The sequence below is a fragment of the Eschrichtius robustus genome, chromosome 16, assembly GCF_028021215.1.
Source record: "Eschrichtius robustus isolate mEscRob2 chromosome 16, mEscRob2.pri, whole genome shotgun sequence".
NCBI lineage: Eukaryota > Metazoa > Chordata > Mammalia > Artiodactyla > Eschrichtiidae > Eschrichtius > Eschrichtius robustus.
The window spans coordinates 46,029,259-46,099,371 of record NC_090839.1 but is presented as its reverse complement, the minus strand read 5'-3'; the positions used below and the strand labels follow the sequence as shown (position 1 = coordinate 46,099,371).

The 70,113-nt window shown below is 51.1% G+C and overlaps 2 protein-coding genes across 2 annotated transcripts; one reads left to right on the top strand and one right to left on the bottom strand.

Annotated features, from left to right (window-relative positions):
• The first annotated feature begins 2,799 nt into the window (after window positions 1-2,799).
• Window positions 2,800-5,193, top strand: LOC137750389 (cystatin-9-like). Its single transcript, XM_068524756.1, has 3 exons — window positions 2,800-3,041; window positions 4,200-4,326; window positions 5,101-5,193. Exons 1-3 carry the CDS (start codon window positions 2,800-2,802, stop codon window positions 5,191-5,193), a joined length of 462 nt encoding a protein of 153 aa, XP_068380857.1.
• A 31,630-nt stretch (window positions 5,194-36,823) lies between these two features.
• On the bottom strand, window positions 36,824-40,657 carry LOC137750222 (cystatin-C-like). Its single transcript, XM_068524587.1, has 3 exons — window positions 40,299-40,657; window positions 37,727-37,840; window positions 36,824-37,177 (listed from the first exon to the last, which is right to left on the bottom strand). Exons 1-3 carry the CDS (start codon window positions 40,542-40,544, stop codon window positions 37,094-37,096), a joined length of 444 nt encoding a protein of 147 aa, XP_068380688.1. The 5' UTR covers window positions 40,545-40,657; the 3' UTR covers window positions 36,824-37,093.
• Between the last annotated feature and the right edge of the window lie 29,456 nt (window positions 40,658-70,113).

Genomic DNA, 70,113 nt, shown 5'->3' with positions numbered 1-70,113 from the left:
AAACACAGCTGGGCACAGGTACGGCCTGTGGCCAAGCTCTGACAACAGGGTGAGGAGGCGGGTGAGGAAGTCACGTCCAGGTCCATGACACCCCTATGTGCTCGCCAGGACAGCCACGTGCAGAACCCAGGAGGGATTTCAGCACCGTGATTATCAAAGGCCTCTGAGGTCGGCTGGGGAGGAGCCCCGGCAGGAGTAAGAGGGACACAGGCCTCAGGCAGGTGGGCGCCAGGAGCCCCGGACCTGAAGGACGCGTCCCTCCTCCTCCAGCTTGCCCACCTGGGTCACCCCGACGCCCTCCCCTCACTCGTTGGAAACACGTGGGATGCCCCCCACCCCACACAGCCTGGGCTCCCCCATGCTGGAGCTGCACCCACTGTCCTTTCTGGACTCCAGAAGCATGGGGTGTCTGACTCAGGTTCCCTCTCATGTTAGGACACGGGGGGCAGACTTGTCCCCGTTAACAAGACTTCCCCACCAAGCGTAGACATCTGTAGAAGTCCCTTCTTGTTGTCTGATTCCGTCACTAGTCAAATGGCATCTAGGAGAATGTCCATGGCACTGGTCCAGCTCAGGACGGGATGGAGTGCTCAAGCCTCCATAGCAACGTGGCCTAGGTTTTGGGCATAAGAGACATCATGAGCTCTAATGCTCTAATGGATAAGGATAATGTGGTATGAATACAAAATGGAATATTACTCAGCCATAAAAAAGAATGCCGTTCTTCCAGTGCAGCAATGTGGATGGACCTAGAGAATATTATGCTTAGAGAAATAAGTCAGACAGAGAAAGACAAATACTCTGTATCAACCTATATGTGGAACCCCCCAAAATAATACAAACAAATCTATAAGCAAAACAGAAACAGACTCACAGACATAGAAAACAAACTAGTGGTTACCAGTCAGGAGAAGCATGGGGAGGGGCAAATGAAGGGTAAGGGATTAAGAGAGGCAGAGTACTATGTATACAATAGATAAGCAACAAGGATGTATTATATAACACAGGGAAATATAGTCATTTCCTTGCCATAACTTTGAGTGGAGTATATCTGTGAAAAACTGAATCACAATGTATATACACCTGTAACTAATATAATATTTTAAAGCAAATGTAATTCAATAGAAAATACATAGAAAAAATTTTCACAGAAAAACTACTTGTAATAGTTGTAATTAGAAAAACTTCAACAGTCAATTCTTAGGCATTGACTAAATATGAGAATGACTTTTGAGTGTTAGAAAGACACCAGCTGTGAGAGAGTCTGTGCAGGTGACAGGGGGACAGGCTATCAGGGGCAAAGCCCCTCCTCTCCCTGACAAGCACAGTCTCTCAATGATGCCGGGCTTCTGGAAACCGACCTTTTTCTCTGTCCCCAGGCATGGTGTTCTGACCCTTTCCCTGATCCAGTGTGGCCCCCAGAAACCATTCTCAAGCCCCCAGCCCCCAGCCCACACAAGTGACTGACTTCTCATTGTGACTCTGCTGTGGCCACTCCCGGGGACCCTGAACTGTGCTACTCAACGTGTGGACCAGAGGCAGGGACAGCACCGTCCCCTGGGAACCGACTAAGAGGCACATTCTCCGGGCCTGCACAGACCTGCTGGGTCAGGATCCTGGGGGAGGGCAAGGGCCAGGGTTGGGGACATCCACAGGTCTCCGGGGGATGCTGGGCCCCTCGGAAGTGCTCCAGTAGCTGCAGACAGAGGCTAAAGGCCTGTTTCGGGGGCACAGAGGCAGAGTCTTGTCTGGAAAGAGTGTGTGTGTCATCGTCCCAGAGCTGCTCTGTGCCCCAGGAAGGGGAGGCTGTGACGATCTCTTCCTCGGACGCAGACCCGGCACACAGGAGTTGTGTGCCCGCTGAGCTGTGGCCCCGAGGCGCCGAGACACTGGCGTCTCCTGTGGACTCATCTCAGCCTCCTGAGCGCCTTGGCTTCCTCGCCTCTCTCTGCTTCCCCCTCACTCACTCTGCCTCCTCCGGTGACAGCCCCGACAAGGGGGCACCCCGGGCCCAGGGTGTATCAGTGGCCACTCTCCGGTCACACATCTGGAGGGAGGGCGTGTCCGTCAGCCAGCCAGGCCCCAGGCTGAGAACCTGAGGCAGAGGCGTTGTGTCACGGGAGACGCAGGGATTTGGCGGGAAGCTCCTGCTTCTAGGACCTGCAAGTCCTCTTCCCTGGCACCTGCCCAGGGGCCTGGGCACCTGTGTTCCAGAACTCGAGGGGGCTGGGGGCCACGGGGGACGAGGACACACCTGCACTTGTCAAGACCTCGGCCCTCTGCTGCTTTCTTAGCATGAATATGCTTCACCTCTGGGCAGGCCGCCTTCTGTCACCCACAAAGGTGGCTCTGGGCCACTCATCCTCTTTGGCTCTGTCCCTCCTCACTGACCCTCACCTACTGCTGTGTCCAGAGACCCCCTTCCAATTCAACCCTTTGCAATTGTGTCCTTGATTCAGCGCCGGAAACTGGGACACAAAACTCAGCCTCCCCTCCCACTGAGGTGCCGAGGGGGTTGTATGGCTGGGCCTCAGCTGCGGGGGTCCCTCCTCCACGGCTGGTCCTTCTCCACCCACCCTGCCTGGGTCTCGCTTCTCTTTCCTGAACAGGAGGCAATTTTATCAGCTTTGGATGGAGGAGGCAGGGTCACAAGAGGGAAGGGACAGGGTGTGACGCCAGAGGGGAGGACCAGGGCCAGGAGTATGTCCCAGAGCAGATGAACTGGCCCAATGCCCAGGGAGGCTGGGTGGGAGCCGGCACAGGGAAGGGCGAAGCCTGGGTGTCCGGGCGCCCACAGCCATGCCGTGTCAGCAGTGGGGGTGCAGGTGGGCTCAGCCCTGCACCCTGCTCCTGCTTCTCTTAGGTCCCCAGCTCGTAGTGACTTATGGCTGGCAACCCCAAGGGGAAGGGAATGGTGAAGACCAAGCAACCTTGGAGCTTTACTTCCCTGCCACCGTGGAGTACGCCGTACACGTATTCAACCAGAGGAGCCAGGACAGGAATGCCTACAAGGTGGTGCGCATCCTGAGGTCGTGGAAGGAGCCGGTAGGTACCACATCCTCCCCCCTTCCCCACTGGCCCACACCTGCTGTTAATGAGGGTCGGGAGTGGGGGTGTCATCAAGGGATCTCCATCACCATTTGAAACCCATAATATAGAGGCATAAACTCTATTTGGTTAGTTTCAGGTTTTATAAAAAAAATAACTTGGGAATTTTTGAAACTGTCAGTCTACTCACACGTAAGGTGTGTTTTTAGTTTTTGTCATTTTTGACCTTGTTTAATGAAGAATGACCAAATATGGACTAAGAGGGGATGAAACTATTTAGTAAAATAAAAAGAGCCAGACAGAAAATACTGGATTAGAGAGATTTAGAAAAGATTTCATGGAAATAACATTAAAATAGGTTAATTTAGGAAAAAGAGAGAGAGATACACAGAGACGCTCACAGAGGGTGGGGGAGAGCGGCTCGGGAGTCACAGGCCCCCCTGGTCCTGAGGAGCCCCTGGGCGCTCGCAGCCTCTCCCCTGACTCCACGTGCTCTGGGCTCCCTCTGGGTCCCCACCTACGTGGACCGAGTGTGATTTACACTCTTCCCAGATGGCATTCTTAATCCTAAAATGTTCCCCTAGCAACGCAATCTCTACAGAATGCAACCAGGAGTGCGATTTTCATGTGGGCTGCAGACCCAAACCCCGAGAACATTCTGCAGGAGGAGCACTTCTGGTCCTGTGTGTGCGCGTGTGTGGTTGTGTATGTGTGCTTTGTCTGAGTGCTTGTGTGTGGTGGGGCGCTGGGGCGTCACTCCCTCTGCACCTCTGGATGGAGTGATAGAAGGAAGGCAGAGGGCCCTCCACGCTGCTGGGCCTCACTCCGTGGGCACTGGAGCTGGTCCTGGCTGGTCCTGCTGCCCTGCGCCCTCCAGCTGGGCCTCTGTCTATGGTCTCTGGCCTGGAGTCCAAGACTGACTCTGGGTGCTGGGAATAAAGGCCGGGGTGGAGCAAGAAGACACTGCAAGGCTGAAGGACCAGGGAGTGGAGAAGAGGACAGAAACCTTCAGAGCGCTCTTAGTGAGAAGGGGTGATGTTTCATAGAACCATTGTCCCAATCCTGTGAGTGTGCCTGTGTGCTTGTGTTCTCGTGTGTGTGTGTGTGAATGTGTGTGTGTGGGGGGGAGCAGGGAATGCGTCCACTTCAAGGTCTGTACAAACGCAGGCAAATGGCATCGTGTTCTCCACGGAGCTGCAGCTCGGCCGAACCAGGTGTGGGAAGTTTGACGAAGACATTGACAACTGTCCATTTCAAGCAAGTCCAGACGGGAACAATGTAAGACACGGCGACAGCTGCCCTCAGGTTACACGGCCGTGGACGCTGCCTCGGAGCAGGGGGTGTGGGGAGTGATGACAATGCCATCCCAAGGGACACGGAGGGGGCATTTGCAGGACGGAGCCCAGCCAGGCAGGCCAGCCCCGGGTCACTTGTACGTCCCTGGCCTGTCTGCTCACTGGCCCCATTCTAGCCGCTGCACCCCAGTTCACACTGGGGTCGGTTTGCTCCTGACCACTTGGGTCCAGGTCACCTGGGCCAGAGACGGGAATGTCCCCTCCCTGGTGTTCACCCACCTCTTTTCCCTGCCTTCAGGAGAAGTGTGGGGTGGGGAGACAACATCACCTTGGCTGAGTAGTCCCCTCTCGGGTCCTCCGGCCACTGACCCAGAGCCCGAGGGGTGGAGGCTGAGGAGCCCCACTGCCCTCCCTCCCAGGCCCTGCCCTGGTGATAAGGGGGGTGAGTCCCGCCCCGGGACAAACCCGAGTTGGATCAGAGGCCCTGCTGGGACACTGGGGGCATGGGTCACACTGGGACATCCTGGGGGAGGGGTCCCTGGAGACCACAGAGCTGGAGAGGGGAGAATGACCCAGGCGCCTCTGGGGTCAGGAGAGCGTCCCAGGTCAGGAAGATCAAGGACTGAGGGCCAGAGCCTGCACCCCCAGCTGCCCACCCCAGGAAGGCAAGGTTGGGGGGATGCTGGCTTTAGAGCTGGAGCCACACGCTTCCCAAGGCCCCTCCCCCTACTCTCTGTCCCTGTGCTTTGTCCCGCAGACCATCACCTGCTTCTTTACAATCGACACTGAACCCTGGAGAACAAAGTTTCAACTCCTGAACAACACCTGCTCGGAAGGCTCCCCTGACTGAGACCACGTACCAGCCTGGGCTCCGCTGTCCTCCTCCTGGGCACCAGTGACGCCCTGTCGTGGCCCTTCAGTGGCTGAGCAGCTCTGGTTCTGTCCTCTGTATGAGCAGGTGTCTGGGTGTCACATCCGGGCAATGTGGACATTCCTCCCTGTCATTTCCTCACGTAGAATTGGTCATTAAATGTCAGAATTGCAAGCAGCTTTGTGCAGCCTGGTTCCAGAGGTTGGGTGCTGGGCAGCTGAGGCCGTCCTGCCAGCAGTGCAGCCGGCTGGGCCCAGGGGGTGGGTCTCTCTCCCTTGGACACCTGAGCCAGCCACAGGTGGCACAAGCTAGGGGCACAGGTGCATCTGAGCTGTGTCTCTGGGCTCAAGGGATGACCGTCGTCCTCAGAGGGGCATCAGTACAGCCTGGCAGGGAACCCTCTGTGCAGGATGGACCCAGACAGGGCCTCAGGCCCCTCAGCACCTGCCCTGGGGCCTTGCTCACACACACCCACTGGTCCAGGATGTTCGGGGCGGGGCAGAATGTAGGAGGGGCTCCAGCCTCCACTCAAGGTGGGCTCACTCACCAGAAGCTGCAGTGTCTCCTGGAGCCTCTTAGAAACATGCAGCCCCAGTGTTTCTGGACTTTTGGATAGGGAGGCTGCATTTTCTCTAAACCCAGGGACCACCAGATTATCAAAGTTGAAAGGTGCTGGTGATGCCAATGATATGGAGACCCTGCACAGATCTCCCAGAACAGGGCTGGGCAGATGTATCCATCATGGGAGAAGCAGGAGCAGGGCCCAGGGCTGAGCCCACCTGCACCTCCACTGCTGACACAGCATGGCTGTGGGCGCGCGGACACCCAGGCTTCACCCTTCCCCGCACCAGCTCCCACCCAGCCTCCCGGGGCATTGGGCCAGTTCATCTGCTCCGGGGCATACTCCTGGCCCTGGTCCTCCCCTCTGGGGTCACACCCTGTCCCTTCCCTCTTGTGACCCTGCCTCCTCCATCCAAAGCTGATAAAATTGCCTCCTGTTCAGGAAAGAGAAGCGAGACCCAGGCAGGGTGGGTGGAGAAGGACCAGCCGTGGAGGAGGGACCCCCGCAGCTGAGGCCCAGCCATACAACCCCCTCGGCACCTCAGTGGGAGGGGAGGCTGAGTTTTGTGTCCCAGTTTCAGAGGCTGAATCAAGGACACAATTGCAAGGGGTTGAATTGGAAGGGGGTCTCTGGACACAGCAGTAGGTGAGGGTCAGCGAGGAGGGACAGAGCCAAAGAGGATGAGTGGCCCAGAGCCAGCTTTGTGGGTGACAGAAGGCGGCCTGCCCAGAGGTGAAGTGTATTCACGCTAAGAAAGCAGCAGAGGGCCGAGGTCTTGACAAGTGCAGGTGTGTCCTCGTCCCCTGTGGCCCCCAGCCCCCTTGAGTTCTGGAACACAGGCGCCCAGGCCCCTGGGCGGGTGCCGGGGGAGAGGACTTGCAGGTCCTAGAAGCAGGAGCTTCCCGCCAAATCCCTGCGTCTCCCGTGACACAACGCCTCCGCCTCAGGTTCTCAGCCTGGGGCCTGGCTGGCTGACGGACACGCCCTCCCTCCAGATGTGTGACCGGAGAGTGGCCACTGATACACCCTGGGCCCGGGGTGCCCCCTTGTCGGGGCTGTCACCGGAGGAGGCAGAGTGAGTGAGGGGGAAGCAGAGAGAGGCGAGGAAGCCAAGGCGCTCAGGAGGCTGAGATGAGTCCACAGGAGACGCCAGTGTCTCGGCGCCTCGGGGCCACAGCTCAGCGGGCACACAACTCCTGTGTGCCGGGTCTGCGTCCGAGGAAGAGATCGTCACAGCCTCCCCTTCCTGGGGCACAGAGCAGCTCTGGGACGATGACACACACACTCTTTCCAGACAAGACTTTGCCTCTGTGCCCCCGAAACAGGCCTTTAGGCTCCGTCCGCAGCTACTGGAGCACTTCCGAGGGGCCCAGCATCCCCCGGAGACCTGTGGATGTCCCCAACCCTGGCCCTTGCCCTCCCCCAGGATCCTGACCCAGCAGGTCTGTGCAGGCCCGGAGAATGTGCCTCTTAGTCGGTTCCCAGGGGACGGTGCTGTCCCTGCCTCTGGTCCACACGTTGAGTAGCACAGTTCAGGGTCCCCGGGAGTGGCCACAGCAGAGTCACAATGAGAAGTCAGTCACTTGTGTGGGCTGGGGGCTGGGGGCTTGAGAATGGTTTCTAGTGGCCACACTGGATCAGAGAAAGAGTAAGAATACCATGCCTGGGGACAGAGAAAAAGGTGGGTTTCCAGAAGCCAGGCATCAGTGAGCATATGGTACCTATGGGGGTAGAGAAGGGGCTTTGACCCTGACTTTCTGTCCCCACCTCACCCCCGCCCCGCACTGACTTGCTTAGAGCTGCTGTCTTCCCGAGAGAGGGAGCTCTGAACCCTGCCCAGGCCTCCTCTCCTCGGGGTGCCCAGGTGCACGAGACCAGCTTACATCTCATCCTCCCCTCCTTCCTCCCTGAGATCTTGGCCTGGCCCTCGGCAGTGAAAGCTCAGAGTCCTAACCCCTGGACTGCCAGGGAATTCCCTGTGATTTTTTTTTTTTTTTTTCCAAGCAGTTTCCATGGTCACCGTTCCCTGGTGTCCAAGCACAGGACTCAGTCCTGGCTGGAAGATGTCATTTTGCCATTTGGTGTTTGCAACAAAGAAGCAAGGCAATATGATCAGGTGTGAGAAGCAGCCAGATGTGCAGGAAAACCTGAAAGAGGTTGTGTCTCTGGACTACCATTCAACCTCGAAACAGAAGGACGTTGCATTAATGTGGATGGACCAGGGGGAAATTTTAGTGACAGAAGCCAGACAGAGGACAAAACATTGCTTGATTCCACTGTCATGAGGACTCCAAAGTACTCAAAGTCACAGAAGCGGAAAGTGGAATGCTGGTTCCCAGGGCTGGAAGGAGGCAACTGGAGGGGATGTTGGTCAGAAGATATAAATTTTACTTTCAAGATGGACAATTTCTGGATGTGTACTCTACGACACAGGGCCTGGAGCTGACACTGCCATGGACTTGCACCTGGGCTGAAAGGTCAGATGTTGAATGACTGCTCTCAACACCAGAAAAGAAAAACATTAAATAAAAACGTGAAGGTGGTCCGTGTATAGCCTGGACAGTGGGAGCTTTCTCACATGGATCCCAAGCTCCAAACTCTTAAGTGTAGACATTGGATGTGTGCAGCTTTTGTCTGTCAGTCATATTTTCCATAAAGTGATGTAACCAAAAAAATCCACAACAGGTTGTCCCTTTTCTCAGACGGCTGTAAGTTCACTAAAACTGCAAAGGAAACGGAAGTGACATGGCTTTTTTTGCCGGAGAATGAATGTGCAGGTGTAAGGGTGGGATGAGGTGGTCAGCAATTGTAGGCACGTCTCAGTGGATTTTCGGGGGGAACAGGCTGTGGAGACGTGAGTGAGTAGAGTCCTGACACACCTGGATGGATAGCGAGTATCCCGACAGAGGCCAGCAATGCCCACAGTGGCCACTCACACTTTGTCACCAGAGGAGCCTGAAAAACATGGGTCTGTCCTGTGCGTGTCCCAAGGGCAAGCAGCCCTGTGCATTCAAAGCGGGTGTCCACACACACTCTCATACGAGGGACGGTGTGGACCCCTGTGCACAGCATCCCTCCTCTCGGTGCAGCCCAGGAGAGGACGGCGTGGCCACAGCCAGCCCGGGACACAGCACGTGGACACGGCTGGCCCTTACAAATGTGTACAGAGCCCCCGAGTCCTTGGTGGTCTGGTGGTCTCCCTTCCCAGACTGAGAGCTATGGGCACATCCAGACAAGAGCCCAGGGAAGAAGGGTTGAATGTGGGCCTTAGGCTGGGAGGCCCTGAGACGTGGGCACAGACAGAGCCGGGGCCCAGGAAACCCAGAAGGTGTGCAATGCCGGCTGGGGGCCCTCTGCCTGGCCCTGCCTCTACCTGGGATTGGGCTAGCTTTGCTCTCAAGACTCCTACTCATCCCTCAGGGCCCAGGCCAAGTGTCACCTCTTTTCCAAAGCTGTCCTGACTCCCGTTGGAAGAACTCTGTCTCCCTGGACCGGGGCATAGGCACCGGTTGGCCTGTCTCCCAGGGGAGGGAGGGCTTCTGTCATGCCCATGTTCGTGCTGCTGGCACCAAGCACCCCCTGGGCATCTCACAGGGAGTTCTCCAGAAGTACTCACTGAACTGGGCCTGATTCCGTGAAGCCCAGCTCTGTGTGCCGGAAGCATCCCTTTCAAGGATCAGAGAGTGTGGGCCATGGCCAGGACCAACCACCAGCCCTTCTCTGGGGAGCTGGGGTGAGCAGTCGGTCATCTCTACACAGGACACACGATGATCCTCCCGGACAACGCCCCCAGACTCACAGCTCAAAGCCATCCTTCTGGGGGTTCCGGTGCCCTGAACTCACTGCCCAGACTGACCGGCCCCTCCTGCCTGCGCCTCCTTGCCCAGGATCGCATGCTTGGCTTCCAGACCACCTCCTGCTTGACACTCCCCTCGGGGCCCCACCCAAATAGCCCAAGATCCCCCAGGCTCCCCAGGAGCTGGGAAACAAGGATGCGCCTAGGGTCCACATGGTCAGAGGAAGAAATGGGCAGAGAGAACCCCAGGACGGAGCTGCGTGACCACCGTCTGCCAGAGGAATTGAGACAGGCTGGGACCTGGGACCCTTTGCTGCAGTTCTGCGATGCTTACACCTGGACACACCTCTCCTCCAGCGACAAAATACAAAGAAACTGTATGGGACTAAAAATAACTGCACGCATGCAGTTAGGGCAGATTCTGGACAAAAGAGACCAAAAAACCCAACTGCCACTTTTGAAGAGCCCAGAGCACAAGCAGGGTACTGCTCATGCCCCCTGCACACACCACCACCTAAGGGGTGGGCAGACCACCCAAGCCACACCTCCAGCCCGACCCCTGGACACACCCCTACCCTCACCCCATATAAGAAACCAGCTCCCGCCGCCTCGGGGAGCAAGTAATGGAACCTGTTGTTTGTTCTCCCTCCTCCTTGCTGCAGCAGGGGCCCCAATAAAGCCTTGCCTGAATTTCTTGTCTGGACTCGGATCAATTTCTATTGATTGGGGAAGGCCAAGAACATTGACTGGTATTAGATTTATGGTGCCCAACATGCGGCACTTGTCCCCTTCTGGGGAGAGGATCTGGACACCTCCAGGACCAGTGAATTCAGCTTCCCCATGGGTGACAAGTGGCCACCTGAACCTCCTGTTTCAGCATCACCACGTTTGATAAGTCTGCCTTCCTGGCTCCTGGGGGCCTCAGTACCCTCATTCAGGCAATGCTTTCCCCCTCCCCTTTATCCCTTTCCCTCTCCTGCAATCTCCCTGCTTCTCCCTCTGTCCTATCCTTCCGAGAGAGTGGACGTCAGGCAGCTACAGCATCACTCCTCTCAGGTTGTGAGACCTGCTCCCTCTGGCTGGCAGCGGCTCACCTTGACGGGTGACAGGCAGAGGTGGGAGAGGCTCGCCTCACACCGTGCAGACCTTGGTCCAGCGGGCTTTTCCTGACGGGAGATTTATGAGAGTGATAGAGGTTCAAACTTCATATCGTGGGGTGGCTGGAAGTCCTATCATCCCAGTATTCTCGCCTTTATTTTCCTGCTGTCTATTTCTCTTTTCAGTCTTTTTTGTCCCTCCTCCCTTTACCTCTCCCTTGATCCTTATACCTTCACTCCCATCTCCTTTATCCTGAAAACGTCTTGTGTCTTTAGGTTTTTGTCATTGGTATCTCTGTTTTATGTAGTTTTGTTATCGACCAGGGCTCTTGGCCTCCTTAATCAATAGAAATTGATCAGAGGGCAGACAAGAAATTCAGGCAAGGCTTTATGGGGCCCCTGCTGCAGCAGAGGGGAGGGAGAGCAAACTACAGGTTGCCTTGCTTGCCACTCCCCAAGGGGGCGAGGGTCAAGCTTGTTCCTTAAATGGGGTAAGGGTAGGGGTGTGTCCAGGGGTCGGGCTGGAGGGGTGGCTCAGGGTGGTCTGCCCACCCCTTAGGTGGTGGTGTGTGCGGGGGGCATGCGCAGTACCCTGTTGTGCTCTGGGCTCTTCAAAAGTGGCAGTTGGGTTTTTTGGTCTCTTTGTATCTTTTGTCCAGATTTTGCCCCAACTGTGCATGCATGTAGTTATTTTTAGTCCCATAGAGTTTCTTTGTATTTTCTTGCTCCAGGAGAGGTATGTCTAGGTGCAAGCGTTGCAGCACTGCAGTAAAGGGTCCCAGGTCCCAGCTTGTCTCATTCCCCCCAAGACACTCTACACCCTTTTTTTAAAATTAATTAATTAATTAATTAATTAATTTATGGCTGTGTTGGGTCTTCGTAGCTGTGCGCGGGCTTTCTCTAGTTGTGGTGAGCGGGGTCTACTCTTCGTTGCGGTGTGCGGGCTTCTCATCGCGGTGGCTTCTCTTGTTGCGGAGCACGGGCTCTAGGCACGCGGGCTTCAGTAGTTGTGGCTCACAGGCTCTAGAGCATAGGCTCAGTAGTTGTGGCGCATGGGCTTAGTTGCTCTGCGGCATGTGGGATCTACCCGGACCAGGGCTTGAACCCGTGTACCCTGCATTGGCAGGTGGACTCTTAACCACTGCACCACCAGGGAAGCCCTACACCCTTATTCTTAAGGGGTAAGGGGCCGAAGGTCTCTTCTGAAAATTCTTCTTGCTGAACAGGGGCCGCAGACCCTAGCCTATGCTAGAGGTGTAGAAGTTCCTCGCTGACTGTTCCAAGGACCTGAAGGGACCTGGGCCACTCTCTACTGGAATGCGCTGAATTCCTTGACCCATCATGAGCCTTACTTCAAACTGTTGGAGCCTAAAAGACACAACCTTAACCAAAAGATTAAACAAACAGGGGCTAAAAAGGAGAACAACAACAGTAGCTATTAAAGGGCCTAGAAAGGGAAGGAACCAGGTTAACTTTGGGCTTCCTTAACTGTTGACCAGACAAGGGGGGTGATATTGCCCCTGCCAAAATTATGAATCCACTCTGCCTGGGCGTATATTTCCTTAATATTAACTTTTACATGTCCTGTCGCATGGATCCAAGTGCAGCAGGAAGTATTAACTGTTGCACAAACTCTATCTTGTTCTGCCAGAAGGTAATCAAGGGCCAGATGATTGTCAAGAACCACCTCAGCCAAGGAAACAGAGGGAGGTCCCAAGTCCCGTTAAGGCTTCAAATAGGAGCCAACCCACTGCATCATGTTGCCTATCTGTTGATGGTGCCTGTCTTTCAAATAGGTCTCTCAGATCTTTCCCTGGCTCACAGGTGTATTGTTCTTCTGTTGTGACCTGCAGGGTTTCTGGAGGTAAAAGCTTTAGTCTGGACAAATGTACCCAACTAGAGATCCTTCACAGTCTGACAGCAGTGGAGGGTGGTTAAAATTACTCTATAGGAGCCCTTCCATTTTGGCATTAGTTGGTCTTCGGGGGACCCCTCTTTCCAGGTTTTAAGAAGAACTTGGTACCTGGGGTTATTTGTGAAGGAACTGCTCCTTCCTCTGTAGTTTGAGTGGGAGCCGGCAGTGCCTTGCCGGCATAGTCCTGGATTGCCTTCTGAACTTGTCCTACGTTAATAAAATATCTCAGGGCCTGGTTCACGTCCTCATGCGGTAGAATGTCAGTAGTAAGAAAAGGCCTCCCACAGGTCATTTCAAATGGGCTAAGCCTCAGACAACTCCCAGGGGGCTACACGGACCCTGAGGAGTACAATAGGAAGCAAGTTGGTCCAGGGTTCATGAGTGTCTTGGCAGGGCTTTGCTAAGGTTTTCTTTAAAGTATAGTTCGTTTTCTCTACCTTCCCTGAAGACTGGGGGTGCCAAGAGGTGTGCAGCTTGTAGTCTATCCGTAGGGCCGTCGTGAGCCCCTGTGTGATTTCAGCTATAAAAGAGGGCCCGTTAACGCCCTGCAGGGACTTTGGAAGTCCAAACTGAGGAATTATTTCTTTTAAAAGGGACTTACAGACATGCAGAGCCTTTTCAGATCCAGTGGAGAAGGCTTCAGCCCATCCTGTGAAAGTATGAACAAATACCAGAAGATATTTATATCTTGATCATGTGGGCATTTGGGTGAAATCTAACTGCCAGTCTTCCGCCGCGTATGTCCCTCGGCATTGAATTGGCCCGAGTAAGGAAGGGGGGGGGGATCGGATGGGTCTGTGGGTTATTACAGGCACATAAATCACAGGCAATTGTTACTTGTTTTACTGTTCTTTTAAGCCCCTTCCCTGAAAAAGCCTTGTGCATCAAGTCCCATAGTGCACCCCGCCCATATTGGGCGGCATCATGTAAGCTCTTGGTGAGTTTCCATTGTTGGGCCTCAGGGATTAGAACCTTACCTTCCTTTTTATACCAGCCTGTGCTTCCCTTCTCATAGCCCCACTTCTCAGCATTTTCTTGTTCCTGTGGGGAATACTGGGGAAGGCTAGGGAGTTCAGGGGGGGCCAATCACTAGAGCCATAACTTGTTCAGGTTCCTACAGTCGAGCTGCCTTTTTTGCAATTTCATCAGCATTGCTGTTCCCTTGGCTCACAAAAGATCCTCCCTCTGATGGCCCCTACAGTGGATTACTGCTATTGGGTAGGAAGCTGCGCTGCTTCTAAAAGAGCCAGAATCAAATCTTTTATGTTTTAGGGGGAATTTCTAGCAGTTAACATTCCTCTTCCTTTCCAAATGGCAGCATGAGCATGTAGCAAGCAGGTGGAACCCATCTTCAGAGTCAGTAAAAATATTTAACTTCTTATCCTTCCCTAATTGCAAAGCTCTCATTAATGCAATTTAGTTCGGCCTTCTGGGCTGATGTCTGGGGTGGCAGGGCCTTGGCTTCTATGACTTCATCTAGGCTAACTATGGCATACCCCGCCTTTCAGGTTCCCGTTTCTACAGAACTGCTCCCATCAGTAAACCATTCGACCTCAGGGCTGTCAAGAGGCTCATCTAGAAGATCAGACCTGCTGGAGCAAGTTTGTTCTATGGTCTCTATACACTGATGCACTAAGTCTCCACTCTGGACCGTTGGAAGCAGAGTTGCCAGGTTCAGTGTTTGGCACACCTTTAAGGTAATGGCAGGGGTGTCCATTAAGAGGGCCTGATATCTTGTTAACCTTCCTCCAGTCAACCAATGATGTCCTTTGACTTCCAGCACAGATTGTACCTGATGAGGGGTTAACACATCTATGTGTTGGCCCAGGGTGGGCTTGGAAGCCTCATTAACCAACAGGCTGCTCTTGCCCGCAGGCAGCCTGGCCATCCCAGGGCCACTGAGTCCAGTTGTTTTGAAAAGTAAGCCACTGATCTCTGATCCAGTCCCAGCTTTTGGGTCAGGACTCCTAGAGCTACCCCTGACCTCCCGTGAATGTACAGGGTGAAGGGCTTGTCCAAATGTGGAAGCCCCCGTGCTGGTGCTCTGCTCAGCTCAGTCTTTAGTGTCTCAAAGGCCCACTGGTGGTCTTTATACCATTGGAGGGGTTCCCTTTGTTCTCCCTTTAGAGCCTCATAGAGGGGTTTTGCTATAAGGCCATAATTTGTAATCCAGATACACCAGAACCCAGCCATCCCGAGAAAGCCTCGGAGTTGCCTCTTTGTGGTTGGATGGTAATGTGCTAATTGCTGTTTTTCAGTCTCTGGCCAGTGCTCGTACGCCTGGGTCAAAATAAATCCTAAATAGTCAACACGTTGCTGTGAGATCTGAGCCTTGATTGGAGAGACTATATATCCCCTTTGTGCCAGAAAATTTAGGACCCTAACAGTATTTTGATCTGAATCTTGTTTGGTCTCACTACTTAATAAATCATCAACATATTGTAACAGAGTTCCCTTCTCAAGGCTCAGTTCCCTCAGTTCCCTTGCTAACGCACTTCCAAAAAGATAGGGGCTGTCCCGAAAACCCTGCGGAAGCAACGTCCATGTATACTGGGCAGCCTCCAGGGGGTCAGGGTCCCTCCACTCAAAGGCAAAAAGGTAATGAGAGTCTGGATGTAGGGGAATACAGAAAAATGCATCTTTGAGGTCCAAAACAGAGAAATACTGAGCGTTCCCTGGCACTTGGGCGAGGAGGGTCTATGGGTTTGGCACCAGTGGATGAACAGGCATGACGGCCTCATTCGCTGCTCATAAGTCTTGCACAAGCCAAAGCTCCCCGTTAGGCTTCTGTACTAGGAGGACTGGGTGCTGCAAGGGGATTGGCAGGGCCTAATGGGTCCATGTTTTAGGAATTTGCTGAGCAGCGGTTAGATTCCCCTCAGGGCCTCGGGCTTTAAAGGATATTACCTCTTCCAGGGGTATTTTCCCCCAGGCCTTAACCTTATTTTTACTGGGGGAACACATTTTGCCCTTCCTGGCACTGAGGTATCCCAAGCTGTAGGATCTACCTGTTCTCTGATTTCTTGGGGGATGTCTTGGGGAATATTTTGACACCCAGCAGGTGGGTCATCTGGGGCTACTAATACATGCATTCTCTGTTTGGATTCTTTACCTCTTTGGACTTCACCCTGTCCTAAGAATACACTAGCTCCTAACTTATTTAGCAAATCTCTTCTGAGGAGAGCGACAGGGTATTCTGACATGTACAAAAAGGAGTGCGTAATAATAATGGAGCTGATTCCACAGGCAAGCAGAGATATAAATCGCCTTACCTTTGGCCGTCCATCAACTCCCGTCACAGTACAGTCACGGTTGGAGAGGCGGCCAGCTGCCCAAGTGAGAAGAGAGCAGGTGGCTCCAGTGTCTATAAGAAACTCGGTTCTCCTACCTGTCACATGGAGGGTGACCCGAAGCGTCGCTGGAGTAACGAGGATGGATCGAGTGGGATCTGGAGCTGGGCAGGCACTCAGGCCCCTTCAGCTGGTGTGCGGGAATCTCTCAACTGGGAGATTCACAAGGAACTGGGGCAGGTCGGGGTTGCCCCTTGGGCTTCCCACAGGAGGGCGCTCAGGACATTCCCCCTCCCAGTGCCCCCCTTTTCCGACAAAAGTCACACTGGCTCGGGCCCAGGCGGTTTCTTGGTGGTCTGTCCAGCCTTCTCGGCCCTCCAGGGTCCCCTCGGGGTGGTGGGCGAATCAGAGCAGCCAAAAGCTGCGTTTTCTTTACCAGCCTCTTATCCTTATTGGCCTCCTCCGTTAAGTCTCGGTTGTTATCGACCTTGAAGGTCTCCTCTACCAAGGTTGACAGTGGGGTTTGGGGCCCAGCCTCAAGCTTTGGTAATTTTCTCTTGATATCAGGAGTAGCCTGGGTGATAAAATGCACGGCCAATAGTGTCCTCCCTTCTGTGGACTCGAGTCTGTATTGGTGTACTTGCTGAATGCCTGTCACCCAGCTCAGGACGACTGCCGGGGTTTCACCTTTTTCCTGTGTAACCTCTCAGACCTTATCATAATTTACAGGCTTCACCATACACCTTTTCATTCCTTCTGATAGACAAGTAATATAATGTCTCATCCTAGCCTGGCCTACATGATCTTCATAGTCCCAGTGTGGGCCATGTTCTTGGATTGCATCCCCACCCACCTGATAAATTTGGTGATGTGGATTGGTGGCCAGTAGGCCATCTGTGTGTTCCCTGGCCTTTCTCAGTATATGCTCCTTTTCATTTGGGGTGCAACAGTGGGCCAGAATGACCATGATGTCCTGCCAGGTGAGAGAGAATGTCAATCCCAGCCTGATAAATTCACGCCTAAACTTGTCAGGGTTGTCTGAGAACCTGCCAAACTTCTCCTTACAGATTCCTAAGTCTCCCATCGAGAAGGAGACATGCACTCTAGTAGCCCCTCCATTCCCATCAGCTACTTCCCGAAGGGGGTAAATGCCTTGTGGGGCAGAGGTAGAGGCTAACTTTGAACCTATTCCTAGGAAAACTATATTCTCATAAGAGAGAGAGAGAAACTAAATCTTGCATCAGCCTACTCTTAATAAAATCCATTTACCTAATTAAATTTAATCCAACCTTAGAAAACCCTGACCACATACAAAATTATTTTCTCCATGTTCCTCTTCCGCAAACCTTCAGCAACTTTCTGTAGCCATACTTTGTCCCTTATTCTTTTCCCATTCAGAAATAGCCAGCTCTAGGACAAAACCACCCTTTTTCCTTTAACAAAATGTGTTTCCATTCCTCATACCTTCTTTTCTGAAAACATGCATCCTACTTTCCTTAAGCAACCATGAACTGTCTTTTCCATTAGCATTCCATAAATTGGTAGAGAACATCTCAAGGTGGCAACTCACAGCTTAATTTCTCTCTCACAAGAAAAAAAAAAAAAAGAGTAGGTAAATTTAGACCTGTTTAGCAATCAGTGTTCCAATATTTTATCTCATTTGAAGTGGCCTGGATATTCGATTAATTCCTATCACTTAATTTAATTGTTTCAAATTTACCAAAATTTGGAGAGACTGTTTTGTTTTAGATAGACATTTCCAAAACATAATTATTCCTAGAGCTTACCAAAAAGCTCTTATCCCAGTTACATTACTTAAAACTTTAATCATATCAGGTTATTTTCCCTGTTGACAGATTCTGTAACAGGAAAAATATGCACTTATTGACTTCCAGTAACCCTAGATACAATGAAAGTATTTTACTTAATGCTGATGACTCTAAAGATGGGTCTGTATTAATTAAATCCACAAGCTTAAGCTAGACATGTTAATTTCTACAGAACCAGAGATCTCATAGTTTTCCTGCTTGAATTTAAAATGGCCCCCTTTTTTTCCCCTCAGTCTGGGGGACTACAGATCAATCAGGTAGTTCCTGAGAGCCCAGGTAGAACAGCTACATTGCAAAAGCAGAGAGAGATGCAAGCCCCTCCAGCTCAGGCGGAAAGAATAGTTACATTGCAAAGGAACAGGAGAGAGGTGTAAGACCCCTGAGCCCAGGTAGAATAGTTAAGTTGCAAGAACAGAGGAGGGAAAGTGCAAGCTCCTGTCTTTTCTTTTTGTTCTTTAAGATCCCACTAAGTAAAAAAAAAAAAAAAAAAAAAAAAAGATCCCACTAAGTAACCCAAGGCTGGAGTCTCAGGCAATGTGGGCTGTTTCTATTTCAAGGCTTAAATGTTCCACTGCCCACAATGTTGACAGAGACTTGCAGGAGTAGTTGGACAGACAGAACTACATCACAAACAAAGATACCAATCACAAAACTTAAAGACACAAATAAGTTTTTAGGGTGAAGGGGATGGGAGTGCAGTTATGGGGACCAAGGGAGAGGTAAAGGGAGGAGGACAGAAAAAACTGAAAAAAGAGAAAGAGACAGAAAGAGAGAGATTGCCATTTCAACCCGCCCCTCTGTGGGTGTCTATTCAGGCACCAACCTGCATGCTTCCGGAAGGGCCAGTGAAGGAGGGAGGACCTTGCCCACTGCCCACCAGGGTGATCAAGCCCGGAAACCAGCCAGTTGTACATCGTCTGTGGGACAGCAGCCCACAGATGGGACTCTCACCCCCGCATACACCAGTATATAGAAATCTGCCGCTTCAGCCTGTTCCCAACGGGACTTCTCTTGGCGGCAGGAAAATAAAGGTGAGAATATTGGGATGATCGGACTTCCAGCCACTCTGCCATATGAGGTTTGAACCTCTATCACTCTCATAAATCTGCCGTCAGGGAGAGCCCACTGGACCAAAGTCTGCACGGTGTTAGGCGAGCCTCTCCCACCTCCGCCTGTCACCCGTCAAGGTGAGCCGCTGCCGGCCAGAGGGAGCAGGTCTCACAACCTGAGAGGAGTGAGGCTGTAGCTGCCTGACGTCCACTCTCTTGGAAGGATAGGACAGAGAGAGACAAGTAGAGAGATTTCAGGAGAGGGAAAAGGAAAAGGGGGAGGGGAGGGAAAGCATTGCCTGAATGAGGGTACTGAGGCCCCCAGGGGCCAGGAAGGCAGACTTACCAAATGTACTGATGCTGAAACAAGAGGTTCAGGTGGCCACTTGTCACCCACGGGGAAGCAATGTTCGCTGGTCACGGAGGTGCCCAGATCCTCTCCCAGAAGTGGACAAGTGCCCCACATTGGGGGCCACAAAATATGTTACTGACCAGGGTTCATGTCCTTAATCAGTAGAAACTGATCAGAGGCCAGACAAGAAATTCAGGCAAGGCTTTATTAGGGCCCCTGCTGCAGCAAGCGGGAGCGAGAACAAAGAACAGGTTCTCCTGCTTGCTCACTTCCGGAGTAGGGGCGAGCTTGTTCCTTACATGGGGTGAGGGTAGGGGTGTGTCCAGGGGTCAGGCTGGAGGGGTAGCTCAGGTGGTCTGCCCACCCCTTAGGTGGTGTTGTGTGCAGGGGGCATGTGCAGTACCCTGTTTGTTCTCTTCAAACGTGGCAGTTGGGTTTTCTGGTCTCGTATCCTTTGTCCAGAATTTGCCCCAACTGCGCATGCACGTCGTTAGTTTTAGTCCCATGCCGTTTCTTTGTATTTTGTTGCTGGAGGAGAGGTGTGTCCAGGTGCAAGCATTGCAGCACTGCAGCAAAGGGTCCCAGGTCCAAGCCTGTCTCAGTTTTGTCTGTCCAACTGCTCCTGCAAGTCTCTGCCAAAATTGTGGGCACGGTGGAGCATTTAAGCCTTGAAATACAAACGCAGCCCACATTTCCTGAGACTCCAGCCTTGGGTTACTTAGTGGGATTTTAGAGAACAAAAAGAAAAGAAAGGAGCTCGCATTTTCCCTACTCGGCTCTTGCAACGTAACTGTTCTACCTGGGCTCAAGGGGCTTGCATCTCTCTCCTCTGCCTTTGCAGTGTAACTATTCTTTCTGCCTGACTGGAGGGGCTTGCATCTCTCTCTGCTTTTACATTGTAACTATGCTGCTTGGGCTCTCAGGAATTACCAGATTCATCTGTAGTACCCCAGACTGAGGGGAAAAAAGGGGCCATTTTAAATTCAAGCGGAAAAACTATGAGATCTCTGTTTCTGTAGAAATTAACTTGTCTAGCTTAAGCTTGTGGATTTAATTAATACAGACCCGTCTTTAGAGTCATCAGCATTAAGTACAATACTTTCATTGTATCTAGGGTTACTGGAAGTCCAGAAGGACATATTTTTCCTGTTATAAAATCTGTCAACAGGGAAATAACCTGATATGATTACATTTTTAAGTAAATGTAACTGGGATGAGAGCTTTTTGGTAAACTCTATAGGAATAATTATGTCCTGGAAGTGTCCATCTAAAACAGTCTCTCCAAATCTTGGTAAACTGAAACTAAATTAAGTTAAATGATAAGAATTCATTGAGTATTTGGGCCATTTCAAATAAGGTAAAATATTGGAACATTAATTGCTAAACAGGTATACATTTGCCTACTTTTGTCTTCTTATGAGAGAGAAACTAAAGCTGTTTGGTGCCACCTTGAGATGTTCTCTACCGATCTATAGCATGCTAATGAAAAAGACAGTTCATGGTTGCTTAAGGAAAGTAGGATGTGTGTTTTCAAAAAAGAAAGTATGAGGAATGGAAATATATTTTGTTAAAGGAAAAAGGATGATTTTGTCCTAGAGCTGGCTATTGCTGAATGGGAAGAGAATAAGGGACAAAATATGGCTACAGAAAGTTGCTGAAGGTTTGCGGAAGAGGAATATTGAGAAAAGAATTTTGTATGTGGTCAGGGTTTTCTAAGGTTGGATTAAGTTTAATTAGGTAAATGGATTTTATTAGGAGTAGGCTGATGCAAGACTGGATTTGGTTTCTCTCTCATAAGAGAACAAAGTTTTCCTGGAATGCTGCTTTCGATACCAGATTTTGTGAGTCTCTGTGCCTCTAAGTGATCTGTATTTATTTTTGAAATCTGTTTTTTCACCTTAGCTCAAGGAATAATTGTTTCACAGAGACTTATGATTCTATCCGACCAGGTGTTTTAAAACTTTTTGAGATTTTTGACAGACTTCCCAAATATCAAATTCTAACTAAAGTTCCTTTGACCTCCAACTAACTTTGGGGTGCTACAAAGGGCCCCTGGAGCCCTTTGAGACAGATCCTAAAGAGAGATCCTGGGACTTCCCTGGTGGTCCAGTGGGTAAGACTCCGTGCTCCCAATGCAGGGGGCCCAGGTTGGGGAACTAGATCCCGCATGCATGCCACAACTAAGAGTTTGCATGCCACGACTAAGAAGTTCACATGCTGCAACTAAGCGTCAGCAAGCTACAACTAAGCAGTCCGCATGCCGCAACAAAGATCCTGTGTGCCACAACTAAGACCCAGTGCAGCCAAAATAAATAAATAAGTAAATATTTTAAAATAGAGAGAGAGAGAGATCCTAAACTAATTGGGTCCATTTGGTATGTTAAATTACATGGGAAACATTGTCCAAACTCGCTGTTGCCTATGTCAGGTGGAATCATCAGGCTCTCCCCAATTTTATCACAGCCGCTAAACAGATAGGGGAAACGGTTTTGGGTTCTCCTGCTGTCTAGTCTCGCACCTTACTCTATGTCCAAAAAAATCCCCTGTGGGAATACTCCCACCTCTAGGCCCTCAGGTCCTGACACCCCGTGGCATTTTCCATTGTGCCCAACTCCAATTCCTCTAGGAGTTCCTTTTTGCACCTCTAGGACCTCCTTCACTCCAGGCCTTGGCAGCCCATACACTGTTACAGACTCCCTACTGGGCTGGTCCAAGCAGCCCACATCCTAGGCTTTATAGATGCTCAATCTCGAGGAATACACCCCAACATAGGGAAAATTGTTATAGGACATTAGCTTTATAGACAACAGATCCCCCTCAAGGAGAGCCCTGGCAACGCACTGGCATTGGTTCAAATGTCCCCTATTGGGGACCCCTCGCACGAGGGACTGGGTCTACCAGAGAGACGTCTGGTTAGGAATTGATGGGAGAGTAGAGGATGCTCAACATCCTATTAGGTAAGAAGGGAATTCAGAGGCCACTCCGATCCCCTTCCGACAAAAGCCTCCTAGTAAAGTGTCTCTGGGACACTGGACTTTATCTCCAGGAGCACTCTCGGTTGCAGTTTACTCAACATGGGAGGATCCTATTCTAAGCCAGAAGAGACACCTCTGGAATGTATCCTTAAAAATTGGAAATTAAAAATAGGCTGAAAAGGGAAAAACTTAAATTCTACCATAACACTGCCTGGCCTTTACATAAGTTGGGATGATGGAGAAAAATGGCCTGAAAATGGGTCTCTAAGTTACAATACCATCTTGCAATTGGATCTTTACTGTCACAAGATGAGAAAATGAACTGAGGTTCCCTATGTTCAAGGGTATGTTCATGGTCCTTTACCAAAATCCCGCTCTAAGCAGCTCGTGTAATCAAAAGCCTGGGGAATCAGAAAGCACTCTTATCATTTTAGATGATCCCCTTCTAACCTTTCCCAATTCTCAGGGGGGAAGCCAAGTTTTCCCTGCTTCTCCAGAACCACCTACTTCTTCAGATCCCTCTGACCAATCCCACGCTCCGCCTCCCTATGTCCCTTTATACCCTCCATTACCCCAGGAGGGAGAGATTTGTCCCTCCCGGGTAACTCGTAGTGGAACTTCCTGTCACCCAGGATCAGGAAAAGTGTGCCCTCTTAGGGAAGTGGCAAATGGCGAAGGGACAGAGTGCATGTGTCCTTCTCTTTAACTGATTTAGCCCAATGCAAATAGAGACTGTGCCGGTTTTCTGAAGATGCTAGTAAGCTTGCTGAAGGGTTTCAGCCCTAACTCTGGCCTTTGATTTAACTTGGAAGGGTGTCCAAATTGTCCTATCTACTTGCTGTACCCCTGAGGAAAAACAGAGAATTTGGGCAGCAGCCCAAGGGCACAGTGACCACCTTGCCAGGGACCAACAGGAACATTTTGTTATGGGTGGAGACGCAGTCCCAAATCAGGAGCCCCACTGGAATTATAATTCCCAGGAGGAAACAGAAGCCAGGAACCACATGATCCAATGTGTATTAGAAGGGATGAGAAAGTGTATCAAAAAGTCAGTTAACTATGAAAAGTTTAAAGGAGTGAAAAAGAAAATTCAGCCCTCTTTCAGGGACGGCTTGTGAAGCCTTTTAGAAAATTTACTGACATTGATCCATCTACTCCTAAGGGTCATTCCCTGCTGGGAAAACATTTTATCAGCCAGTTTACCCCTGATATTAGGCAGAAACTCCAAAAGTTACAATTAGGCCCACAAACCCCATGCCCCAACTCCTAGAGGTGGCCTTTGAGGTATTTAATAAACGAGATCAAGCTGAGGAGGAAGAGAGAACCTGATGTAAAAACAGACAGGCCAGGGCTCAAGCTAAACTGATGGCCATAGCTTTCAGCCATGTCTTACAACCGCAGGACAACCCAAGGGGGCCAAGGAAGTTTAACCATCTGCCTGGGGGTAAAACCAGCAAGGGGGAATGCTTCAGATGTAAGTCAACCAGCCACTGGGCCCAAAAGTGCCAAAAAGAACCTCCTGGTCCATCCCTAGTCTGCAAAAGAACAGGTCATCGGAAGTGGGACTGTCCCCAGTCCCAAAGGGGAAGGGGGGCTCCCACTCCCGAGATGGCCATGATAGACGCCTGAGGTGGCCCAGGGATTCTGGCGGCTCGCCCACAGTGAGATGTCCATCTTCATCGAGGAGCCCCAGGTGGTCCTTGACATGGCAGGTAAGGAAATCAATTTTTTAATTGATACAGGCTCCACTTACTCTGTCCTGATCTCTCATTCTGGGCCTCTTCAAAAGCTCTACTGTGACTGGTGCCGACGGAAAGCCTTGCACCGGTTACTTCACTGGGCCTCTCACTTGCCAATTTGAACAGCATTTGATCTCACTTGGCTTTTTAGTTGTGCCTGAGTGTCCTACCCCACCACTGGAAGAGACCTTCTGGGCTCCCTCAGAGCCATACTCTGGTTGGGAGGCCCCGAGCAGCCCCTTTTCTTGACTCTGACTGAGACAAATCAGCTGGAAGAACAAGGGCCTATTCCCAGCCATATTCTACATGCAGTAAACCCTGTAGTTTAGGACAAAGGAATCCCTGGGAAGGCTATAAATGCCCAACCTGTAAAATTTAGACTTAAGCCAGAAGACACTTATCCTAACAAGAGACAATATCCCATAAAGTTGGAAGCAAAAAGGTTTGCAACCCCTCATAGATAAATTCTTAAAACATGGCCTCTTAATGCCCTGTCAGTCTCCATGCAATACCCCTATTCTGCCAATTGTTAAGCCAAATTGCTAAGCCAAATATTGAAGGGTGCAAGACCTTAGAGCAGTAAATGAGGCAGTGGTCCCCATACACTCCCTTGTGGCCAATCCTTTTAATATATTAGTCCAGATTCCTGGAGTTGCTGAATGGTTTACAGTGTTTGACTTCAAGGATGCCTTCTTTTGCACCCCAGTTCATCCCCCACCACAGTATCTGTTTGCCTTCGAGTGGACTAACCTCCACTCAGGCCAAATGCAACAATATACCTGGACACTATTGCCTCAGGGGTTTCGGGACAGCCCATACTTGTTCTCCCAGGCCCTAGGAAAAGAACTAAGGGAAATACACCTAAAAGAAGGGGCCATTCTGTAGTATGTAGATGACATATGAACATGAAGTCCCACCGTGGAGACCTCAGATCAGAATACCATTGAAGTTCTTAATTTCCTTGTGGCCCCGGGGCTACAGAATCTCCCAGAAAAAAGCACAAATCTCAAAACAACAAGTTAAATATCTGGGATCTATTATAAACCCTGGAAGTAGACAGTTATCTCCAGACAGAAAAGAAGCTTAGAAAAGAAGCTATATTATGCCTAAGCGCCCCAAAGACAAAAAGAATCTTTGTACTTAGGCATGGCAGGATTTTGCAGAATTTGGATTCCAGGATTCGGACTGATGGCTAAGCCTCTATATGAAGCCACTAAAGGCCCAGATACAGAACCATTACTTTGGACTGGGGAATGAGGAAAAGCTTTTAATAATATCAAACAGGCCCTCACCAGAGCTCCTGTTCTGGGTGCCCCTAATTTAAAAAAAAAAAAACGTTTATCTTGTACGTAGCTGAAAAACAGGGGACAGCTCTGGGGGATCCTTGTGCAAAAGCTAGAAGTTCCTTGGCTTATAGGCTATTTTTCCAAACAACTAGATTCTGTGACTGAGGTTGGCCTGGCTGCCTCTCGGCGGTAGCTGCCACTGCTTTATTCGTGGAAGAAGCTAGCAAGCTTACCTTTGGACAGCCGCTGGAAGTCCAGACCCCGCTTCAAGTACAAGGGATTCTGGAGATTAAAGGCCACCACTGGGTAACTGGAGGCCACCTAACTAAGTACCAGGCTTTACTCCTTGACTTCCCAGAGGTAACCCTCAAAACTTGTGACACCCTCAACCCAGCTATACTAATGCCTGTGGAAAGCCCAGAGCTAACACATTCTTGCCTTGAAACCCTTGACCTGTAGGCCTGACCTAACAGACCAGTCCATAGAAAACCTTGAGGAAGAATGGTTTACTGATGGCAATAGTTTCATTAAAGATGGAGTCAGGAGGGCAGGGTGTGCTATTGTGAGTGCTTATAGTGTTACAGAAGCAAAGCCTTTGCCACCTAACCCTTCAGCCCAGAAGGCTGAGCTAATAGCCCTAACTCGAGGCTTAACCTCAGGGGAAGGAAAACATAAATATATATACAGACTCAAAATATGCCTTCCTTGTTTTACATGCCCACGCCGCTATCTGGAAAGAAAGAGGACTTTTAAATGCAAAAAAATCCCCTGTAAAATATGGGGCTGAGATTTTACATCTCACAGAAGCGGCTCAAAGAAACCAAAACTAGTAGCAGTCATTCACTGCCACGGGCATCAAAAGGAAAATTCTCAAATTACCCAAGGGAACCACAGGGCAGATCGGGAGGCAAAGAAAGCAGCCCTGATACCCATACCATGTAGCAACGAACACTGAGAAAATTCGACAACAAGCCACTTGGCTTCAGCAGACAACCACCAATCCTCGTTATTCGATATGGGTGGGGAAGTTAAAAACTGGTTCTCTAGTTTGTTCTCTTGGATCCCACAAGGTTTAAAAAACCTTCTGGCAGGAGATTTTCATTTTCTTATAACCCTTTTCTTTTCAGTCATACTGATTTATGCTGTATTTCGTCTAGTGCTCAGTTGTCTTCCCTACTGTTGTAAACCTGTGACTCAGACGTTTCAGTCCAAGCAGGAGAGCTGGGATCAACAGGTCCAGACCTTCCATTCTAAAAATAGAGAAACATGTTAAACATTAACCCTGAGATTAACAAAAACATACACCCAAGCAGAATGGCTTCTTGGCAGGGGTGACATCTCCCCTGTCTGGTCAGCAATTAAGGAAGCTCTCCCGGATTTAACCTGGTTCCTTCCCTTTCTAGGCCCTTTAATGGCTATTGTTCTTCTCCTTTATGGCCCTTATTTAACCTTTCGTTTGAGTTGTGTCTTCTAGGCTGCAGCAGTTTGAAGTAAGGCTCATGATGGCTCAAGGAGTTCAGCCCATTCCAGTGGAAAGTGGCTCAGGTCCCTACAGGTCCTTGGAAGAGTCAGCAAGGGACTTCTACACCTCTAGGTAGGCTAGGGTCTACGGCCCTTGTCCAGCAGGAAGAAGTTTCAGAAGAAGAAACTGTTAGCCCGTTACCCCTTAAGAATAAGGGTGTAGAGTCTCTCAGCGGGGAATGAGACAGGCTGGGACCTGAGACCTTTTGCTGCAGTGCTTGCACCTGGACACACCTCTCCTCCAGCAACAAAATACAAAGAAACTGTATGGGACTGAAAATAACTGCATGCATGCAAAGTTGGGGCAAATTCGGGACAAAAGATACAAAGAGACCAAAAGACCCAACTGCCACTTTTGAAGATCCTGGAGCACAAGCAAGGTACTGCGCATGCCCCCTGCACACACCACCACCTAAGGGGTGGGCAGACCACCTGAGCCACACCTCCAGCCCGACCCCTTGGACACACCCCTACCTTCACCCCATATAAGGAACAAGCTCCTCCCCCCCCTCAGGGAGCGAGCAAGCAAGGGAACCTGTTTGTCTTCACTCCCCCCTGCTGCAGCGGGGGCCCCAACAAAGCCGTGCCTGAATGTCTTGTCTGGCCTCTGATCAATTTCTATTCATTGGGGAAGGCCAAGAACCCTGGACGGTATCAGGATCAGCTGGAGGAGGGCCAGGACAGCCCCTCTGCGCGGGCCCAGCCCCACCCCGCCCTGCTTAGCGCAGGTATCACGTGACTTTGAGTTTTGTTCACTTAAGGAATGCCATTTAGACTTCCAGCAAATTTAAACTGAAAAAGAAGAGCTACAACAGCATCTGAAAATGACACAAAGAAAAAGAAAAATATAAATGTTACCACAAAGGTTGTGAGGCCTCCTCCACTGGTCCAGCCGGCAGGGGGAGGTGGGGGCCATGCACAGGACCAGGGGGAGGCAAAGCAGGGCCACGGAGGCCCTCGGGGCTGACACCTCTGAGCTGGGGCCTCATTTACACTTCTTCCTACTCGCCGCCCCGGGGGGACACATTTCTGATTCAAGTCAGCTTCTGTTTCCACGACCACAGATTTCGAATCACCCAGCATCTGCCTGGAGGGTGGTTATGAGATGAACGAGGTAATGTGTGGATGGCACCGCAGAGACCCTGGCAGAGCCAGGCGCTGACAAGCAATTCTGTGCCACCCATGCTTCTCCCTGGTCATGGGACAAGCGTCCCTCGGGAGCCAGGCATGGTCCTGACCACCCTCGTCACCAGCGGTGAGCACTGGGGTTCTGGGCTGTGCGACGGGGTGTAGGGTTGTTAACGCACGTTCGTGTGCCCTACGCACAGTGAGGCCAAACAAACCGAAATGTCGGAATTTGGAGCTGAGAAAGGTTTACTGCAGGGCCAGGCAAGGACACCAGGTGGCTCATGCCCTAAAAAGCCTCGAGCTCCCGGGAAGGGTTTCAGCAAAGCACTTTTAAAAGCCAGGTGAGGGAGGGGGCTTGCAGGTCTGTGATCAGCCTGTGCACAGTTCTCTGATTGGCTGATGGTGAGGTAGCAGGGCGGTGTCACAGGGGTTAACATTCTCAGTCCTTAGGCTCCAGGAGGCCTGGGGCTATGTGCTCTTGGACATCAAGCAGTGAACATCTTCCATTTGTTGCGGGGGTGGGGGGGTTACATCTGCAAAACAACTCAGGGAATTTGCATCAAATACTATTATCTAGGTACTTCAGAGAGGAGCTAAAGCAGAGGATATGGGGGAGGGGTCTGTCCCCCCCCCACCCCGGGAAGACCCCATGGGGTCCTGCTCAGTTACAGGGTCAGCAGAGGAGGGCTTTGCAGGCTCCATCACTGCCTGTCAGGTCCCTGGGATGGGGTGGACGCAGGTACGGGGGCGGGCGTTGCTACTTGGCCTTGGTCTGATTCATGCTGGGATCAGAGCTCAAGAAAACTCATCCTGGAGAATCGAGTAGGATGGTTGCCTCTTTGAAAGGCTCTGACAGCCAAACTCGCCCTCCCAGCTTCCAATTCCACGTGTTGGGGAGCTCAGGGTACAGTCCCTGTGTTCTGACCCCACAGCAGGCACTCAGCTTTCCCAGCCCCTCCCCTCTTCCTGCACATGGCTTGGGGTCAGGTTCCCATGACGGGCGTAGGCAGCTGTGGTGTGTGGCCTTTCAGCCCCGCTGAACTGGGGCTCCCGGAACCCCGCCGTCCCCGCCCCACGCCCAAGTCAGCAGCCCTGGGCTCTTGTTCTACCCTGGGATGAAATCAGGCAGAGGATCCGCGCGATCGTCCGCCAGCCAAGCGCCTCCCTTCCTCCCTCGTGGCAGGAGCCCCTCTGCCTGGGCCTTTGGGGCTGTCCCGCCCGGGCCACTTTCTCACGCTGTACGGAAACCTGCAGACTTTTCATTTTGACAGCTCTGGGCAGTGTTTACCTCTGCTCTTTTTAAAACGGTCTCTTTAGACGCTGCCAATCTGACAAGTGTGTCTTTTTTGCCTTCACGGCTACCCTGGCGGAGACGCCAGCTGCTTTTCCTTGAAACGAGTCCATTCAGACTCGGTTTTGGGTCTCCTGCGGCAGTTCCGTCAACTCGGCCAAATTTCCACTTCTTTAATTCGTGTTGTTCAGGGATCAACCACAGATGCCCAGCACTGGCACTTACTTTGGAAACATCACACAGGAAAGTCAGTGCGGAGATAACATTCCCTTTGGGGGAACAAAAAACTGATTCCATCCATTTTCCACCTTCTTTACTTTTTCAGGCCCGTCAGCTGTTCTCAACTAAGGGAACCTCTTTCTTAAGCCTCCCACCACCCACGTGAACGCAGGCTAAAGAATTAGACTTGGATCTACCTGTCCAGCATCCACGCACAGTGGTTCAAGTCCAAAGGTGACCCCTAGCAGCAGTGAAGCGGGAGCATCAGATACCAGAGGTGGGGCGATGCCTGCGTGTGTCTGCTGCCCCTGTCATGTCAGAGATCAGACAGGTAGCCTGATACTGGCCAGTTCAGGGCAGTGGTGTAAACCCGTGACCAGACCAGCCACAGGGAGGCCCTGGGAAAACTGGGACACAGTGACCTGCTCCTGGGGCCTGGACGGTGGCTTGGAGCGTGAAGGGGTTGCTCGTGTGTTGACATTAATTTGAAAAAAGAAAAGAAAAGAAAAGAATGGTTCTCAGCTTTTTGCATCCCTGTGAATGCAAAGAAGCTGTGAGACCCCACAGAGTGATGTGGGTATGGGGACGGGGCAGGAGGACGGTGCCAGCAATAGCCAGGGCTCACTTGGGGAGTGATCTGTGGCACTTGCCTTTAGACTTTCTGTCTAAATGGTCTAAGATAATCACGGGAGAGAGCTCAAATCCCTTGCAGTCAAATCCTAAGGTGGTTGCCTTGCCCTCAGGCTTCCCATCTACCCCGTCTTTGTGCCCCTCCCTCTTTCCCGACATCCCTCCTCAGAGTTTGCACCTCATGAGATTGCAAGATTGCTTCGGGAAAAACTAAATTCACAGCAGTGTTGACTTATTCTGGCACTAAAAAACCCAACCAACCAAACAAAAAACCACAAGCAACCAAAGAACTCCTTAATGAAAGGGCAGAAGACCATCAAAAACTTTCCTGATCCTTGCTGAAGGGCAAGGGGAGGAGTAAGAAATCTGATTCAGTTGGTCTCTGACCATTCCTTCAGTGAAGCAGTGGTTCTCAACTTTCGCCTGCTTCAGAAACCCCTGAGGGCTGGTGAATTAGTTACCCATTGCTGTGCAACAAATTAGCAACTTCAAACAGTGAGCATTGATTGTCTCACAGTTTCTGTGCCCCAGGAATCCAGGTGCAGCCAAACTGGGTGACTCCAGCCCAAAGTACCATGAGGTTACATCAGGCCGTCAGCATAGATGCGTCTCAGGTGGAGGCTTGACTGCTTTGGCTTGTGGGGGGGCTGATTCCAAGCCCCTCCATGTGGCTGCTGGCACGTCTTGGTTCCTCGTCTGTGAGTCTCTCCAGGGGCTGCCTGAGTGTCCTGTGGTCACAGTGAGCCATCGAGTGCCCGAGGCGGAAGCCACAGTCTACAGATGTTATGGAAAGGTTGGTCAGTGATGCCTCATCACATCTGCTGTGGTCCTTTCATTAAAAACTAGTCACCGAGTCCAGCCCATACTCAGGGGAAAGGGATTACACAAGGGCATGAATCCTAGGAGATGGTGATCAGGGGGACCAGCCAGGGGGCTGCCTGCCACAGTTTCTTAACATGGATTGTTGGGCTCCACCCCAGACTCTGATTCAGCAGGGCTGGGCTGGAGCCCAAGAATGTTTATTCCTAACCAATTCCCGGCTGGCGTTGCTACTGCTACTGGTCCAAGGACCACATTTTGGGAATTGCTGCTTTAAAACCCCGACACCCAATCAGAGTGAGAAATGGGCTCTAGTTGCTGCAGGAAATTGGACTTCACCCAGGCACCAAGACCAGGAGCCTCAGTGGCTGAGATTCTGGCTGAGCCTGAGCCAAATAAAAATTTGGGGAGGATTCTTGGTGAACTTTAACTTAAGACTTTGGATTTTTAACTCACACAAGAACAAGAGCATTCTATTTGGGGTTTTAAATCCTTTGGACTTTAATTTCTTAGGACTTCATCTTGCAAGAGGAGTTAATCTTGAATTTGATTTTTCCTGGGAATGAGATAATAGGGGTCAGGTGGGCTGGAAATGTCTATGTTGGCTTGTCATTAGAGTACAATTGTTTGATTGTACTCATTTAATTTTGTTGAGGCTTGGAAATGTGGCCGGAAATTATTTGGGATGGGAAAGAGAACAGGCAGAAAACATTCGGTTTGGGTCAATTGTAGCTGTGGGATGAATTTTTTAAAAACAACTTTATTCAGATATAATTCACAAACCACACAATTCAACCATTTAATGTGTTCAGTGGTTCTTAGTATATTCACAGAATTGTGCAACTATCTCCACAGTCTAATTTTAGAACATTTTCATTATCCCCCAAAGCCACCCCCTACCCGTAACAGTCACTTCCCACCCCTCTGCCACCCCCAGCCCTGGGCAACCACTAGTCTACACTCTGTCTCCATAAATTTGCCTCTTTTGGCCATTTAACATAAACAGAATCATATAATATGTGGTCTTTTTGTTGCTGAGTTTTTTCAAATAGCATAATGTTTTCAGGGTTCATCCATGTGGTAGCATAGAGCAGTACATCCTTCTTTTTATTGCCCAACATATTCTGTTGTGTAGATATATTACATTTTGTTTACTTGTTCATCAATTGACAGACATTTGGGTTTTTTTTTTCTATTTTTTGAAACTATGAATAATGCTGCTATAAGAATTCACGTATAAGTTTTTTATGGTCACGTTTTCATTTATATCAGTATCAACAGAGGAGAAGAATTGCTGGGTGATGTGGAACTCTACATTTAACCTTTTGCAGTTGCACCATTTTAGTCTCCACCAGCAATATATGAGGATTCTAATTTGTTATTGTTTGTCTTTCTTCTTATAACCATGTAGTGGGTGTGAAGTGGTCTCTCAGTTTGATTTTGATTTGCGTTTCCCTAGTGGCTAACGATGAGCATTTTTCATGTGCTTATTGGCCATTTGCATGTCTTCTTTGGAGACATGTCTGTTCAGATCTTTTGGGATCTTTAAATTGAGTTATTTGTTTTTTTAAAAATTTCATCATGTTATTTTTTTAATTTTTAAAATTGGGGTTTATTTGTTTATTTAAAGATGGGTTAGTTGTCTTCTTATTGAGTTGTAAGAGTTCTTTATGAATTCTGGATACATGTTCCGTATCAGATATATGATTTCCAAATGTTTTCTTCCATTCTGTGGGTTGTCTTTCCTATTTCTTGACAGGATTGTCAAATGACAAAATTAAAACAATTTAGGAATGAGTTTGATGCCCTTTATTCAAGGGAAAATAATTCATGGGTTGGGGGAGTACAGTGGCACATTCTTCTCGAGGGATTTTGGTCAAGAGCGAGTTTATAGAGTGTCGGAAGCAGCAATGTGGAGACAGGGCATGATTGGCGGGGGTTGCATATCTGATCTTGTTTAGAAAGATCAAGGAACAAGGAAATAAGCGTGGAGCCAGAGTTGGCTTGGCATTTGCGGATTGGCTGACTGGATATTCTGCATTTCTGGTCAAGTGAAGCATTTACAAGAACCTTGAAGTTCAGTTTGCTGCTGTGGCATTTTCAGCAGGAGCAGCCCCGTCTTGGGCCTAGATATTTATTTCCATAGTCCGCCCCCTCTTGGTCATCCTCTTGGCCACTCCAGAGGTTTGACCAAAACCACTGGCCTTAGTGTGACTCAGTTACCATTGCCTCCTTGGGTCTCAGTGTGGTGTTCACAGGAGAGGATGTCAAGCTCGTATTCTTGGAGCCGGTTATGTCCTCTGTTCTCTTTCGTCTTTCAGTCCGCGAGAGACCGACTATCACCTGGTCATGGCTGCCCACATGCATTTAAAACTTCCAAGAGATTGCAGTGTATTAGGGAGACAATAATTATTATTAGAAACAAAACAATGCCCATGGTTTGGAGAGCACGCCTGAGGCAGAGTCTCCATGACCCAAACCAGCCAGAATCAAATAAGTCAAGAAATGATCCACAAAAAGGGGATACAGATCCTCTCAACTTACAATGGGCTTACAGCCTGATAAACTCATCGTAAGTTGAAATATCGTAAGTCAAAACTGCATCTAATACGCCTAACCTACCAAACATTGGAGTTTAGCCTGGCCCACCTTAATTGTGCTCAGAATACTTACATTAGCCTGCAGTTGGGCAAAACCATCTAACACAAAGCCTATTTTATAATGAAGTGTTGACTCTCTCATGTAATTTATTGAATACGGTACTGAAAGTGAAAACCAGAGTGGTTGTCTGGGTCCAGAATGGTTGTAAGTGTGTCGGTTGTTCACCCTCATGTTCACCGAGCTGACGGGGAGCTGTGGCCGCTGCCCAGAGTCACAAGAGAGGATCAGAACATGTTAGAAAATTTAAAAAAAATAAATAACATATTTAGAAATAAATAAATATATTTGGAAATAAAATTTAGAAAAGAATAAAGAGGATGGCTCTTACCCAGTGGATATGAAAACATTGTATTAAAATGGAGTAGTTGGCACAGAAAAATGAACCCAGCTAGATTTAGCACTGAGATACAGAAAGTGACCCCCTATGCTGTGGGAACGAAAAGCCTCATCTTTTGAAGCAGTTCTTGGAAAATTCACTGGAAGAAAAAAGGCTAATCACCTCATTTGAAAAAATGACATTAGACTCTTGTAAGACACTACCTAAAACTGAAGTCTGTTGACATTCTTACTGGAGATATGAGATGCACTTATGTGACAAACTTCAGGGGCTTCATGTGTTGTGTGCTGTTCTAGGTGTTTACAGACATGAACACACGGGATTCCCGTGACCCCATGAGGAAAGAGCTCTACTGCCCCTCCCTCCACCCCAGAACGACACCTGAGGCTCAACACAGCGGGAGCTGGAGGTCACGTGGCCAGTGGGACATTCACCCAGCCTCCCTGGGCATCACCCCTTCCGTGCCTGTGTGCTCTCCACACGCACCTGCCCCAGACCCAACGCCATGTGACACATCCCTCGAACACTAGGAGGTACGGTACAACAGTCATTTTCTCTTGCTTGGGGCTGTCACGTGACTGCAATCAGGTGACAGCGGGGCTGGATGTCCAGGTGGGCTGGACATCCATGGTGGCCCACTCACCTGGCGGCCGGTGATGCCGGCTTTGGCCGGGAGCTCCTCTGGGGCTGTCCGGTGGGCACCCCAGGGGCCTCTCCACATGGCTTCCCCCAGGGCAAGTGTCCGAGGGAGCTGGGGGAAGGAAGCTTTCTCTGCAGCTTGAAGGTCACAGGGCCACTTCTTCTGCAGTTTTCGGGTGAAGGAGTCACAAGCCCACCCAGAGTGAAGAGGCAGCTTACGGACCCCACCTCTCAGTGCAAAGAGTGTCAACGTTTTAAACCACTATAAAATATAGTTAGATCAATGAGAGTTCATCCAGAGCCACACCCTGTGCTAAATCTATTTATATGAATAGTTTCAGTTCAATTATACACAAAGAGAAAACCCACAGCCCCCCAGTGGCGTCACACAGCCCCCCCAGTGGCGTCACATGTGCTAAAGCCCAGGATACAAAACCTAGATTTAACACCTCACCTAAGTGCAGTCTTGACCTTCCCCAGAAATGTCATCTTAACAGCATGGGATTTTCTGCTCAGCACAGTGAGGTCACCTGTCACGTGGGGCCTCCCCATCCCCAGAGGAAGAAGAGGCAGCCCGCACAGTAAAACCCATGCCTCTCCTGCTCCTCTTCCTCCCAAAGATGTCTAGGCCCCAAATAACCCTTTTTTTTGGCTGACTTCCTCACCCACCCTCCTTTCTATAGCAACTTCCGTGCTCTAGGGCTCCTCTGCGTGCCCTTCAGGTCCCTCCATGAGATGCTTCCACATTCATGAGCCATTGGATAAAGCCAAGACCTTCAAATTCACTCAGTTGAATTCTGCTTTTTAACCACACTTACATTTACATTTAAAATAAACAAGCATAAAAGTACAACTGTGCAGATGAAAGTTTCAGGGGCTTCCTACCGAGACACACCGGTCTGGGTGACCTCCTGGTCAGTGAGGCCTCCCAGTCACGCTGTCCCACCCACTGTCCCACCTGGGGTGGCACCGACCTGAACCCTGCCGTGTGGGCTGTGGAAGTGGGGGCTGGGTGGTGGGAGAAGCAGGTGAGCCAAGCAAAGCACACCCGGACCCAGCTGCCCAGACTTCCACGAGGAACAGGGCGTTGGAAGCATCACAAAAGGATGACTTTATGGGAAATCAGCCTAGCTGCTGGCTGCTTGTGGAAAGGCAAGATTTTGCACCCAGGAGGAGAGTCTCTGCAGGGAGGCCTTTGCCCCAGGCCACCACTTCTGTGTCCACAAGTCCCAGGACCCCCTGCAGGGCCCAGCCCCAGGTCCAAACCTGGCCAGTGCCAGGCCTGCAGACAGCACCTCACTCCTTGAATCCCAAAGCCCTTCTGTTAAGTCAAGTCTCGGGTGCGAAGGCTCTGCTGTGCGTTCGGTGAAGGCAGAGATGGTGGGCGGCAGGGAGTGGGGGGAAGCCCTCGGGGCCCAGTGAGTCAGGGGGCAGCAGGTGGAAGGGGACGGTCCCCACCCTCTTCCTGGCGTCCCAGTTCTAGCTTTGCAGGTGCAGTTGTGGCACCTGGGATGCCAGCCTTGGAGTCATCTGGGTGAGTTCCCTTTGTCACTTCGCCTTCTGTGGTCACTGCAGCACAACAGGAGGGCTGGGCAATGCTGACCTGAGCGTGGTGGGCATCTGGGAACAGAGGAAGCGTCACCCTCGGGAGCGAATGGTCAACGTGAGGACAGTGCAGGGAGCGGGGTTGTTCCCAGCTTGGGGCACTAAATATCCACTCTGCTGTAGAACGATGGTGACACTAAGAGGTGACATTGCCTATTAATTATACAGTCCTTAGGAAAAGAAGAAGGCCCACTATGTGTCTTAAGTTCTACACCCCTTACGTGGAGTTCTGCGCTCAGACCCGTTTTATCTAGGAGCCCAGAGAAGAGCAGGAGGGATGTAAACCGGTAAAATCCTTGTATATTCCACGGCTCCCGAAATGTATCAGAGAAGGCCTGCTCTCGTTCTATTGAATTTCCAATTCCGACCTTGTTTGACCTTGATTCTGATCAGTATTCCCTCGCTCCATCAGTTACACATACTTTTTGGTCTTTGTTTCTTCATAGGTACCCAAAGTTGTTTGTGGAAAGAGGTAGACGTAAATCATTATTTTGCTTCTAGGGAACGTGACCAGTGAGAGTCACCCCAGGAGTCTGATCAGCTCAGCACACGTGCAGCCCCTCGGAGGGTGACCCAGGTCTCGGGCTCCACCACCTCCCCAGCCTCCTGTCCAGCCCCAGCACACGGTCTGACTCATTTGCAAACGCAGCAGCTGAGTCTCTGGGGTCAGCAGCTTAGGTCCCCCCTCCTCTCCCCTGTCCGGTTATCAGGAGTACCAGAGCTGAAGGCCCAGCTCCCCTGCCATGCTCACTCCCCGCCCCTCCCCATCGCCTGCCCTCAGAGCCAGTGAGACGAGACGGGTGCCTCCATAAAGTAACTGCCTAGATCTTTCCCGCTGCACCACCCGAGACAGTGAGCAACTCAAGCAGTAGCTGCTGTTACCTTTTTATTGAGTAAAATAGCAGAGCAAGGGCATTTGGTTCACTTGGAAAGCAATTAGAAGAAAGAAATGAGTTAAGAAATGAGGAGTTGAACTCCTCAGCAGTTCAAAAAATGCCCAAGGAGCCTTCTGTGTGTGTCTGCTGGGATGGCACATGGAGGGCACATCCACCAGGCAGGTCACCCATCAGAGGGAGGTGTGAGCGCTCTGGGGGGGTGTGAGTGAGAGGCGGTCAGCGGCCTGCCTGATGCCCAGTCCCCTATTCATCCTGGCAGCTGAACTTCTCCAGGGAGATGATGTTCATCCAGGGGACGACGTAAACCTGGAAGGCACACAGCTTTTGCTGCGAAAAGGAAGAGAGGGATGGTCGGTCAGGGCTACAGTTAAAGAGGAAAGTGCACTGGCCCCAGCCCCCTCCCCCAGCGGGCTGGCACTGAGACAGAACCAGAGGAGAGGACCCAGGGGCTGGGACCCAGGTCCAGGAAACCTCCTGCAGAGGTGGGGTCCGGGAGGGGTGACAAAGGAGTGCAGCCCTGCCCGAGGCCGAGACCCCTGAGAACCAGCCAAGCCCCCAGGAGAATCTGGCCTTTGATGAGCAGGTGGCATGGTGGGCCGGTTACAGGCCTCCAATTCCCTCTAATCTGCCCGGGGATGGGGGCGCGAGGCTGGGATTAAAGGGCCCTTTCTCCCTTCCCAGCAAACACCCGCAGCTGGGTCCTCCATCCCGCAGGCAACAATCCCCAAAGCAGACGGTGCCCCAATTCCCCGGCTAAAACCCCATAAATCCAGAGCAGTCACGTGCACACACATACCCTTCCCCTCACAGCCCCGGCAGGCACCCGCGACGCACCCCCATGGGCACCCCCAACCCCTTCTCCCATCAGGCACGTACCTTTTTCAGGTGTGGCTGGTCATGGAAGGGACAGTTGTCCAAGTTGGCCTGGGACTTTGTACACGTGGTTCGGCCAACCTCCACATCCAAGAAGTAGTTCATCCCGGACACAACCTGGACATGCAGAGAGCACACACGCTTACAACACCTGCCGGCTGCACACACGTGGTTACCTTCTTCCCAACACTCCCCGCGTTCACAGGCTGCCAGAGCCACACCCAGGAAGCACAGCCGCCTCCTGACGGCCGCTGCGCCCCAGGCCCTCCCCAGAACTTGCTTACCAGCTGCTCCAACAAGCCATCTCCCACAGGGAAACAGAGAGGGAAGCCAGGGACCAACACCTTAACTGGGTCCAGGAACAGAAGGCATAGCTCCGAGGAGCCAGCCAGGGTACAGGCAAGCAACTGGCCAGTGCCCAGAGCCAGGCAGGGGACTGAGCGCAAGGTGGTGGCCCTGTCTCAGAGTCCACACTGCATCCGCAGGAAGGCTGTTGCCTGGTGATTACGCTTATGCTGAACTCCAGTCCCCAGGGTGGAGCCCACAGCATCCCATTCCCTGCATGTAGCCCAGGTTTATTTATTCCCTCCCGGAAGAGGAGAAAATGAGAGCTTCACGTTCGCGGACGTTTAGGCCAATAAAAGACTGCCTGGAATGCCTTCCTCTTAGGTGTGATTTTTGACGGGAATATTTCTCGTGTGTCATATATTGCGTGCCTTTTACACTTGAGATTACAGAATAGAAGTGAACTCTGGCTTCACACGGGCATCCCAGACATGCCTCGTTAGAACCTGGAGAAACACGGAATGAGGGGCCAGGGACCAGGCGCCAGACCCCACCTGGTAGAACCATGATCCTTCTGCTGTCAGCTTCCCCATGTGGCCAGTGAACTAGTGTCACACTGGAGAGGAGCAGGCTGGAGGGGACCTGGTGAGCGGGGAGAGCAGGTCCTATCCAAAGGGGACAGCACCAGCCCACTGCTGCAGGAGGAGAAATGGGTCTGGTCTTGACCCATCTTCTGAAGTTTCAAGAGAAGGTGGCAGGGAGCCCTATGGCTGGCATGCAGGACCACACTCTCGGTGCTGTGTGGCTGCGTCCTGCTCTCCAATGGGACGCAGCCCGGATGGTCTAAATTCTAGCCTTCCTTCAAGGACCAGCGCAAGGCCCTGTAGCCCGTCCTAACTCTCCCTCCTGCTCTCTTCTCAACTCTGACAATGGGCTCCTTATCTGACCAGAACCCCAGGCAGGCTGGCAGAGGCAGAGGTCAGGCTGTCGGCGACCGTGTGCCCATCTCAGGGTGGGAGTGAGATGTCACAGCCCGGAGGCTGCTCGCATGGGTGTGATCTGCAGGTGGAAGCGACGGTCCAGGAAGCTTTGTATTCTTATGCCAGACCCCCTGCTCTGGGACACACTGGACACCACGGGCCAACTCACGGACTTGTCTGTTTGCTGATAACCTCCGGGTGCTCTGGAGGAAGTTCAGAGTGTCTGTCCCCAACACCACTACACGACAACATGGTGGCCAGGTACGTTTAGTGGCATCTGCTGACAGGAGGCTCAGAGCGGAGCATGCCTCTTGTGTGTGACCCGAGGCTCGCTCATCTCGAGGAAACATCAGGCCAGCCCAAACCCACCGACAGTCTGAGCCACAACTGGCTGGACCCTTCAGAAACAACGCCAAGGTCATGAGACAGCCCAGGGGCTGCTCCAGAGTAAAAGGGGCTGCAGGACAGTGGCTGCATCGTGTGGCCTGGGAGTGTCCTTGGCTATAAAGGACACAGTGGGATGATCAGTGGCATCTGAATAAGGCCTGTGTATTAAAGAGTCCTGATTTTCAAAACTGTATTGCGGTTATGGAAGAAAACGCCCTTGTTTTTAGGAAATATACACAAAAGTGTTTACCTTCAAAGGGTTCAGAAAAACAAATGCATATATACATCCCTACACACATGTACGTGGGGATCAGGTGGATCAAGCAACTATGGCAACTTTTTAACGTTTGAAGAATCTGGGTGAAGAATCTACAGTGATTCTATGTGCTATTTTTGCTACTGCTTTGTAAGTCTGAAATTATGTCAAAACAAAAAGTTAAAAGGAAAAAGTGCTTAAGGGCATTCAGTGGCAGAGCCAGGAGGGCAGACAGGTGTGGGTCTGTTTTTACCTCGCCTGTGGTCATTTAGTTGACATCTTGCGCCAAGCCCCCGGGTCCCAGGAGGCTGGGCCCTGACCCCAGCGCCGACCCAGAGGGCCGGCCGGTCCCGCGAAGGGCTGCGGGCGCCGGAAAAGGCCGGGGACTGCGCCAGGGTGAGAAGTCCGTCCGCGTCCTTCGCGATCCCCGGGGCCTCAGGGGGCTGGGGGCTGCCCTCCCGAGAGCTGGTGGGGCTGGGGGGCGGGGCTGGTGACCGCGCAGGCCACGCCCTCTCGGGGGCCGGCCTCCCGCATTCAGGGCCGCCCGGCCCCGGCGCCCCTGACTTGTAGCCTGGCCCGGCGCCCACGGCCCCTGAACCCGGGGCTCCGCGCTCCCTCCCCGGCCCCTGCACCCCGGGCCCCGCGCCCCCTCCCAGACGGGACGCACCTGCTTGAAGGCGCGCACTACGCGCACCGCGCGGCTCTGGTAGGCGTCGTTGCTTTGCTTGTTGTACTCGCTGATGGCAAAGGACAGCGCCTCCTGTACGCCCTTCTCGTTGACGTCCGCCTCCATCAGGCCGCCCACCATGCCTTTCTTTCTGGGGCCCTGCCCGGCCGCAGGGCTCACGGCCAGGGCCAGGGCGAGGGCCAGGGCGGCCAGCAGAAGCAGCGGGGTGCGCGGGGATCCGGCCATGATCTCTCGGAGGCGGACGGAGCTGCAGCCGAAGAGCGATCCGATGACAGGAGCACAGCCCGGCCAGCTGCCGAGTCTTTATCCCTGGGCCGCCCCGGATCGTCCCGCCCCCGCCCGCCTGGCTCCTCCTCTTCCGCCCCTCCCCTCCGCCCGCCCCTGTCCTCCGCCCTAGTACCGCCCCTCCCCCAATCCTGCCCCTCCTCTCGCTTCTCACCCGCCCGACGCGGCTCACTCTTTCCCACTCCCGGCCCTCTTCTCCGAGTCCCGTTTTCCCACTCGCGCGCTCCTCAACCCGACTCACCCCGGTCTCGCAGAAGGTGTCACCTCCTCGAGGCCGGCGATGCTTGTAACCCCGAGCTCTGTCTCCTGGTCTGAAAGGGGGAAGGGGCGTCTCTCGGCCCCCCCCTCGGCTGTCCCCGTCTAGGAGTCCCCCGGCTCACAAGGCTGCAGTTTCCGAGGCAGACGAAGGAAGACCTCGTGTGCGCCCCGTCCTCGGGGAACTTCTTTGCCAAACATAAATGAATTAACCTTTATTTAGGAAAAGCTCATCGGGTTCTCTTTCTCACAACTCATTTATTTATTCAGCTGGCACACCTTTCTGGGGCTTCTCCCTGGCCAGAGGGTCTGGGGCCTGTAGATGGAGCGTGGGCAGGGGAGCCGGGGGCCAGGGACTCCAGGTAGTAGAGCCCCTACCTGATGGAGACATAAGGCGAACACTTGCGTAACTACATTAGCTAGGAGACACATTAAAAAGAGCAAAAAGAAACAAGCCTATAAAAACAATACTTTTTGTTTAACCCAATATATCCAAAATATTATTTCAGCATATACAAGCAATTGTGAATGACATATCCTACACTCTTCTGTGTGTGTACATTTTACCCTTAGAGCAGGCGTCAGTGCGGACCGGCCTCATCTCCAAGCGTGGCTGTGGCATTGCCCGGGCCAGCGTTAGGGGGTGTGGGGGGGAGGGCAGTGATCAGTAATTAAGATCAGGGAGCTACAGGGGCTCTGTTAGAAGCGAAGTGAAGGGTGAAATAGAGATAGGTGCCAGTGGACCCCGATCAGGGATGCCACTGAGACGACAGACATTTAGGCTGAAACCTACCTAAAGGGCAGGAAGTCCTGCAGACACAAGGGAAGAGAGCGTCAGGCAGAGGGAACAGCCAGTGCAAAGGCCCTGTGGTGGGGCTCGGCTGGCCTGCTCTAGGGGCAGGAAGCGAAGCGGCTGGTGTTTAAGCGGGGAAGGGGTATGACCTGGAATCTCACCCTGGCAGCTGTGTGCACCTTACTGTGGGGGGGGGGGTGATGCAGGTGGAGGGGTGAGGATGACCCTTACCTGGCCGGTGGGGGAGGGGCAGCTGCTGAGGGCTCCGCTTGTCCCCTCAGGGAGGTGCATGTCTGGCTCTGGTCTTCTGTCCATTCTTGGAAACCTTTCTTGATTTTTAAAAATCAACTTGAATGAGGTATGATGCCCATACAATAAATGCCTCATTTTATGTGTCTAGACTAAGGAATTTTAGCATGTGCATACACCAGTAGTGCCGCCCCACCAAGCTCTAGAACATTTCCTCCTGCCTCTCTGCGGTCAATCCTGTGCACGCCTCTGGCTCTGGGTGATGCACACATCTGTCTCTGGACTACGGCTTTGCCTCTTCTTGAACTTTCTGCAAAGGGCCTCATGCAGTGTGTGCATCTGGGTTTTGAGCATCCTTTTTGAGCCTCCTCTATTGTTGGGTTAACCTAATTATTGGTTCTGTTTCTCCCCGGACTGGGAGGACGTGGTCAGCTGGGTACTCTGTGGGCTACCAGACCTTCCAGCCCAGGACCATGCAGGTCTGGGCCTGAGCATGGCCCTGGGAGTGGAGGGGAAGGCTGTTCTCTTACCTGCACCCTGTGTGCCTGAAGGTGGCCCAGTGACCAATGACCTATGGAGATGGTGGCAGAAACACCAGGAGGCCTCTGGGCCCTTGGAGCAAACCCAGAGGAACTCTCCCGGGAGTGGTCAAGGCATCAAGGCATCATCCTAGAGCCGCTGTGGCCTTGGGGCTGGAGCAGCAGGGAGCCAGGCATGGAATCCAGAATGATATCAGTAATGAATAGTCACGTTCAGTGTTTCTGAGACCCTGTTGCCTGAGGCCCAGTTATAACTGTAGGGGCAAGAAATTTTTCCTTGTACCCTTCTAGGTTCTTTGGCTGGTCTAATAATTAAATTGCCATAAGACAGATTAACAGGAGAAAAATAAATTTAACTGTATACATTTAGGAGCCCCACAAAGATGCGACACAAAGGCAGTCAGGTAGTTGAAGCTTATAAGCCGCCCTGATCTAAGGAAAGGAATGGGGGCCTGAGGCTTCAAATGGAGCCGGTGGGACTCACAGGAAGACGAGACGAGGAGATACTTGAGGATCAGATGGCAGCCCTAACACACCAATGGCTCTTTCAGATAAAAACATGTCTCTGGTAGTGTCTCTCTGTCTGGTATCTAAATTTCTTGAGGCAGTTAGGAGGAAGTAAAAGTTTTTCCTGAGCCTGCTGCGTCTTGACTGCCTTCAGCTCAAAATACTCCACATGCCAAAGTGGCACATTTAGGTGTGGCATCTTCTGCACTCTCCCTGCCCCCCCATCTCTCCCTGCTCTGACTCAGGAGCCTCTAGAAAAGTCACGGCACCCACTAGGTGCAGCAGGGATGCCTTTGCAGTGCGACGAGGGAGAAGAGGTGCTTTCTCAGTGAGCTAGAAGAGAGGGGAGGTCCACAGAGCAGGGCAGAGTGGACTACCCCGGCCAGCACTTCTGAGTGGCATGACTGTCTCTGAAGGGCAGGGACTGATCCCCACTGGGGTTTCCCACCACACTGGGCAGCTGGGGCTGCAACCTCAGAAGGTGTGCTGTGCAGAGACCGGCGGGGTCCTCACGTCTGTCATCACGGAGGAGGTGAGGGTCAGCAGGGAATGGGAGCACGGTGGTGGGTTTGAGCCTGTTGGGGTGGCCTGAACGGTGACACGTGCGGCTGGAGGTTGATGACACTGGTGGTAGGCGTCTTGGTACAGCGACATCTCCAATCCTAGCCCAGGGTGCCCACGGGAGCCACGGGAGCAGCCTGCAGGACAGTCTGATAAGGAGGGGAAGGCCAGGACGAGGCTGGGCCTCTGATCCAGCTGTGTGGATGATCTCGGCAAATGTCACAAGTCTGGTGACGCCGGCCGGCCACTTTGTTAACTGTAGGGTCTGGGGGTCGGAAACACAGAAATGGCCAGGCTTCGGTGGGATGTGTAAGCACGGTGAAAAATGACAGAGCAGCCCAAGCCCTGGTTTCTGGGGCCTGCAGCTCCTGGGATAAGCTAGCAGGAAGCCAGAGAGAAACAGTGAACTCAAGATGAGGCATGGGGTTCCGGCACCCACCCACCGAGTGCAACATGGAGGGGGCACTTCTGCCCAGGATGTGAGTGTGTTTCCCTTCTGCCGGGTGAAGAGCAAACCAACCATGTTTCCACAAGGCTGCGTGTGTGTCTGCTGATCTCGTGATCTGAATTAGCAAAGTGAGAATTTAAGGTGAGGGAGTGACAGGAGTTCTCTGAAATCAATAAACAATAATAAGTGGATATTAAGTAATACTTCAATAAATAAATGACCAAGCATATAAAACATCCCCCGAAGTGGTAAGTGGTCACATCAAGTGGCCAAGAGTTGAGATTCTGAACACTAGGGCTTTGAGCAATTAAAACTTGGTGTCCACAATGGTAGCTTAGACTGAGCAAGTCGTGGGTTTTTGTGACATCTTAACATGGAAAGATTAGGAACCTCTCTTATGGGAGGCATGGGGTTCTCTGGGGTTGAGCTCTGAGGTCCCTTACACACACCTTCCCCCTGTGCCCCTTTCCCACCCCCACTTGGGGAGACATGGGGATGCTTCTACACCGTGTGCCAGTGTGGGCAAAGCATTTAGGGCTCTGCTAGGGATTGATGCCATGGCAATGGTACACAGGGATGCTCAAGGTAAAGGCTGTTGGCAGCCCCCATAGAAGAGGCCAGAGTGAGCGCAGCGGCCTGTAGCTGTTTTGCACTTAACGGGGGGAGCAGAGAATCCTCTGGAAGCTTGTGCTCAGGTCCACGTGGAAAGGGCCCTCCTCGCCTTGTGCTGTCAATTACCATTTATCCTCTCAAGCGGCGCATTTACCAGAGCAGCTCCCACGTGCGGGGGGAAGCAGCACAGCCAGGGGTGTCGGGGGAGGGAAGGGGCATTTGGGGACCAGGGCGGGCGCCTGTGCGTCGTCTCCCATGCTCCCCGTCTCTCTGGGCCTCAGTCCAGCCGCGAGGAAAGCAGCGTGGCTCTGAGCTGGGTTTAGCATCCCCTTGGCACCTCTGGGTGGTCAGCGTTTCCTTTCCAAATCCTCGGTGTGGTCACCGCTTGACTTCCCTCCGGGTGTTTGTGCAGCCTCGTTCCTTTAGCCATCTGCAGTGGGGCAGCCCGTGAAAGCTGGCACCCTGGATGATGGAGCTGGCACTCCCTGTCCCCTCCAAGGTGTCCCCTGCCCCCCTTCCTGCCAGGCTCAGAGGACAAGTGTTGGAGTAATATTTCTTTCACGCTAGAAGCCAGGCAGGCTGTGCTCTGCCCGACCCCAGGTTTTGCCTGGAACGTGGTGAAAATACTCTTGCCAAGTCTGGGCCTGTGGGACTGGGGAGAACCAAAACAGAGGAAAGAGAAGCAGAAGGGGGGTGGGTGCAGGGGAGGAGGGGGATGCATTTCCCCTGACATTTTATTATGGAAATTTTCAAACATGCAACCAAGTTAGAAGGATTTCATCGAAAACACCCATATACTACTCACCACCCAGATTCTACCACTAATACTGCACCTTACTTTATCAGTTGTCTGTCCACCTGTCCTTCTTTCTCTTCAGCCATCAATCTATCTTTTTAAGTGCATTTCAAAGGGAGTTGTCGACATCAGTGCATTTCACCCCCAAATACTTATGCCTGCAGGGCATTAACTGGAGCTTGATGTTTATTTACAGCTTTTTCACTTGTTGGAAAATTTACCTACAGTGAAATGCACAAATCTGAAGTGAACAGTCACTTGATTTTTTTTAATTTAATTAATTAATTTATTTTTGGCTGCGTTGGGTCTACGTTGCTTCCCGTGGGCTTTCTCTAGTTGTGGCGAGTCGGGACTACTCTTTGTTGTGGTGCGCGGGCTTCTCTTTGCGGTGGCTTCTCTTGTTGCGGAGCACGGGCTCTAGGCGCGCGAGCTTCAATAGTTGTGGCACATGGGCTCAGTGGTTGTGGCTCACAGGCTCTAGAGCGCAGGCTCAGTAGTTGTGGTGCACGGGCTTAGTTGTTCTGCGGCATGTGGGATCTTCTCGGACCAGGGCTCGAACCTGTGTCCCCTGCATTGGCAGGTGGATTTTTAACCACTGTGCCACCAGAGAAGTCCCCATTCACTTGATTTTGACAGATGCATGTAACCCAAACTCCTATCAGCTACAGAATGTGACCATCACCCCAGCAAGTTCCCTCACCCCCCTTCCCAGTCACTTTGGGTCCCCACCCCCAGAGACAATGCTTCATTGATTTTTAAAAAAATATATAGATTAGTTTTGTCTATTCTGGAAGTTCATTGAATGGAATTCTACAGTATGTGGCTTTTTTCACTCAGCTTGATGTTTCTGAGATCATCCCTGCTGTTTAAGTTGTATGTTTAGAAGTCAGCCTTTGACTGCCATGGGAACCCCTCCAGAAGAGTCTCAGGAGTGTCTCGGGCCCCGGATTGCAGGCGCAGCTATAGTGACAAGGGCAGCAAGCCTCAGTTACACAGAATGTTTGCTTCAGCTTCTCTTTTCAACCTGAAACAACTTCCTTCCCCTTTCCTCCCTGTCTGCTCTCACACACCTTCCTTCCCTTCCTCTCCCCATCCCCAAAGCTAGTTTTAATTTTTGAAAAAAGTAGAGGAAAACCTGATTTTAAAAGACAAAGAGCAGATGTTCCCAATGCTTTCCTGTATTTGAAAATAAAAGTTCTTGTTTTTTTTAAAAATCAAATTAGTACAATATGTTTGTTATAAAAACAAAAACAAAGTGTAAAGGAGATAAGTTACATGTGTACATGTGACTGTGCGTGTACCTCTGTGGACATGTGTGCAGGAGGTCATGTGATGACTAATTCCTGCCATGTTTTTCACTGTCATTATGTCGTGAATGTTTTTCATGAAGTTAATCGTCTTTGAAAGCTCTGTTCTGCTCCCTATTCAACTAGTTTTTCCATAGTTTAATTTTTTCTCTAATGCTAGATGTTTAGATTGTTCCCATTTTTTTTTTCTGTGATGAGTAATACTGTGATACACACTACTATAGGAATGAAGTCTTGGTGTGTATTTTGGATTGTTTTCTTCCTGGAATTGGAATTACTGGGTCAGAGGCTACAAAGATTTTTTTGGATACAGATTGCCAAATAATTCTCCAGAAAGCTGTGCCTGACTCAGTTAGGTCCAAGGAGCAAAGAGAAAGCGGTGGTGGTCAAGGAGGGTCAGAAGCAGCATTTTGTGCTTTATTTTGTTTGGGAATATTTACAAGTGCAGGTGACCTCAGTGCCACTTTGCTGGACCCGAGACCCTCAGTGGTGCCACGCGATAGGCAGCTCTGTGCCAGGACTGCAGCCTTTCTACCTGGATCACATCGTGGTGGTTCCACCTTGGACTTACCCTCCTTGAGAAATGTTATCAGTTCCGTGTCTATGCTATTTATTCACTCATCAACTTCGAGAACATCCGTGGAACACAGGATGTCAGAGACTGACTTTAAAGATGGAAAAGCTCGGCTCCTGCCCTCCAGACATCCTGGTCTGAGGAGAAAGGCATGTAAACAGGTATTTCAACACCGCATGATGCAAACTGTCACAGGTGCGGGAAGGCCCAGAGGCCCGTGCTCCGGGTTCTGCCTGGGCCTCTCACCAAGCACCTGGCCATGGCTGCAGAAGGAGCAGTGTGGTCTTGATTCGCTGTGAACTCCAAGAAACCTGGAGGGTGGCCTATCTTTGCTGGTCTAGGGGTGAAGAATTCCCTGGTCCAGCCTCCCCGCCAGGCTCAGCTGGAGCCCTGCACCTCCAGCACCTCTGAGACTGCCTTCCCTCGAGGCGCACCCACTCACGGCTGTAATATCCTCCACGCCCATGACTCCCACTCTGTGTCTCCAGCACAAAACTGCCACCTTACCCCCAAGATGGTGTGATTTACACGGGGATCCCCGCTTTCCAAAGTTTCCTTTACGCCACCTCGCTTTTACGAAAGACCTGTTTTCATTAAAGGAAGGAAATCTGAAGAGGATTTTCACTTTTACAACAAAAGGCAAGAAGTGAAAATTGCGTTCAGCATGTGTTTCCATTGAGTCTTTATAGGGGTAACTTGCACCCCAGGAGTGGGAGCGGCCCTGCCAGCTCCTTCCCTGGAACCACACTCAGTATCTCAGCATCGGCCACCAGAGCTGTGAGCTGTGTCTGTGAGCATCTGGGCTTTACCTCCATTTATTTTGTGCGTCTGTCAGCAAGATGTGTCCTAATGTAGTAGCTTCTTCACTCTATGACGTTTCGTCTATGAAAGGTTTCCTAGGAACGCTCTATTTTTGGATATTGGGGGAAAGCTATAGTAAGAAATATATATTTGGTCTCCATCCCTTTTTCTGACACAGTGCTCCTAAAACTCTTGCAATTTCCTAAGAGATGAGAGCTATAAAGGTGTCGTTCGTTATGTAACGAGGTGCCTTTTGGACCCCTACCCAAGGCTGGGGGTTTGTTTCCAGGGGGTCTAACCATGTGATTAGAGGGTGGGAATTTTCAGTCTTGCCCACCCCCGACCCTGGGGTTGGGGGAGAGGGGCTGGAGGCTGAATAAGTCTTGCAACTGGCTTCTGAAGTGGGTGGGTGGGTCAGTGGTGGGACTGAGCCCTTATCCTGTGGGGTCTGACATCATCTCCACATAGACAGTGTCAGGACTGAGTTGAATTATAGGGCACTCAGCTGGTGTCAGAGCGTTGCTAGCTGTGGGGAAAGCTCACACTTCTGAACTGGTGACCAGAATCAGTAATTGGTACCAGAATCCTACCTCCAAATCCATCTGATTGCCTTTCTACTTGGTGGCCGAAGACCCCCCCATGCTGCCCATCCCTAAGCTGGATGTGGCTTTGCCCCTCCCCTCCAGTGCCCACAGAGTTCCCCACTGCAGTCGGGGCTGTGACTTCAGGGTCAGCCCCTCAGTGATACCTTCCCCGACCTCACTTTTTAAAATCGTGAGCCCCCTTCTCCACCTCCCCAGCCTCCTTCCCTGGTTTATTTTTCCCATTGCACCTTCTGAACATGTGGATATATAATTTCTTTCTTCTCTATCTCTACCCACAGAATGTAAACTTGGTATTTCTTTCTTTCTTTTAAAAATAAATTTATTTATTTATTTATTTTTGGCTGCGTTGGGTCTTCGTTGCCGCGCGCAGGTTTTATCTAGTGGCAGCAAGCGGGGGCTACTCTTCATTGTGGTGCATGGGCTTCCCATTGCGCTTGATTCCCTTGTTGCAGAGCACGGGCTCTAGGCATGCCGGCTTCAGTAGTTGCGGCTCGCGGGCTCTAGAGCGCAGGCTCAGTAGTCGTGGCTCACTGGCGTAGTTGCTCTGCGGCATGTGGGATCTTCCCGGACCAGGGCTCGAACCCATGTCCCCTGCATTGGCAGGCGGATTCTTAACCACTGCACCACCAGGGGAGTCCCAAGCTTGGTACTTCTGTCTGTTTTGTTCACTGCCATTCCCCTTGCCTGGCCCATGACCATAATAATATGGGTAAGTATTACCTGAATTAATGAATGAACTGGATTAGCATTCTTAAACTGGTTTTTGTTGTTTCTGTGAAAATGTCACCATTTCCTCCCATTATAGCTTAAGTCGTATGGAACTGGAGTTAATTCTTTCAGTAAGACAGGGAAGGGACAACCCTCCAGGGACTTGGAAAAAGAGAAGTACAATTGAAAAGAGTCAAAAAAAAAAAAAAAAAAGAAAGAAAACAGTCCATGGTACCAGTTGTTTTTCATGTCTCAGGAATTTTGGGAAATGAAACCTACTGAGAGGTCAGGGTTCTGTGGCTGAGACACACAGCAGGCTGCCAGTTATCCGGGGAGGTCAGGTCTGGACACGCTCGTTTGGAAACAGCTGGCGGTTAAAGCGTAATTCCAACCTCCTGTGGTTCTTACTTGCCCTCCAGAGAAGCGTGTTTTCTGCACCCGAGGGGCTTGACGAGCCTAAACCTGCTTCTCCCTGAGCTGTTCTTGGTCACCCTAAAGTCGGGAGTCGGAGGCTACAGGCAGATGAGAACTGGCAGAGACAGTGACGCGAAGGGGAACCGGAGGGGGTCCCCCCCCACGCCCTCACCCCCGCCTGGCTCCCAGGGTCAGGCAGCAACTATTGATTATGTCCAGCTTGTCCAAGAAGAGGGCGTCTTTGCAAAGAGGAATGAGTGTTAGCCGGAGTCCCCTGCCAGACGTGACTGCCGTGAGGGTCACCAGGGGTTCCAAGCTCCCTGGGCCACAACAGTGCGGCACCAGCTCGTTCACAGCGACGGCAACTGTGGTCATGTGCCTGCGTGTGAAACACTCAGGTCAGCCTGCAAGGTGGAGAAGAAACAAAGAGAAAACAGGGCTATTTGGGAAGGCTGGGATATGGGCCAAAAAAAAAAAAAAGGCAGTATAAAAGTAAAGCACAGAGTTTTACTTTGGGAGACTATATCCTCACGTGTTCATCCAGTGCGTTCCTGCGGTTCAGGTTAGCTTGTGGAAGGTGAGAGAAAAATAAAATAACTTAAGAAAAATGAAAGAGTTTATTTTGCCTTCTGCTATTCCTTCGCTTCCTTTCTTTAGGTGGATCGGAGTTTCTGGCCTGCACTGCTTTCCTTCCTCCTGAAGAACAAGTGATTCATCGCACATCAAGTTTCGAGAAGCACCGGGGCTGAGGCCTGGCGCCCTGTCTGGGAGGGCGTGCGCTGATTTCCTCAGGGGTTAAACGGAGGAAGGTCCGGTCCTTGCGTGGCTGTGAGGGATATGGGGGCAGAATTGTGCAGCCAGACCGGTAGCCCGGGCCTTCGGACCTTCAGGTCTGAGAAAGGAACTCGTAGCTCAGCACGTGAGACTTTTTATTTAGAAAGATTTCAAAATTATGGAAAAGTTGTAAAAGTAGATGGTGGGTTTTCTGTGTGACCTGGGCAGCCTTTCGTCCCCAGTTACTCAATCAAGCATTAATATAGACGTTGTTGTGAAGGTATTTTGTAGATGTGATTAGAGTCCTAGTAGGTTCGCTTGAGGGAGGGGAGGGTGTCCTGGATGACCCAGTGGGCTTCATGCGGCAGGTTTGAGGCAGGAGATAATGGGCCCCAGGCTTAGCAGCTGGAGTTTCTCCCCTGTGGACAGAAATAGCAGGATAATAAAGGAGGCTGGGCCCTGCCCAGAGAAAAGATAAGAGACCACATATTTCTCATTCTTGAAGTCAAGGAGACCTTCCGGACTATAAAGCTCCTTGAAGGTCAAAAAGGGAGAGTGTGCCACCCCATAGTAGGTGATGTCAACCTACCCATAGGCCTCTTCACTGGCATCCATCTTGGCTAGGAGAGGTGCCTGCACACGTGGCAGGATCCTGAGATAAACCAAATATGGACACAGAACCAGGCAAAGCAAGATGATTGGCCAAAGGAAACCCAGAAGAAATGCCCCATATAAGTGATTTAAACTACCACGAAGGCACGACTCTCTCTCTGAGTCTGCCTGTGTGTCTCTCCACACGTACTGTATGCTTTTTCCTCCTAATAAACACTTTACTTGTTTCACTACTTTCTGTCTTTGTGGGAGTTCTTTTCTGCAAAGCCAAAGGGCCAGGGCCTTGTCACTGGTCATTGGTCTAGTAGCTAGGATTCAGCGCTCTCACTGCCTCGGCCTGACCCCAATCTCTGGCCGGGAACTGAAACCCTGCCTCAAGCCGCTGCAGGCCGAGGCCACCTGAGATCAGGCCCAAAGGCCTGAGACCTGCCTGTCCCGCAGCTCCAGCCCGGCGTCCCGAGCAGCCTCCCTCCCTGTGGCCTTGTTGCCTGTCTGCAGGCCAGTGCCTCACCCTGAACCTCTGCACGTGCATTTCCTTCTGGTTCTGCTTCTCTGCCTGGGCCCTGACTGACACACACATATGTACCAGTTGCTAGCGTTTGCTTGATCTACTCCCATACGTACCCACACATAAACACACATGTATAAAATTAAAAGTTCAAGTTTGCCCAAGTTGGCAAATGCCCTTAGTTCAAAAACAACTCTAAGGGTACCATTTAACTTTCAGAGATCTCATCTCCCCTTTGATTTTGGACTTCAGTTTCTTGTTATCTTGCCAAATCTTTGATACTTTTAAGAAATTTAAAAAAATTTTTGAGTCAGTGACTTTGGTTGTTTCTAGTGGGAGGTTGGTCTGATCCCCGTCCTGCCTTATTCCTAGAAATGGAGTCCTTCCCTGACCTTCCCAGGCTTGGTTGAACTGCACACTTAGAAACTAAAACCCAACATGATTGTCTAAGCAAGTTAACATGTGGAAAAGCAAGTATGTGTTTTTCAAGTCTTCTATACTTTGTGCAAAGAATCACTGCAAGTTTCTCTCAGACTACAAAAATTGAATTGCATAAAACTACAAAAATTGAATTGCATAAAAAATATCTGAAATTTTCTAAGAAATGTTTTAAAACATTTAATTTTCTAATCACTACTAAATTATTTTAAAATTGCAACACTTTATCCAGAAACTACTGCTCCAGCAAACTCCACCCAAGAAAATAAGAGTAAGGTAGAATGACTTTATGCAGGCCAATTATTATTATTAATTTTAAAAATTTATATTAGAGTATAGGTGACTTTTCTAGATTTGTAGCTAGTCTCTGTAGGATTCTTTTTTAGATTCTTTTCCCATATAGCCCATTACAGAGTATTGAGCAGAGTTCCCTGTGCTATACAGTAGGTCCTTATTAGTTATCAGTTTTATATATGGTAGTGTGTATGTGTCAATCCCAATCTCCCAATTTATCCCTTCCCCCTTGGTAACCATAAGTCTGTTTTCTACATCTGTAACTCTATTTCTGTTTCGTAGACAAGTTCATTTGTACCCTTTTTTTAGATTCCACATATAAGTGATATCATATGGTATTTGTCTTTCTCTGTCTGACTTACTTCACTCAGTATGACAATCTCTAGGTCCATCCATGTTGTGTGCAGGCCAGTTAGATGGCAAGAGGTTCATCACTTTATTCACCAGATTATTCAGAGCTGATGAACTCTTACTTTATACACAATTCAAAGAAACCTCATTCTTTGGTTTTCTAGTTCATAAACCCTTAGAAACAATATCTTGAAAGAAAATGTGCATTTTGAAAGGCAGGCTTGTTATAAGAGCCAGGAATGGCATCTGGAAAATACAATTATAAGTACACATGTATATACTGTAATTGTAATTACTTGCTGATGCTTTGGAGAGTAAGTTACAGTATTATGGCCTTTTATGCCTAAATACTTCTCCTTGAAAAAGAAGTACCTCTAAGAAAATGACTTTTAAAAAAATACATAATCACAACATAATGATCAAATTCAGGCAATTTAGCACCCAGGTCCAGCTGGGTCCTGCCCGCTGCTGACCACCCAACCGCCCCCCACCTTAGGCCTCCTCCTTCCCTCCCTCCCTGCCCACCCCACCCCGTTCTCTGTCATCTGTGATCTCCATGCCCTGCAGGAGTGGGCTGAGCTGCCCCCTGAACCCACCCTGTGGCCCATGGCTTCCTCTGGGGGCAGGACAAAGGAGGTGGCACCCAGCTCGCCTGAGGGGACATCCCTGAGAGCCGGGTCTCTGGGAAGGGTCCCTCAGGGTCCAGCCAGCGGTTCTCCCCTGTCACACAGCAGGGCCCCAGGGGTGCTGTTTGGGGTCAGGCACCCCCCCCCCCGCCCAGAGCTTCTGGGTAGCTGCCAGGCGTCCATAGTTTTCAGTCTCCTCGGGTGATTGCAGCCCGAGCACTGGGCGGCCAGGCCAGGCCGAAGGTCAGAGAGGTGCTCCCAGAGCCAGGAGTTAGTCCTCCCTCAGTCTAAGAATAACACCAAGTGTTTAGCAGTCAAGGATGCGAGGGACGTCTGGCTTTGTTTCTCTTAGACGCCTGCCCAGTGGACAGAGGTTTCGCTTGGGAGGGCACCAAGCCCTCGGGCCGCAGTGGGTGACCCGGGGTCCTGCTGGAGCAGGATGGAGCTGAAGTCACTGCTTGGACCCACGTGCCACACCAAGCTTGACCAAAGTTTCCGGAACAGGCAGTCCTTGCTGATGCGTCGAGTGCATACACCCACATCCTGCCATGTATTTTTATTTTCACAAAAAGCGCTGCTCACTGAATCTTGGCTGCAAGTCCACTTCCCAGAGGTGTGGCCGTGGGACTTGGACTGGGCCCAGCAGATTCTGACATGGGGGCAAACGCTGTGCTGGGTGGCTGCTGTCTCCACTGAGAAGCCAAGCGCTCAGCTAATATTACTCATAATTTACTGTAACAGGGAAGAACAAATCTGACTCCATATTGGATCTGTTTCTTTCACTTTAATCTTTGTTTTCTATTGCTTTTGCTATAAGTTAATGACTAAAGGGATGCTGCCTAAAGCTTAAAGTATACATAATGGCCCGTCTCCTGGAACCTCGCCTCCCATGCCTGAATATTAAGCTAAAATATCGTTGTTTAGCTCCCAGGAAACCTCCTGACCAGGCCCACCTGTGAGTGGCTGCAGGAAGGAAGAAATTAAGGCATCCTCTCTGGAGTCTGGCCGGACCAGGTAATATTTGCAAGGCCATAAGTTTATGGCCTTTTTTATTTACCTCCTCACCTGCCCCTTTCTTTCTTCTATAAAAGAAACTAGCATCCAGACCGCAGAAAGGTGGTTCTTTGGGACACTTGTCTACCCTCTTCTCGGTCTGCTGGCTTCTGAATGAAGTCGCTATTCCTTCCCCAGCAGCTCGGATCTCGATTGATTGCCCTGTTGTACGAGCTTGGACTAGGTAACATTACGAGTCGGGGTCCACATTCTGGTCCTCCGGGTGTGACCCCAATTCCCTCTTCTGGGTAACGGTCCGGGGGCCGTATGGTGATTTGAGGCCAAGGATCTGTGGCAGAAAGGGCCATCCTACGCATATGTGGGTTTCTTCCTAAAATTCCCACTACGGTGCTTAGGAAATGTAACTCCCTCTCACCCCGAGGCTTTGAGGATGGTGATGGTAAGTGGGGATGACCTCGAGGGGGCAAGGGTGGGAAAGGGGGAGGCGGCAGGAACAGAGGACGAGGCAGGGAAATGAAGGTGGTCCCAGGTCCTTCTTTATGTGCTTCCTCACTTACTTTCAGCCAGTCCAAGAGGAATTACCTCTGATTTGTAGATATTGAAATCCACAAAGAGTTGGTGGTCAGCACATCTTCACATTCACACAGTCAGAAAGGGGGTGGGGACCAAGTGTGTTTCTTCTCCATGGGTATGGAACTGGGCTGGGTGTGAGACAACAGGGTGTGGAAGGTGATGGATTGGGCCCAACAGGGACCAGAAGGGAGTGACAGGGTGAGGCTGGCACCCCACAGGCACGGTCCCAGGGTGGGAGCTGGGAGGGAGCGCCCGGGTTTCTCTGCCAACTTGGGCACAGATTTCCTGAACACCACAGGGCTGCTGGTTATTGGTCGGCACCGGGGCAGTCTCCCGGTCCTTATGTGACCTAGGCTTACACTTGCTTCTTAGTGAGATTCAGCAACCCAGCCCCAAAGATCTGCAGACCTAAATATATCACCAGCCACACGCGGGGTTTTGGTGGTGAAGCTTCAAGAAGAAGGAAGTAGTGAGTGCAGAGAATACGTTTATTAAGGATGAAATCACTGGTGGGCATGCAGAGCTGAAGGGGTTTGTTAAAACAAAGAAGTGATTGATGGGAAAAAAGGCTCTTTCCTGGCTCAATTGTGGATCCTTTGGGTTCAAGGCTGACTTCCTAAGCAGTGTGAATTCTCAGCATTTGGTCCGGCATTCCTCATTAGCTGGCCTGGATAAATGCGAGCTTTGTCCCTTCCAGAATTTGAATTTCTCCTTGTGAGAATGGAGGGGGTAGAATAAAGGACTGTACTGTCAGCCAACGCTCTGCACTCACAACGAGGGGCAGCAATCTCAGGCTGGCCGGACTCTCCTGGACGGGGCAGGAGCGGTGTCTGGACCACATTGGAAAGGGCCTTCCTGTGTCGGGGAAGTTGGAACCCAGCTAAACACACAGCCTCGGCTACAGTGTTTTCAGGACACAGGGCTTTGTGTGTCCACTGTTTCGTGTGGACTCACTGTGTGTACACGTTTGCCCAACGGCTCTGCCCTCTCTCTGCCAGGGGTCCAGAGGCGTGAGGCAGGGGCTCCCACTAAGAAGGGGGTTTCCTCAGCTCCCTCACTTCCTGCCACAGACAGCGACCTGCTTCCCACCTCCTCTTTCACTTCCTCCCAGAAGGTCTGGAATAAAAGGCCAAACCTCTCCACTGTACAGGAGGAACTCAGTCCTTCTCCATCCCCCTTTCACTTCCGGCTCTGAGCTAAGCTCCCTCCCAAGGACTGACCTGAGGCTGCTCCCCTCCCCCTTTGTTTACCAAGTGGATGAGTGGAGGGGGAGGGCAGCTGCACGGGGTCTGCAACTCACCAGAAAGACCTCCAAGGAGGTGGGGGAGTTCGCCCAGAGTGGGGCGGGCACTGCTCTGACTTCAGGGCCGTTCTCCCGTTCTCCCGTGTGCCTCCGGGGAGAGAAGAGGAGGGGATGCTGTGAGGCCCTAATATTCACCATCTCCCAGGTGGAAACTGGGCTTGACCATCACAAGGTGACAGGCGTCCAGATGTCCTAGCTCAGAGACTACCTGCCGCGCAGGACGTGGAACTGAGACAGGGAGCCCAGCGGGAAAGCAGTCCTGGACTGAGTCCACCTGCCAACAACGGGACAGCAACTTTGGCAACAAACTTTGGCCGCAGCCCAGGCAGACCATCCCTGTCTGGGGCTGTAGACCAGGGCTCCCCAAACTTGCATGTGCACGTGAAACGCAGATTCTGACCTGGCTGTTCTGGGATGGGCCTGAGACGCTGCCTTTCAGTCCTGTTCCAGGGCGAGGCTGATGCCGCAGATGTGGGTGCCGGGAGCCTCAGGCTGGGAGTGCAGACCCGGGGCTGAGCTGCAAGCGTGCTTCTGGGGGTGTCCAGTCAGCCCTTGGCCTCCGTCCTTGCTTCCTGTTGGATGATTTACCGGCTCCCTTGTTTGGCTAACCTGGCACTGGGGGTCGAGGTGCGCAGGCCCACGTGGCTGGAGGTGAACGTGCCGTGTCCAGCATTGAGCCCGTGTCCTCACAAGCAGCCGCGAGGTCGGTTCAGATGCCGCTCGGCACGAAGCGCATGCGCATACGTTTCACGTCACATCATAAAAGCCATGACTTCAATTACTTATGACTCCGAAGTCTGCCGTCACTTTAACTCCAGCAACCCTGGTTCTCTCTCAGAAACACTTTGAGGAAAAAACCCTTTCAGCGCGGCCTGTGGAACTTGTGCTAACTGATGCTGCTGAAGCTATCTTAATGACTTAGCTCCTCAGTCAAATCTAAGATTTCAGGTTTCTGTACTGGACATGTGCCGCTTTAATGTTTCATTTTGGGGGGCTGTCGAGAGTCTGAACCGGCTTCCCCTCTGGGGCACCCGCCTGTGTGTGTCCTGGCGGGGAGTCAGAACTCCAGCCTCGTCTACACGAGCTGAGAAAGCCAGACCCCTCTCCCGCCTCCTGGACCGTGGGACATGGACGCCAGTCAGACGCTCCCATTCTGGATTTTAAATTGGGAATAGGAATACAGAGAGACAGGAACACTGTACAAGGAAGCGTCCACATCCTCCATGGCAGTGCCGGTGGCCGGCACACTGCCCTTTGGGCCACGGCACTGATGGCGGGGTCCACTGCCGAGCAGTGGTGGGAGCTCAGCCCTGACCGGTGTGGCCGTGGCCGTGATCAGGCCACCCAACGCCCCTCGGTCTGTGCTCGTTTCTGAGCCGGGCTCTCCAAGCCTCCCCACCTTTGTGAACCACCTCATTTCCTTTCAGATGAGCCCTTTTCTCTGAAGTTGGTTAGACTTGGTTTCAGTTCCTTGCAGGGCGCTGTGCTCCTTTCCTCTAGAGAATCCCTTTATTGGTGTAAAAGATGATACTGATGAATTTCCTCACTTTTTCCACCACCAGCTGCTGATTCTGGATCTTCTGGGATTTCCCATACTTCTCAGTAAAATGACAGTGTAGCCATTTTAAGCTAAATTAGAACACAGCTACATGTCATTGGTTGTGATTTGTGAGTGTGTATGAAGTAATTTAATAAATATCTCCTCCAACTACTAAGTGCTGATGTTCTGGAGGCATGCATCTTTCAGGGCATGGTTCCATCTGCTGGGACCCAGATGCACTAAGTCCAAGACAGTGGCAGTGGAGGGACCAGCACCAGTGTCCTCGAGCTGCAGCCCCAGTGTCCTTTCACCACTTGGGCTGCTTTCTAACACCAACTAGGAGAAGATAAAACTCCCCAAGTTAGCCATTGGGCGTTCAGAATTCCACTGGCCGACAGTGTCGGGCATTTTACATCAAATTGTTACGATGTTCCCTGATGTGTGATCAGCCACCCTCCAGTGAAACTTAATTAGCAATGACGTCCTCAAAGAGCTGCCATGAAAATGCCCAGGGATTTATTTCACCGCTGACAAACAAAAGGGGAGAGGGAATCACTGTACATCTTCGATTTCCAGCTGCTCACATTGGTACAAGGGTGGCAGTGACAGTACAAGCAACCTGGGCAAAACGGGAAGGTCAGGTTGAAGGCTTGCCTTCTCTTTTCTCTCTCTGGTTCCTCTGAGGACAGGGGGAAATCCCCTTCTCTTGACATTTCACGCATGGAATCCAAGACAAACCACCTTGAATCAGAACTGTTGAATCAAAAAAGTCATGTTATCTCTCCAAACATGAAGGTGAACAGCTAATCTCCATTAATGGGACTTACTTGAGTGAAAATGAAGGTTAAGAGGCTTACACCTTTAAAGCCAGAATTCATCTCCGAATTCCTCCTTTGCTTGATGAGGGCATTGAAGGAAATGCTGATTGGGCACCAAGTGAAAGTTACATGAACACACACACACAAGCACACACACACACACACACACAGTGCTGGCGGGGCTAGGCTTTCTCGGTGTGGAGTGTGCCCCACCTGGGAGGTTTGCAACATTACGTGGCCTCTTCCATGTGGCCCGTCCACTTTGCCTCCCTGGCATCTGGCCTCCCACCTGGGTTGCAAGGAATCGTGAACCTGAGGCTTGGGCAATCCTGGCACCTTCTGTTAGCTTCAGAAGAAACTGAACAAGATAGGGGCTTAGGAAAATTATGGAAGCCTTGAGATTTGTCCCTGATAAGAGCTGGGTGGGCAAGGGCTGCACTGGGTCTCTATAATTCAGGGCTGGCTGTAGCCGACTGTCTCTAAGTTCTAACCCAAACCCTGAACTTGACCCTTCGTGCGGCCTGGTTGGACCCCAAGGCGTGGCTCAGCCCCTCCTAACTCAGGTGAGCGAGGAAGACAGACAGCTCCAGGGGCAGAAGCAGAGGTAGTTCGAAAACCCAGGCCTTCAGATTCGGCTGGGATGCGGGAGTGTGTCGGGTATTGAAACCATGGGAAGATGAGCCCCACATTGACTCCCGACCCACCCACCTCCTCCCTCATCCCAGCAAGCTGTTGTTGCCGAGGGGACCGGTCCAGGAACCTCGGCAATCGGGGGTCTAGAGGAAGGATTGCAGGCGGAGCCGGGCCTGGGCATGTCCTGTGACCTGTGACATGCTTACCCATCGTGGGGTTTGAAACGGGGACTTTACACCTGTTTGTCACGGTCCTGCTGTCGAGTCTCGCTCTTCAGTCTTGCGGCAAAAGTAACATTTTATTCCGGGTTTCATTTCTCTGAACTCACCTTCTTTTCCTTTTACTTCTCTCTCCTGAATGCTCAGCTCACCTGAGGAGGAGTGATAGTAGAGCCATTTCAGGGGGGGTGTGCTGGAGGGCCAGCCACGCCCGTGGTTACACAGACGACATGGATGGAGGAGCCAGAACTTGGCTTAGCACCGGGAGACGAGCGGAACCCTGGGCTTCCTCTCCTGAGATGAACACAGTGCACGGTGTTTAGGGAACAAGGTACTATTGTCTGGCGGGTCGCGTCTCTGAGCTCGAGGAGAAGGTCATGGGTGGGCGGGTCCGTCAGAAGTTTTGAAGCTCCTGCCCACGTTGTCAGTGACGTACCTGCAGGTTAAGGGGACGCAAGGTCCTGTAGTGTCACGGCCGGTCCAGGTGGTCATTCCTGTTGCCTTTGGGATACTGTCCAGCATCATATCCACACTCCCTCCTCAGGCCTTGCCTGGGATCTTGTGTCGAGGCTCAGGACACTAGGTCCCCAGCCCCACACTTGAAGTCTCCACATGGAGCCAAGGACACCTCCTGTAGCAAGGCTGCCCCCCCAGCCCCCTCCAGGCTGGTGTGCCCGTCCCCTCCTCCTGTGGATGCTGCTTCAGACAGGTGTCCTTGGCTGAGGGCCTGGGTGACTGGCCCCCTGCCCTTGGCCAATGACCATCTGGAGCCTGGACCCCGTGCCTCCAGGGGGACAACGCTGTGGTGCCACTCAGGCTCCAGGGACCCTGGGGTCACCCTGAGGCTGGAGCTCACCTGAAACCCACCTCTGCTCACAGCTTCCTCTGCCTTTCCTGCCTGCCCCTCACTCTGCGAGTTTCCCCTGGAAACACCCCTTCAGGAAACCCGTGTCCTAGAATCCCATCCCAGACTATGCCTCTAGATACCCGGATCCAAGACCACCATAAACGAGGCGGGGGTGGGTGAGGAGCGCCCACGGTTCTGCCCGAGGAAGGCAGATCACGTGGGCCTTGGCGAAGACAGGGTGTAGCCAAATTCCTCAATCACCAGGGTTGCCGAGAGCATGTGGGGCTAAGAGCTGTGTCCCTGCTGCTGTTTGTCATTTACTCCACGACATTAAGAAAACAAATACCAAGAATAAATGAAGAAAATATGTGTTGGAACTCTCGTTACATTGGGAAAGAGGAAACTGGTAACAAATGCTAAATTCACAAATGCTTTTTAAGCCTTTGGTTACGGTGCACCTGCTAACATTACATCATGTAAAGCAAGTCACACAGTCACACAGCCCAGCCCACAGTGAAGTGGTGGAGAGCTACAGGCCGCCATGGGGCGGGTGGGGGTGTGTGTGTGTGAATATTTTTAAACAATAATCTAATGTGCCACAGTAGTGTAGTGCCCTGCCTCCTGGGGGTGTTGGGAGTATTAGGTGGGATAAGATTTGTAAAGTGCTTAGAACTGTGCCTGGCACTCCTTTCTTCCTTTCTTCCTTCCTTCCTTCCTTCCTTCCTTTCTTCCTTCCTTCCTTTCTTTCTTTCTTTCTTTCTTTCTCTCCGCTCCCTCCATCCCTCCCTCCCTCCCTTCCTTCCTTCCCTTTCTCTTTCTCTTTCTATTACCTATCTGTCTATTTATCATCTATCTATCCATCTGTCTGTCTATCAACCTGCCTACCTACCTGTCTATAATGTTTCCACTTTATTCTTCATCTTTCTACAACCAATAAAAAAAAAGAAATGGAAGACTTGCAAAATTCTCTTAAGTATCTTTTAAGTGTGTCACTCACCCCTACTGCCATAGCTATGAGGAAGCCCATGGGTTCTCCTGACTGAATTACCTTTAAAGCACCCCTATTGGACTCCAGGCTTCCTCTCTTGTGCCTTCCAACCCACTGCAGCAGAGCGGGTTGCGATTCTTTTCTTAAAGCCCTCGATGGCTCCTAACCACCCTCTAATTAGTTCATGACATGACATATAACACTGTGGCCTTGCTCCCTGGTGCATCCTGCAGGCTGCTGGGCAATGGCCTGGCCTGGCCTTTGGGGAGAGAGTCTGGACCACACTCCGCCTGGACGTCATGCTGTGATCCTGTGTGTACCCGTCCTGGATCTCTTTTGGGTCCTTTGGGAGGCAGATTCCCGGTGGTTCGTCTTGATGGGTTCTGAATACACTAGTGCTTTGGAAAGAGGATGAAAGCTAGAGGGAGGAGACTGATGGGCCATGACATAGGCTGGACTCAGAAGGGAAGAGTTGGGTCCATGTGCAGTGTGACCATCATGGGCACCAGAAGAAAGCTCGCAGCCTGTGGGCCGAGGAGGTTCGCCTTCTCTGGACCCGGTGTGGGTGGGGCAAGTCTTTGCTGTGGGGAATGTTTAGGACTTTCTGAGTGTCAGTTACCTGTTGCTGCTTAAGGAGCCGTCCCACAGCTTAGCTGCCTAAAACAGCATGAGGCTTTCCTCATGCTTCTGCAGTTGTGCGGCGGCCCTTCTGCCGACCCCTCCTGGGTTCATTGGTGAGACTGCTCACTGGAGGGTAGAATGGAAGGTGGGCCCAGAGGGGACAGTTGGGCCCATCTCTCATCCTCAAGGAGGACAGACAGTTTGTCTCCGCATCAGGAACGTTGTAAGAGCACAAGCTCCAGTGAACGGGCCTGGCTCCAGCCCTGGGAGCACATGTACACTGATGTCTCATTGGCCAAATAAGGTCACATGGCCAAGCCCAGAGTCAGGGTGGGAGGGGCTCCACGGGTGTGGACGCCCCCAGGCCTGATGCCTTGGTGGCCATTAACACACCAACCTGCCACCCTATGTGAAATCCAGAGAAGGAGTTGTAACTCAGAGCCTTCCGGTTGCAGTTTTAAAGACTGTTATTTGGGTGAAACAAGGTTTCCCCCAATAGGTGGACAGAGAGGATTAGGTATCCTTGACCGTGGTGTCGAGGTACAGAGGAAGGAAGTGGAGGCCAGGAGGCAGGGAGGCTGAGTGTAGCCTGTCTCCACACTTACTCGTCACGTGATCTGGTCAAACCACTCCTGCCCCAATGGATTAGAAAATCCAGCAGAGTCGGGCTGAAACAACCTGGGAACCTCACCAATCCTGTCTGCTTCTTTTCTGCACCATGCTGTAAACCTGAAAATGGATTCCACCTTCCTAAAGTATTCTGTGGTTTCTTTTTTTTTAAAAAATATTTATTTATTCTTTTATTTGGCTGCGTGGCAAATGGGATACAGTTCCCTGACCAGGGATCAAACCCGGGCCCCCTGCATTGGCAGCACGGAGTCTTAGCCACTGGACCACCAGGGAAGTCCTTCTTTTTCTTTTTTGTAAAATTATTATTGCAGTATAGTTGCTTTACAATGCTGTGTTAGTTTCTGCTGTACAGCAAAGTGAATCAGCTAGACATATACATATGTCCCCTCTTTTTTGGATTTCCTTCCCATGTAGGTCACCACAGAGCACTGAGTTCCCTGTGCTATATAGTAGGTTCTCATTAGTTATCATTTTATACGTAGTAGTGTATATATGTCAGTCCCAATCTTCCAATTCATCCCACCACCCCCCTCCGTGTTTTCTTATCTAAAAAAATAACCATTCAGTGATTCTTTGCATGCCCTTTGCATTGTCTAGAGGGAGGTGCTGCAGAGCTCTGGGCAGAGGGTGTGGATGTATAATTTTATTTCACACCGCATTGAAAAAACACCTCTCCCTAGAACGGGTGTGTCGGTGTTCCCATGAAGCTGTGACCCCACGTCGACAGTGGCTGAACTTCTGTTAACAGGCTGCTTTTCTCCATCTCCTCTTCACGACCCCGGAATGTCTGGGAAGCCACGGCTCCTAAGCGGGGTCCTCTTAGGTAACAGCTTCCCTTCCCAGGGCCCCAGCTTCCTTCTCTACAAAAATGGAGAGATTAAAGGGCATGGTCTAGGAAAGTCCTTGCCATCCCTAAATTTTGTGATTCATTAAATACCAAGTTCTTCACCCCGCTTCCTGCCCCACCTCCAGCCAACCCTGGGCCGTGAAGCTACTGTGCTCCAGAAATCAGCCACAACCCAGGTGGGTGTGGGTGTGGATCTTGTGGTGAAAACCCAGGAGGAGACAGAAGAACAGGGATGGGAAACAGCAAGGACCCCATCCCCTGGCAGAGGGAGGTGCAGGATGGGGTCTGGCAGAAGCAGGAGACCCTTCCCTTCTCAGCCCTCTGCCCCCAACCACCTCTACCGTCACAGCCCCCTACCACCCAGGCCCCAGCGCCCCCGGCGCCAAGGAGACCATCACGGGTATGGAAGCTGGTGGGACTTATCCTTAATCCTTAGCTGGCTTCAACCATCAAAAGGAGATGGCTTAGCAACTGTGCATTTAAAAAGGCACTGATTACAGAACCATGGCGAGGAGGGAGCCTGAGGGGGACTGGGGGCTTCAGGGAGGGGCGTCAGGGAGGGTGGACCACCAGGGCTCTGAGAGAGGGAGGGTGTCTGGGGGGCACAAAGGAGGGAAGAGGCTCACAGAGGGGGCAACCCCACCCACAGTGAAGAGGATAATGTGCTGAGACGCCAGGAAGAGGACCCTCCTTGGAGGGCAGCACCTTAGCCACAGGCTCAGGGCTGTGGTCACCTTCCCTGTGAGTCCCACTGACTCGTGAGCTTGCAGAGAGTCTGAGGCTCCGGCCGCATCCACCACTTGACCACGGTGACCACCAGAGGGGAGCCTTCATCTGCAGATGATCTGTCCTTCCCCTCCTGCTCCTTATTCCAGCCTCACCAAGGGCTGAACATTCTGAGGGTGCCCCCAGGGTGACTGAGGATCCGACCTGGGGGTGAGCTTTGCAGGCTGAACCCTCTGAATGCTGCCTGGGCTTCTGGAGGCCCGCCTCCTGGGCTCTGCGCTTGCTGGGCCACCGGGACCTGGGGTGGGCCGGGCAGTGGGACTGAGCAGAGCAAATGCCAGTAGATGGCAGCAGCCTCCCGTCATCCTGCAGCGAGGTCCGACGTCCCCAGGCAGGGGAGCCGCCCAGGACTGACCATCGGGGAGACAGGGATCTTCAGGGAGCAAGTGACAGTCAGTGAGCTGTCCTTCAAGTTCGGGTCCACTTGTTCCACCAGCCGGAGGTGAACGTTCTCACTCAAGTCCTACAGCCCTTCTGAGTCCACTAGTGCATTTCCCATCCTCCTCGTGGGCCTTTCCTACTTGTATACTTGTACCTATACTTGTATGTATATTTCTGCCTCATCATCCTACTTGTATGTATATTTCTGCCTCATCAGGCCATGAGCGCCTGGAGAGCAGGCACTGAGTCTCCTTCTTCCCTGTGTGATTTGCCTCAGATGTCACTGAAATAATCACAAACAGAAACTGGCTGCTACTGTTAGCACCACCACCACCACCACCAGCCAACCGTGAACACAACACTCAGTCATTCATTATAGCCTCACAATAACCATTTAGTAGGTACTATTACTACCCCCGTTTCACAGATGAGGAAACTGAGGCACAGAGAGGTGAGGAAAGTATCTCAAGGTCACACAGCTTGTCAATGACAGAACCAGGATTTTAACACACGTAGTCTGGATCCAAGTCCATGCCGGTGCCATGAAGTGAGCTGTCTGTAGTCTCCAAGTCCTTTGGATATTTGAGAGACTCTGTACTGGGCCACAGTTAAGCTGCTTTTGAGCTGAAGCTCAGTAGATGGGGCCCTTTGCAACTCCAGGGTCACTGCCCCTCACCGTGAACTTGGCACCGATCCGCACCGGTATGTCTGGGCCCAGACCCTCCTTCTGCTCCGAACTCCCTTCCCCTTCAGCTGCCTCCCTGACTCCTGCTCGCCTTTTGTGATTCAGCAGTTTTCCTTTGTCCGTGAAGGCGACTGTCCAGGTTGGGCTGCTCAGAAGCAGATGAGCAATTGCAGGTGGTTTCTAGGGGCGCAACCCCGGGAAACACTTTTGGGGGTGGGGAAGCAGCAAAGAAGGGAAGGGAGTGTGGACTGTCGGGCTCCTGCCTGGGAACTTATGGGGGACGGTGGGCCTCAGGCGGTGCTGAGTGGTCCCACCGGGGCTTTAGTTCTCTAGCGCTCTCCTGGGCACCAGCGGAGGCAAACCGTCAAGGGTGCTGGCAGCTGGGAGGTGAGCAGGCAGGTACTGACGTAGGGGGACCACTGCTGCGTGGTACCCGTCCCTCCCCCAGCCCTCTGTGTGGGTTTGGCACCCTCCCTCGGCTCACCAGCACCCACCTTTCCTCCGATTTCTGTTCGTCCATCCAGCACCTGCCTTCCGTCGAAACTGAAGGGTCTTCTCCTTGATTGATTTCTCCAGCACCTGATCAAGTGTCTGGCACAGACCTGTTACGACAGGCCTGAAAACTCAGAAACTCAGAAACTTTAATTTATGGAGGAATGTGCTTGAATAATTAAAAGAGAGAAATATTTTACAGAAGCTGGAGGAACAAAAAGCAAATTGCTTCATGCCATTTAGAAAATCACCCAGAAAAATTAAAATGTATAACAGGGTAATGGAGGCGAAGGGAAAGGTAATCAGCAGCCTGGAGGCCCAGAAGGAAAATCAGGTAAAAATGAATATGACTCACAGGTGGTGGGGCACCCATTCTCTTCTGAATACACAAGGATTCAGGCAAGAGTTCCAACAGAGTGAAAGGCTGGTCCCCTTGCTGCGTTACATGTGGCACTCAGGGAAGGCAGCCCTCTCGGCCTCCTGGTGAACCTGGCAGCTGAGTTGGATGGACAGTGTGAGTGGTCATCCGGGTGTTCTGTCCACGTGGTCCTCAATTATCACAAAACTGGGGAAAAGCATGCTTTTCTTTATACTTTAAGGAATTTTTAGGATCCTAAATTGCATCAGACCCCAATCACGTGTTTGTTGTTTTTTTTTTAAATAGAATACGATGTTGGGAGTTCCCTGGTGGCCCAGTGGTTAAGAATCCGCCTTCCAATGCAGGGGACACGGGTTCAATCCCTGGTCAGGGAACTAAGATCCCACGTGCCTCAACTAAGACCTGACGTGGCCAAATAAATAAATATTAAACAAAGAATACCATGCAAACTTTATTAATTAGAAAGAGAATGTCTGTGTCAACGTTATTAAGGTGAAGATAATGAAACAGAATACAGGAGGTGATGCAATTTTAGTCTACAGACATCAACCTATTGTTCCATCAATCTATTGACCTGTTTACCATCTACCTATATTTAGTGTGTGCAAAGAAAAACAACCACCACAATAACACATATCCTTGAAGGAAATACACTAAAGTGTTAACAGTGGTTATCTAGATGTGAGGAGTGGAATTATAGGAGTCTGTGAAGAGACAGAAACTTAAGGGGACTTTCATTGTCTACTTCCTATAGTTAAGTGCAATTTGAGTACAGTACTTTATGATTTAGCAAGCATTTCTTTTCTTTTCTTTTTTGCATTTTTAAATTTTTTATTTATTTTAAATTAATTTTGATTGGAGTATAGTTGCTTTACAATGTTGTATTAGTTTCTGCTGTACAGCAAATGGAATCAGCTATACGTATACATACATCCCCTCTTTTTTGGATTTCCTTCCCATTTAGGTCACCACAGAGCATTGAGTAGAGTTCACCCAATCATGTGGTTTTGATGTCAAAGTCGACCAGGGAAGGGGGATGGGTGATCAGGGCAAAGTGGCTCTGGGTTCCCGCCCTGCCTGCCATCCAGCATCGAGCTGCCTGTGAGGCTGCGGACACCCCCAGGGGCGTTTAGGTGGGCATCACACTGGCCATTAGGACTGCCCTCTGAACTCTCCTGCATCTTCTCATGAGAACCAGAGGGCGGCCCCTTCCCATGTGGCAGGTGTAGTCGTCGGACTGGCTTTGGCCAACAGAGCAGAAGAGGAGATGATGTGTGTCGCCCAGCGGCGCTTTAGGGAGTGGTGCTCGCGACCTCTGTGCCCAGGGCCCAGGGTGAGCACGGCGTGGAGCAGAGCCCCCCTCGGGCTCTCAGTGCCTCTTGGAACAAGCAGGACACACAGCCAGGTGTGGTGTTGCTGTTGTAGCCAAAGTTCAGCTTCTTTGTTTCTGCAGCAGATCCCAGGCCATCTTGACTGCTGCAGCATCAGGGGACCAAGAAACCCCTGACCGGATGCCGGGTGGGGCACGCACCGGTCCCAGGGGCTGTGAGCTCTGCTCTGATAGCCGTATTAACCGAGACCAGGGGAGGAGGAAGAAGAACGCAAAGAAGAAGAGGCAAAGAGACAAAGGAGAGGCATGGGATCCTCATAAGTCTCTTCCTTGAAATGTCCTCCTGTTTTGTTCGTTACAAAAAAAGGAAAGGGGCTCTCCCCACTCATTAGGTAAGGACAGCCCATGCTAATTTATATTGTGATATAATTTGCCAGGTAAATTCAGCTGTAGAATAAAAAGCATTTCCAGAGCATGGATGTTTTGTCATATTTGCATGAAATTGCCAGCGAAAATCTGTTAGGAGCCTCTTTCTGAAGGATTCTTTCGGCTACAAACGGAAATAAAATTTCTTATAGCGCTTTGAAATGTCAGCCATCTCCCTGTAATGGTTGTAATGGCCGCATGCGTCTGGTTTAGAGCGCCTCCAAACTCAGGATGACCTATAACATGCGGAAGAACAATTTCTGCCCCGTGATGGTGAGCTGGGGAAGTGAGCTTGTGGTAAAGACAGAGGGTCTCACAGAGGACCACCCCGACTCCACCCACATTCATCATCAGGACTGCCAGGTGCTTCCAGAAGAGACATCTGTGTCAGCTCTGAGGGTTTGTCACACACACCTGTGATGACATCTTTATAAACCCCAATGTCATGTTTCAGAGGCTGGGTCTCCTGCAAGGAGAAGGGGACTTTGGTCCCACGTACAGGCACCAGCAGGCTGGCTACATTCACATGGCTCCATGGGTTCTTGGGTGTCTGATGCTCTTCTGAGGATGAACCCCACCCCCTTCTATGACAGCAAGAAACTGAATTTTGATGTTTCCGTGGTGACAGCGCTAGGGGAAGTGGCTGGTGCAGCTGAGCAGGCAGGGAGGTCTTTGAGTCTGATCACTGCTGCCTGTCCCTCCTCTCCCCCACTACTCACGGCACTGTCTCCTCTATACATTTTTAAGTTGTTTGTTTCTCTGCTTAAACTCTGTGTATGGCCACCACCTATGACCTCACTAGTGTGGCTTTTGGCCCCGCTGTCACCACGCACTGCCGGCCTCCAGCCCAACACTTCCCACAAAGGAAGGTCCCAAGACACTGCTCTCCCAGCCTGCTTTCTGGTCCTGTGCTCCATCCTCATTACTTCCCCTGGCCAGTGATCACAGCACAGGTGGAATCACCTACAGGCAGCCCTCCGGGGCTGGCACATGGGTGCCCCCTGGGGTACCCCACACCATAGCAGCCCAGAGCCTCATGACGATTACCGTGTCTTCAGCCTCCCCAGAGCCGTGCCTGGAACATTGCAGGTAGGATTTCTTTATAAAGGGTATGAAGTGACTGCCGGGACATGGGACAAAAACAGGATTGTGTCCAGTGTTTATTTTGTATCATTACTACATTGTTTTAACCCTATAACATAATTTAATATAATGTATAACAGGTAATTTCTAAATGTTCTTAGGTATTTCTGTTTATTCTTCCAAATGACTTTTAGCATCTTAAAAATAATTGAATAATACATTCATCAAATGGAACAAAATCTATAGATTAGTTTGAAACAAATTAACATCTTTATCATATTTATCCTTCTCGTACAAAAAATAATAAAGCTCTAGTTAGGTCTTTTTATCTTTCGTCTCCGTAAATTTTTCTTATTCTTCATAAAGAACTTGCTTGTTTCTTAAAAATTGTTTTATTATGGTAAAAAATGTGCATAACATAAAATTTGCCTTTTTAAAAAAATATTTATTTATTTATTTATTTATGGCTGTGTTGGGTCTTCGTTTCTGTGCGAGGGCTTTCTCTAGTTGCGGCAAGCGGGGGCCACTCTTCATCGCGGTGCGCGGGCCTCTCACTATCGTGGCCTCTCTTGTTGTGGAGCACAGGCTCCAGACACGTACCCTCAGTAGTTGTGACTCATGGGCCTAGTTGCTCCGTGGCATGTGGGATCTTCCCAGACCGGGGCTCGAACCCGTGTCCCCTGCATTGGCAGGCAGATTCTCAACCACTGCGCCACCAGGGAAGCCCAAAATTTGCCATTTTTAAGTATACGTTTCAATGGTATTAAGTACATTCATATTGTTGTGCAACCATCACCACATCCACTTCCAGAAATTTTTCATCTTCCCAAACTGAAACTCTATGCACATTAAACACTAGCCCACCCACCCCCGCCCTCACCCCCGCTTCAGAGACCCTGGCCACCACCCTCCTACTTTCTGTCTCTGTGAACGTGACTGCTCCAGCAACCTCGTGGAAGTGGAACAATACAGTGTTTCTACTCTTGTGCCTGCCTTAATGCCACTTAGAATAATGTACTCAAGGATCATCCATGTTGTAGCCTGTGTCAGAATTTCCATCCTTTGGGTTTTTTTTTAGTATTCTTGATATGATTTCAATTTTCCTAAATTTACTGAGACATGTTTTGTGTCACAACATATGGT

Coding starts and splice junctions, on each gene's coding strand:
- LOC137750222 (XM_068524587.1), bottom strand. CDS start 40,544: ATGGCCGGATCCCCGCGCACCCCGCTGCTTCTGCTGGCCGCCCTGGCC. Junction 37,841..40,298: donor TAGTGCGCGCCTTCAAGCAG/GTGCGTCCCGTC, acceptor CTGCATGTCCAG/GTTGTGTCCGGGATGAACTA. Junction 37,178..37,726: donor ACCAGCCACACCTGAAAAAG/GTACGTGCCTGA, acceptor TCCTTTTCGCAG/CAAAAGCTGTGTGCCTTCCA.
- LOC137750389 (XM_068524756.1), top strand. CDS start 2,800: ATGCCGTGTCAGCAGTGGGGGTGCAGGTGGGCTCAGCCCTGCACCCTG. Junction 3,042..4,199: donor ATCCTGAGGTCGTGGAAGGA/GCCGGTAGGTAC, acceptor GTCCACTTCAAG/GTCTGTACAAACGCAGGCAA. Junction 4,327..5,100: donor CAAGTCCAGACGGGAACAAT/GTAAGACACGGC, acceptor TTTGTCCCGCAG/ACCATCACCTGCTTCTTTAC.